Below are 72,089 nucleotides of genomic sequence, written 5' to 3'. Positions count from 1 at the left end.
TATAGGCAACTGTAACATTAATACAGAGATCCCACTTACTTATTACCTGTTACCTCAATGGTAAGATCTTGCAGAACTATAGTACCTTGAAGTGAAGTCGCTCAGTCGTGTCCGACTCTTTGCAACCCCATGGACTGTAGCCCATCAGGCCCCTCTCTCCATGGGATTTTCCAGGCAAGAGTACTGGAGTGGGTTGCCATTTCCTTCTCCAGGAGATCTTCCCGACCCGGGGATCGAACTCAGGTCTCCTGCATTTCAGGCGGATGCTTTACCATCTGAGCCACCAGGGAAGCCCCACAGTACCTTATCACAAACCAAAATAATGACATTAATAAAGTCACATAGCAAAGCATTTCTGTTACCACAAAGATAGGCTTCCCTGGTAGGTTAGAGAGTGAAGAATCTGCCTGCAATGCAGAAGGCCTGGGTTCAATCCCTGGGTTGGGAAGATCCCCTGGAGAAGGAAATGGCAACCCGCTCCAGTACTCTTGCCTGGAAAATCCCATGGATGGAGGAGCCTGGTAGGCTACAGTCCATGGGGTCACAAAGAGTTGAACATGACTGAGTGACTTCACTTTCACTTTTCTTTCTTTTCACCAGACCCACTCCTACAACATACATTTTAATAAAACAAGATTAATCAGAAGGTTCTTGTTGAGAAGGATAAACATGTTCTGGGGCAAGATACATTGTTGTTATATAATCATTATCATCAGGGTCTTGCCTGATAGCACAGGTGGTAAAGAATCTGCCTGCAATGCCGGAGACCTGAGCTTGATCCCTGGGTTGGGAAGATCCCCTGGAGAAGAGAATGGCAACCCATTCTAGTATTCTTGCTTGGAGAATTCCATGGACAGAGGAGCCTGGCAGCCTAAGATGGGGGTTCATGAGGTTGCAAGGAGTCAGACATGACTGAGCAACTAACACTTTCATTCATTAGTACAAGTTTAAGGAAAAACATACCCTTGAGCAAGATGAGTTGTTTTGTTGTGTAATCATTAGCTCTGGGCTTAAAAAGGTTAGTCTTAAAGACTTGTTGTAACAACTTGGCATTTAAGAAAAAATCATCTTATGTGACTAAGACAAAACAATGTAGGAAAAAACGTTTGTCCCTTTTCTCCTCCTTGAGAGCCCCAGACCCCTTTCTCCTCAAGGGCCCTGGACTCCTTATCAACCTAACTAAAAATTGACTCTCACCACAAAGATAGAGCCACACTCATTTCCCTCATACTCTACTCTTTCCTTAACCCCATTAACCCATTAATCTGTTAATTTGTTGAATATTTTCTTTCTTTTGTGGTATATGCTTTAAAAAAACACTTTCAAATTAAAATCATTTCCAAGAAATTTGGAATACCGCTTTCAATATTGCTATTGTAGTCAGTTTTTGGAAACCCCTCAAACTTATTTTTAGACACTTTTAATGAAGTTATTATTTTTTTGTTTTGTTTTTCATAGACCAGATGCTGCCATATGGCATCAGTATGTTCAACTTCAGTATCAGAGACAAAATGGAATGCCTACCAGATTTCCCTAGAGTCCTCATATCATAAAAGAAATAGTTTGTGAATTCAGGAAACTTAGCATTATGACAGGTCCTCCAAGCCAACTGAAACAAAGGACACTAGGTGGTATCTGCCTTACGGGATAGCCATCCCACCCAAATGCCTTAAAAGATTGCAGGTTGATGGTGTTAAAAGGTAGTTTTCTTCATTGGTCTACTTTAGTATCAACTTAGCTGTAGAGTGTCCCTTTTCCTGGAGTAGCTACAGGTACAGCCTTCCATTAGCCAAAGAAGTTTCACTTGTGAATCTGACACCATGGATTTATATGAGAATTAATGCTAAACTTGGTGGAGTTACATCTCTATAATTAACATGTATAAAGACAATTATTCATGTAATTGCAGCCTTAAATTCATTATTGTTCACTTTTGCTCCCTTTTTTCTATGCTCTTAAGAAAATGGAAGTGACAATATTTATTAGTATATGCTAGATAATATACAGCTTAAAAATCTTGATGGCTTAAAGCAAGAAAGGCTCATTCCTCACACAAAGTCTTTTGCTAAACATAACATTCAATGAAAAAAGGTAAAGTCAAGCAAGTATATACCAGAACTCCAGATCAAGCAAAATTTGATGGTATAAATTTATCAAATCATGCACATAGGGTGAGGAGATGGTACATTAATTAGCTTGATTGCAGAAACTGTTTCACTAAGTGTATCTATATCAAAACATCATGCTATATGCTTTAATATATACAATTTTAAAAAAATATAATTCAAGATAGTCATTATCTTTAAGATGGATAGTGACTACATAAGAGGTCATTAGATTCCTTGTATCTTACACATTGTATATACTTTTATGTTTGCGAAATATTTCATAGTGCCCAAAATGGACATTATCAACAATAAATTTGAATTTTGAAAACATTTTTAGAAACCCTGGTTAAGAGTAAAATGTAATGAGATCTACAGGTATCTTATAATACTTAACTTAGATACTAGTCTAAACTAAATCTCCCTATTTGGAAACCTTTTCATAAATTATAAGGACAACATTTATACTTTTGAATGACAAAATAGAGACAGTATATGGTTTTAGCTAATTACACAGACAAGAGGCAAAATGACTTGGATTTGATTCAGGTTACATCAAACATTGTTGTTGCCTAGTTGCTAAGTCACGTTCAACTCTTTTGTGACCATGTAGCCCACCAGGCTCTTTTGTCTATGGGATTTCCTAGGCAAGAATACTACAGCAGGTTGCCATTTCCTCCTCCAGGAGATCCTCCCAATCCAGGGATGGAATCCCTGTCTTCTGCATTGGCAGGCTGATTCTTTACCATTGAGACACCAGGGAAGCACACATACCAATAAAAGAAATGAACCGGAAGACTGGAAGATGAGAGACCTTGGTCCATTCTAAATGTTAACTGAAATATTAGCCTGTGAGCTTCACTGCAAGGAAAAAATGCAGATGTGATGCCACTCTCTGGCATCCTTTGTGATTGCTATTGTTCAAGCAGTTCCGTATAGAACCACATCTCAAAGGAGATCAAAGTACACAGTAGATGCTCAATAAATGTTTGTTAATTGGCATTAAATTAATCTAAATTAAGACCAATGTTTTTCAAGTATCTCTACATGTAATTTTATTACTTTTATATACATCTGTATATCCATATCTATGTGTGTATCTAAAGTATATATAAATGGATGATATAGATATTTATATAAATCCATATCTATATCTATATAATATTCTCTGGGTATGTAAGTTGGAAGAATATAGAAACATATGAACAGCCTGAAATGGTTGACTCACAGGAAATAACTAAGAATAACCAGAAAGCTATGATGTGGGCACTTAAACTAACCTGTAGACATTCATTTCAGGAGTTATAAAACCTCCATAAGTAGTTTATGAACAGAATTTAGGGAGCTAGTAAAGATGGCCACATCAGAAATAGTTTAAGGACTACAAGAAGTTAGGTTAGTTAGCTAAATGAAGTTAAATTAATTAAAAATTCTTTTAAATCATTATTATATGACAGCCATGCTACTGCTGCTGCTGCTAAGTCCCTTCAGTCGTGTCCGACTCTGTGCGACCCCATAGATGGCAGCCCACCAGGCTCTGCCGTCCCTGGGATTCTCCAGGCAAGAACACTGACAACCTTATAGAATGGTTAAATTCTAGTTCTTCTAACAACAATGTAAAAACTAAAATGTATACATCTATGATGAACTGATATGTGGAGTGATTGAAAAAGGATATAATAGAATACCTAAAAGACCTAAGAAATAATGAAACTAAGTTGAAAGGAGTAAAGTTGAATTTCATGAAACAGTGACAAATTTTAAATGAAATGGCTTTTGCACTATGACATTTGTAGAAAGATAACCCCCTTCCAAAATTGCAAATCAGAACCATAATTCAAAAGTTGTAATCAAGGAAGAAGCTGTGGTTTAAACAACTGATTTGGGCAATTATAGTTGAAATGGAAATATAATTTGTCAGTTTGCTAGATAATATGACCTTCCCTAGATATTAAACAGAATTTTAGGTACCTAAATTATAAAATACAGAATGTTAGGGTTCCAAGGGCATCAACTCAAATTACCATATTTTACATGAGTTTTTTCATAGGAGTTCGCTGGCTTGTCCTTGTTGTTCAGTCGCTCAGTCATGTCCAACTCTTTGTGACCCCATGGACTGCAGCACGCCAGGCTTCCGTTTCCTTCACCATCTCCAAGAGCTTGCTCAACCTCATGTCTATTGAGTCGGTAATGCCATCCAGCCATCTCATCTTCTGATATCCCCTTCTCCTCCTGCCTTCAATCTTTCGCAGCATCAGGGTCTTTTCTAATGAGCTGGCTCTTCGCATCAGGTGACCAAACTTTTGGAGCTTCAGCTTCAGCGTCAATCCTTCTAACAAATATTCAGAATTGATTTCCTTTAGGATTTGATCTCCTTACAGTCCAAGGGACTCACAAGAGTCTTATCCAACACAACAGTTCAAAATATCAGCTCTTCGGTGCTCAGCTTTTTTTATGGTCCAACTCTCCCATGCATACATGACTATTGGAAAAACCATAGCTTTGACTATATGGACCTTTGTTGACAAAGTAATGTCTCTGCTTTTTAATATGTTGTCTAGGTTTGTCATAGCTTTTCTTCCAAGGAGCAAGTGTCTTTTAATTTCATGGCTGCCGTCACCATGGCTGCAGTGATTTTGGAGCCCAAGAAAATAAAGTCTCTCACTGTTTCCAGTTTTCCCCGTTCTATTTGCCATGAAGTGACAGGACTGGATGCCATGATCTTAGTTTTCTGAATGCTGAGTTTTAAGCCAACTTTTTCACTCTCCTCTTTCACTTTCATCAAGAGGCTCTTTAGTTCCTCTTTGCTTTCTGCCACGAGGGTGGTGTCATCTGCATATCTGAGGCTTGTCCTGCTCAGTTGCTAAGTTGTGTCCAGCTCTTTGTGACCTCATGGACTATAGCCCACCAGGCTTAGACTTTGTCCATGGGATTTCCTAGGCAAGAATACTGGAGTGGGCTGCCATTTTCTTCTCCAGAGGCTTATCCTAGGGCATGCAATGAATGAACATAGCTTGGTCTAGTACCCTGGACTCTAAGTCCAGTGTTCCTCCTTTTATAAGATTTAAGTTTCTTTGGATTCTACAAAATAGAATTGGAAAAGTCTGCTAACAAAATTTTAAAGAAGGAAAAACTTGGTGCTGACCTCTCTGCCCATTCTCTCAATGCAGGTGCTCAATATTCTCATTTTGTTCACAAGCTTAGTACTGCTGCAGTTCATGCAGTTCGATCCTTCATATTCCAGAACTTTGTCATCTCACTCTCCAAGGTTACCACAGTTTGAATGTAAAAAAATAAAGAAATTCCTAACAGTAGAATATCAGGCCATAGGAAAAGGCTTGAAAAGGAAAGGATGTATGTATATCCTCAAGTCACAAGTAGTTTCATACACAAATCTTCTACTCTGCTGCAGCTAAATCACTTCAGTCGTGTCTGACTCTTTGGACCCCGTGGACTGTAACCCAACAGGCTCCTCTGTCCCTGGGATTCTGGAGGCAAGAATACTGTAGTGGGTTGCCATTTCCTTCTCCATCTTCTACTCTGGTGGTATACATATATCTGACTACATTTTTTTTCTTTTGCAATTACAAAGGCAAATTCAACTTAGTATTTTTTCGCAGATACTAATAAGCAAACCTTGAGTGCACAGTCTCAGATTGGATCACCAATGAACATTTGCAACAAGGTTATTTCAGGCAACTTAATGACCTAACGGTTCAGCAATCAAATCAATCGTTCGGCACCTGTCCTTTAACTAGACAGAAATCTATATCCCTGACAAATCAGGCCTCCCTACAATATTCCATACAAAAAAGAAAAAAAAAAAAAGACTACAGCATGAGTCAGAATGAGATATCAGAACAAACTACTGTATAATTTAATGAAATATATAATTACCTTTTCTTTATCACAAACGCATCAGTATGCCTATAGGTTCAGTTCCAAACATAACAATAGAGCACCTACAACTGCATGAGGATGGAAGGCTTAGACTTTTTTCTCTTTATACTAAATATAGCTTAGTGAGGAACTGTTGCAGAATATAGATTAATCATGCTCTTTGTTCCAGTAAAAGTGCATATCAATATTACTACTTTTCAGAACAGCAATTCTCTCCACCTCAGAAATCTAAAGAGAGGAATATGCTGATGTCACTAAAATATATTGTCATGAAATAATTTTCTACCACATAGGTTAAGTGGAGAAGTCTTTCTGGTTATTAGCAGTGCTGCCTTTAAAAGTTTTTTTTTTTTTTAATAACCCATAGCCAAGCTGATATTCAAGGATAAATGTATTTTTTCAGAATGTGCATGATAATGACCTTATTTTAAAATTCTTTGATAAGATTAGTTGGTACAGGCCCTGAAACCTGTAAGAAATGGCTCACAGACAGTATCCTAATTAGCACTAGGGTCCATGTGGCCCTCCAAGTATCCATGTTTCTCTTGGCATGACCTGCAAATTCATTCATGCATTTTTTAGAACAGTGATAGTCAAATACTTTTCTCTTTTAAAAGCTTGTTCCTCTCTCTTTCTCTGGAAGTAAACCTATGCTTTGATAATTGTTTTTCTCTCTCTTCAAACTTAAAGCACAATTAGTTTACCAAAGGGAGCACTATGCCTTAGTTTCTATATGAGTTCTGTATTTGGAGAAAGAAAAAAGAAACTATTCACCTTGTATCAATTTTGAATGAGGCCTGAGTCCCTTATTTGTTAATATCATTTAAGGTGTCAACAGATGTGCTCTATATTTGAAGGGATAGATGGTTTTTATAGGACTTATCTTCTGATGCTCTCCAATAGCCAAGCACAGCAGTCTCTGGAATATTGAACAAGCTAATGGAGGTGCCATAGTGATGCACTGTTGCAGTTAGGAGCAGAATATTAAACACATAGTTTTTTAAGTATTTGGTTGTAAGTACATACCCTCAATCCTAATAAAGAATAAAACTTCTTAATATCTCATTGCAACAGTTAACAGCATTAAATATCTCAAAAATAACATTGTAAAGTTGAGGGAACAATATATCACATAAAAAAGTAAGGGGATGTGGTGATATTTCATTGTTTGCAGCCCAACCAATATGTGTATTTCTACAGTAATTAAACTCTCTGGATTCAGTATGATTTTGAGTTTCTAAATCATATGTGTGTATTAAAATATGAGAATTCAATTATTATCATGCAATGCATTTGGTATTCAGTCGGTTGGATTATCTTCTGGTCTAAACTCCTAGTTACAATATCTACCAGAGAGAAAGAGAGCATGTGAGCATGAGCGAGTGCTGCTGTTCAGACTGTAATTGAAAGTTAACAGGATGTTTCATTACTACCCAGATATGATCCAATTCCACCTATAATTTCACTAGGAGAAAAAATAGTGCTTTATATTCTATTAATTCTGAACACTTTTTATTGTTTATATTTTTATAATACACTCTGTAAAGGTAATAAATCGTGTCATTTTTCCATTTGATTTCAACTATCTAATCAGCTTGTGAGTAACGAGGAGCATTATAAAGTGGCAATGCAATCTTGAATACACATGGAAACAGCACCACAAATCTGCTTGCCTATTACTTTCAGTGAAGCTAATAATCAAAAGTGCCTCTTATAAAAAGTACTGCATATTATAGCTTTGGAGAATTCAGAGGATATCTTAGAGAACTGCTATGCATAACTGTTCATGAAGGTCAAGATAACTAATATAGCAGGGGATGTGTTGCTGAGGGAAAGGGAGATTTTTCCAATTTTGCAGAGGCCCACAAGTCCATAAGCCAACAATATTATAGAGTTATAGGACAAACTCAAGGGGAGTTAGCTCAAGAAAGGGAGGAAGTGACCTAGGGAATTATAAGGCATCACTAACATTGATCAGCTCTTTCACATACATTATTTCAGTGGTTTCCAACTGTATTCGAATATAATTCAGCTGCTATAAAAGAAAAATGTAGCAATGGATTAAAAACTGATGTCTTTCACATAAAGGTCCAGCTTGGTGGATCAGCCTAGTATGGGTGGTCCTTAACTATCAGTGGTCCAAGATCACAAGATGACTGTTCTACTTTCTCAACATAGTTTTCCAATTCATGACCCAAATGGGTGATCCAGATTCAGATGTAATTTCTGCATTCCACCAAGCAGAAAAGGGATGATAAATAAAGAAGTGGGCAGGCTTTCTCTTTATCAGCATTTCCATATATTGTCTATTTTACTTGTGCTTGCATTCCATTAGTCATAACTTTATGGCATGGCCACTCATAGTTGCATGAGACACCATGGAATATAATCATTGTTCAGGCAGTTATGTGGGCCAAATAAAAGTTATTTGATAAGAAAGTGAGAATGGATACTAGAAGCCAATTAGAAGTCCTTGTTACAGCAACAAGTGGTCTGTGGAACTCAAGTGACCATAAAGTGATGGCAAAGGAACAAAAAATTAATGTGTATACCAAGTATTAACTACAAATGGAACAAATAATATATCTCATAGATATATGCATTGTTATATAATAAAATTTAAATATATTTAAAAGTGTTCCTTGTTTTTGCATAGCATTTCTATCATTGCATATTGTCCAAGTTAGTAGATAATAATGCATACTTTCTTCATGTTGGGAAGAGAAAAACGGAAGCTTTACAGAGGTCAAATGACCCATCCCCAAATTAGGCAACTAACCAGTTGAGGATCTGTGACTCCTGCCTACATTTGTGTGAACCCACAGCTGATACTTCAGTTTCATTCCAATCCCAAAGAAATGCTATACCAAAGAATGCTCCAACTACTGTACAATTGTGCTCATCTCACATGCTAGCAAAGTAATGCTCAAATCCTATAAACTAGGCTTCAACAGTACATGAATTGAGAAATTCCAGATGTACAAGCTGTGTTTAGATGAGATCAGGCACATTCAGAGTATATGACCATAGACCAAGCTGGGTTTAGAAAAGGCAGAAGAACCAGAGATCAAATTACCAACATTTGTTGGATCATAGAGAAAGCAAAGGAATTCCAGAAAAATATCTACTTCTGCTTCATCGACTATGCTAAAGATTTTGACTGTGTGGATCACAACAAATTGTGGAAAATTCTTAAAGAGATGGGAATACCAGACCACCTCATCTGTCTCCTGAGAAAACTGTATGCAGGTCAAGAAGCAACAGTTAGAACCGGACATGGGACAATGGACTGGTTCAAAATTGGGAAAGGAGTACATCAAGGCTGTAAATTGTCACCCTGCATATTTAACCTATATGCAGAATACATCATGCAAAATGCCGGGCTGGGAGACTCACAAGCTGGAATAAATATTGCAGGGTGAAATATCAAAAACCTCAGATAGGCAGATGGTACCACTCTAATGGGACTTCCCAGGTGGTGCTAGTGGTAAAGAACCTGCCTGACAATGCAGGTTAGACATAAGAGACATGAGTTCAATCATTCTTGCCTGGAGAATCCCATGGACAGAGGAGCCTGGCAGGTTGCAGTCCATAGCATCACATGCAGTCAGATACGACTGAAACAACTTACCATGCACGCGCGCACACACACACACACACACACACACACACACACACACACACACACACGCACCACTCTAATGGCAGAAAGTGAGGAGGAACTAAAGAGCCTCTTGATGAAGGTGAAAGAGGAGAGTGCAAAAGCTGGCTTAAAACTCAACATTCAAAAGACTAAGATCATGGCATCCAGTTCCATCACTTCATGGAGAATAGAAGGGAAAAAGTGGAAGCAGTGGCAGATTTTATTTTCCTGGGCTCCCAAATCACTAAGCATGGTAACTGCAGCCATGATATTCAAAGACACTTCCTCCTTGGAATGAAAGGTGGGACAAACCTGGACAGTGTATTAAAAAAGTAGAGACAACACTTTGTTGACAAAGATATGTAGAGTCAAAGCTATGGTTTTTCCAATAGGCATGTACAGATGTGAGAGTTGGACCATAAAGAAGGCTGAGTGCCAAAGAATTGATGCTTTCGAGCTGTGGTGTTGGAGAAGACTCTTTGAGAGTTCCTTGGACTGCAAGCAGATCAAACCAGTCAATCCTAAAGAAAATCAACCCTTAGTATTCACTGGAAAGACTGATGTTGGAGCTGAAGCTCCAATACTTTGGCCACCTGATGCAAAGAGCTGACTCATTGGAAAAAAAAAAGACCCTGATGTTGGGAAAGATTGAAGGCATAAGGAGAAGAGGCAACAGAGGACAGGATGATTAGATGGCATCACCAATTCAATGGACATGAGTTTGAACAAGCTCCGGGAGATAGTGTAGGACAGGAAAGTCTGGAGTGCTGCAGTCCATGGGGTAGAAAAAGTCAGACATGACTAAGTGATTGAACAAAAACTACAACATGATATACAAATATGAATAAATGGCATGCTTTAGGGATGTCTAATAGGCATATGGATACTGGAAATCAGTTGCTAAAGGACAAAATTAGCTCAAATGATAAAAAATCTGAGTTATTAGCATAGAGGGACTATGAGTGATGGAACACATTTTATCTTATAACTGCCTTATTGGAATAACTTGGAAATGAATCAAATTAGGGCCCAGAAATATGAATTGAACTATCACTGGATTACGAAACTGATTTTGCTCTCAACCTTCAAAATGCAGCACACTTTCTAAAGTCACACAGAATAGAAAGCATTCCATTTTCTGTCTATTAGGAAGAAATTTATCTTTTGTTTCTCACTGCCCAGTGCCTCACACCACAGGAGTTACCCCATTATGGTGCTTTTTCTTTTGAAACCCTGGGTAATGAGGATGAACTAGATATATTCCATATAATGGCTCTTGTAGATTTAAAAATAAGAATTGCATTTAGCTCATTAAAAAACCTTTGTGGAAGAATTTGCATTGAAAGAAGCATATTTACAAAACTTATGTGAGAAAAGTAATACATGAAAATTTTATTATTCCATAAATACACATAATATGTTTCAGGAATGCTATAGAGAAAATTATTACATGGACAGAAAGATATGTCCATGTAATAATATGCAATTGAATGTATATCGCCTAGCAACATAATGAAACAGTGGAAAGTAATCATTATTTAAAAGTTCGTGGCATAGACAAAATGAATAGGGTCATTTTCTTAATGTCTTGGTGGGCTATGGGCCAAATCTCCCCTAAGAATATGAAAAAATGGAAATGAAAAAGTCACTTAGTCTCCTGAAGATTCTCTCATATGTAACTGCACAATTAGCCAGGGATAAAATCCAATTGTTTCTAAACTATCTGTATCTTTGCACACTAAAATATTTTCACAAAAACATCTGCTGCCAGCATTGCAAAGGCACTTCTTTTAGTGACTGCCTACTCCAAACCTTCCTTTGTAGATGAGTAAACTGAAGCTCAGAGGGAGTAGACAATTCACCCAAGGCCAAGACTTCAAGTAGAGGAGTGTTTTTGTGTTTGCTCAGTTGTGTCCAATTCTTTGTGGCCCTATGGACTATAGCCCATCAGGCTTCTCTGCCATGGGATTTCCCAGGCAAGAATACTGGAGTGGGTTGCCTTTTTATCCTCCAGGAGATCTTCCCTACCCAAGGATTGAACTCCCATCTCCTACAGTGACAGTCAAATTCTTTATCACTAAGCCACTAAGTCCCTAGTGGATCAGACGGTAATGAGTTCACCTGCAATGTGGGGTACCTGGTTTCTATCCCTGGGTTGGGAAGATCTCCTGGAGGAGGGCATGGCAACCCATTTAGTATTCTTGCCTGGAAAATCTCCATGGACAGAGGAGCCTGGTGGGATTCACTCCATGGGGTCACAAAGAGTTGGACACTACTGAGCGACTAAGCACACAAGCCACCTGGGAAGCCTGAGTAGAGTAGATCTAGGACTAAAGCCCAGTGCTATTTTCAATCCACCACACACCTATATTATCTATATTTTTAGTGTTACATATTGAATTTTTTTTTTACCAAATCCTCTGAACTCTGAAATGCTGGTTCCTTAAATGTATTCTGCAACGAAAGCAGATATAACTCAAATTAGTATGTTTGTTTAGGAGGCCCTCTACTTATCTAGCAAGAAGATGGGCAAAATTGAATTGAATTGAAATAATCAAAAGTTATAAACTATAAGTATGCCAGCTGAGACAGCTGTGACAGCTGTCATCATTTTGTCCTTTGTTCTTGCTACAATGGAATGTGAGAAGCAGAATGTCACTGCAAGTAACCCGATGAATTTGCAAATGGAAAAAGCCACTGAGTTGATTTCATATACTTATAGGAAGTAAATCATAATGGGATGATCTCATTTGACACTTCTCTTTTGTATTTCTTAATTCTTTTTACAAATTTATCAACAGCACACATTTTAAAGTATCCACTCTTTGTTCTCAGAATTCTTTGGAGAAGCAGAAAGTGAAGTCCCACATTTTAATCTATAAAACGTGGGAGAATTTGGAGAGAACCATTTAACAGTTCCAGTTCTCACTTTTTCTTCGAAATGTTATATTATTATAAAACTCTTGAAAGTATCTCTGCCAGTGCAGTTTGGTTCAGTTCAGTCACTCAGTCGTGTCCGACTCTTTGCGACCCCATGAACCACAGCACACCAGGCCTCCCTATCCATCACCAAATCCTGGAGTTTACCCAAACTCATGTCCATTGAGTCGGTGATGCCATCTAACCATCTTATCCTCTGTTGTCCCCTTCTCCTGCCTTCAATCTTTCCCAACATCAGGGTCTTTTCAAATGAGTCAGCTCTTTGCATCAGGTGGACAAAATATTGGAGTTTCAGGTTCAACATCAGTCCTTCCAATGAACACCCAGGACCGATTTCCTTTAGGATGGACTGGTTGGATCTCCTTGCGGTCCAAGGGACTCTCAAGTGTCTTCTCCAACACCACAGTTCAAAAGCATCAATTCTTTGGCGCTCAGCTTTCTTTATAGTCCAACTCTCACATCCATACATGACTACTGGAAAAACCATAGCCTTGACTAGATGGACCTTTGTTGACAAAGTACGTCTCTGATTTTTAATATGCTGTCTAGGTTGGTCATAACTTTCTTTCCAAGGAGTAAGCATCTTTTAATTTCATGGCTGCAATCACCATCTGCAGTGATTTTGGAGTCCCAAAAAATAAAGTCAGCCACTGTTCCCACTGTTTCTCCATCTATTTGCCATGAAATGATGGGACTGGATGCCATGATCTTAGTTTTCTGAATGTTAAGCTACCCCACGTCCAAGTTAAGGAGCAGCGGCTGTGCTTTGCTGGAGCAGTCATGAAGAGATACCCCATGTCCAAGGAAAGAGAAACCCAAGAAAGATGGTAGACGCTGAGAGAGGGCATCAGAGGGCAGACAGACTGAAAATACAACCACAGCCAACTAACCAATCTGATCACATGAACCCCAGCTTGTCTAACTCAATGAAACTGAGTCATGCCGTGTGGGGCCACCCAAGACAGACGGGTCATGGTGGAGAGATCTGATAGAATGTAGTCCACTGGAGAAGGGAATGGCAAACCACTTCAGTATTCTTGCCTTGAAAACCCCATGAACAGTATGAAAAAGGAAAAAGATAGGACACTGAAAGACCTCTGCCAAATTCTTACTAAAATACTGAGGCATAAAAAAAAAAAAAGTAAAAATAAACAATTCTTAAAAAGTGCAATTCATAATTATTACAAGGTCAGTGAATCTGAATGAAGAAACCCAACTAGTGACCTTACATGCTTCTTCCTTGAAATAGAGCAACTCAAATTGCTTGCCAGGCAGCACTAGTGGTAAAGAACCTGTCTGCCAATGCAGGAAATGTAGGAGTTGTGGGTTCAATCCCTGGGGCCAGAAGATCCCCTGGAGAAGGGCATGGCAACCCACTCCAGTGTTCTTGCCTGGAGAATCACATGGACAGAGGAGCCTGGTGGGCTACGGCCCATAGGGTTGCAAAGAGGTGCACATGACTGAAGTGACTTAGCACAGACATGCACAAAGAGGAAGTAGCTTCTGATCTGTGTTTTGGGAAACACTAATTCTAGAGGGAATCACTTCTTATTTGGAGATGAATGAAGGGAAAAAAATAGGAGGCCCATGTAAAGCCATTAAAGAACAGAAGACAGGAAACTTAATAATAAAGACTTGGAAAATTATCATGCTACTGAAAATTATCTACTACAGGATTCTAATAAGGTTTTAGAAAATAATTTGGAAACTGTTACAGACAATAAGAAAACATGGCATGCTCTCTCTTTCTCTGTCTCTGTCTGCTTTCTCTGTCTCTCTATATAAATATTCTTGGCAGTACAAGTGAGTTTGGAAATTAATGAAAAAATGTATTTGATTCACAGCCATAACAAAACTATACAATATCTACAAATAAACAAGACAAGAATGTGCAGGATATATGTGAGGTGAACTGCAAACATTGTCTAGGGAAAATAAAAGACATCGTGGAAAATTAGAGATGTGTACATGGTCCTGGATGGCAAGACTCACTATTGTAAGTCTGCCTAATCCCTTTCAAATTAGTTTGTAAGTTTAAGGAAGTAAATATTTTTAAATTTGATTTGACAGAATAAATGACCAAGACTTATATATAGTTTTAAAGCAAAGTAACAAGGGTTCAGGAATTCAACTAGATACTAAAATTCACTTTTAATAGACAATATTTAAACAGTGTTCTACTAGTGCAAATGGAAGAGACATATCAATACCAGTGACCACGACATATCTTTTTGCCTTTCAAATTGATAAAGATTTTGTAAAGGATGATTTATATTGCTGGCACACTTTGAATAAGATAGCCATCTCATGGACTGCATGCACAAAAAATGATATAGTTTTTTTGGAGTTTAGCTTGACAAAGCATACTGAAACCTTAAAAATACACATATGATCAGATTCAGGATTTCCAATTCTATAACATGTCCTAAGGAAACTACCAGAGAGAAAACCAAAGATTTTTGTGTAAAGTTATTTGTGTGAACTTTATAGATAACAACTAAACAATGCCATAATTGAAATGCTTAACAATAATGTATTTTAAATAGAATATAGTTCCTTCATAGAATGCATTATGTGGACTCTATAATAAATATTAATTGAATAAATGAATTAATATCAGCTCAATAAAAGTCATGTTGGAGGAAAATATTTAATGGAGTGGGAAAATGCAGATTAAGTAATACAAAATGAAAAGATAATTACATTAATTATCTTTTAATTAATTATTTACTTGTACTACACAAATAATATATATATTCACAAGAAAAATACACAAAAATTGTGGCTAGTACATTATTTTGGTAGTCAGGTATTTTTCTCTTCTTTATATTTTATATATTTAAAAAGTTTACATATTAATATGCATTATTTTCATATAAGTTGAAAAATAAACATTTAAAAATTATTCATTCTCTCACATCAACTGATTCTTTTTTTTCTTTTTTTTTCATTTATTTTTATTAGTTGGAGGCTAATTACTTTACAATATTGTAATGGTTTTTGCCATACATTGACATGAATCAGCCATGGATTTACATGTTTTCCTGGATTCTGGTTCATTATTCTGGAACTAACATATATTAGTTATAATCGATTTTCTGTCTTTTACTTTGGTTTTTAAATAAGATGACTGCATCTTGTGATTAGTCCTAATTTATGGCTACATACCTGGTGTAATTATTAGTAGCTCCTTCTCATTTCCTAAAGTGTCCCAGCTTGTACAACGAGGTATATAGTTGATCACTTGATTTATAATAGCACTCTTTTTATCAGAATCAACATTCATACCCCCCTTAGGTTCAACATCAGTTCAGCTTTTTAAGGGTGGTGTTTCTCCAACATGGTTTACTGTTGGATACAATTAGCACATAAAACATTGCCTTAGCGTTCAAACTGAGGTCTGTCCGCTATAAAATATATGCCATGCCACTTCTGAAAGCAATTGTAAAGCTATTCTTGAGAGGCAGACAGGTGTACAAATCCAACAGAAGACTGTGATAATGTTCAAGAAGAGAACAACGACAAGGGAAACATTTCAGATTTCCCCAGCTGTAGTAAAGGATAACTGAATCCAGGGTAAAGTCTACCTTATATAAAAGTAAATGCAATCTCATGACTGTAAATGCTTTCCTGAGGCCCCGTGGACCATGTTATTCTGCCTTCATTGTCCCCTAAGGTGAACAAAGTGATAAGGTAAAAATCTCTTTGCAAGGTAGTAATTGATCCCATTCCAGGGTAGTATCCACACAGAAATCTATTTTTCAGTTGCATTCTATGTTTTTTTCTTTTTCACCTTCACACTAACCTCAATGCACTACTGCCTCTGTTGCATCTTAAATGCAGCAAACTACTATTTTAGCTGATTTTAACTTTCACTGCCACTTTCTTTCAGCTTTCACTGTGCCATTGCTATCCTTGGGAGTTTTGCTAACAGAAGAGATGATTAGGAAGAATAAAAGCCTAATCATAAAGGTACTCTTTTTCCCAAATCTCTTTATTCAGTGTCCTTTTGCTATACAACAGTGGTTACCCTGCTGCTAATTAATAAACAACAAAAAGAAGGCGCTTTCATAAAACCAAATTACAGGACATCTTTCAAAAACAGTACCCATGAGGACTCAAACATCAGGTTAATAAAACTAATCTTTCCTAAGGGTTTCATACAATTTAGGGTAATTATTTTCTTCCATTATTTTCATTTACCTGGCAAGAAACAACTCAGAATGTTGAAGCTTGGTAGCTAGTGGAGTACACTGAATGAAGAACTGTGATGTAATTATGGGAGCACCCCAGAGTATTCTATTATTTAGCAAACAAAAATAGAACATGCAGCACCTCACATAATTGCTGGTCCATATTCACTAAAGGGCCTTAGTTTCAGTCCCAGCGCTTCCTGTCAGTACAGAATTATGATTTGCAAGATTGAAAAAGTCAGTTACTGAATGTCAAAGTGCTGGCGACCTGAGTCGCCTGAGTTGGTTGTCCTAGGAAGAAGGAAGCTGTCTTCTGTAATCCTTCTGTGTTTCTTTTTGGAATCTCTTCAGAGACTAGGGAAGAATGTATGGCAGTATAGAAAAACTTCCATACACATCTATTCTCACAAATGCTTTTTTTGTACACTAAATTAAACATACATGTATTGTTATTGACTAAATGGCTAAAATATAAAAATAATAAGGAGACATTTACCGTCCTAAAGTTATACCAGCATCAAGTCTATATAGTCAAAGGCATCAAGATTTGAATATTATTCCTCACAACTCTTCACTTTGATGGTTTATCTTCAGTTAATGACAGTTTAGACATAGTAAATCTGAAATTATTATTCCAGTCATTTGAAACAAAGGGAAGAACCTATGGATGCATTTGCTCCAGGACTATATCCAGAATCTTTTTCATATAGATTTCTTTCTTAGTCAAAGATCTTCTTTTCTACCCCTGCCAACAAGAAGGGACTGAAGATCGAATAAGGAAAAGAGGCTTTCATGAAAACTTGATAGGGAAAAAAAAACCCAGAATGATGGCACAAATTGATTTTTAAGTATGTCATGATAGAAGAGATCTTTTCTTTTGATTTTTAAGAAACAATACAAGCAGCCTGTTAGTCATAATTTCAGTATGTTTTATAAATCAGTTTGGTTTCCCAATTATTCTTTCATCTAAGGAAACAAAATGAAGATGATAATGTTATTCACTGCTATTTCAAGTTTAAATCAGTAACCCAAATTAGCAACATATCTCTTATGAATTTCATCACTAGTCATTATTTTTTCTCCATGTAACCTAATTTTCCCAACATCCTCTCTGTTCAAGGTCATTGAGTTTCATGATTATATATTCAGAATTGATGCTGCTTTACTAAACATTATTCTATTATTTTACAAATTAATTCAAATACAGTCTAGGTTTACAATCAAGTTCACCTTCATGTTCCAATTTATTTTGAGAACTATTTAGCCAACAAGATAGTTTATTGTAATCCACCAATAGTGATATGAATATCAATTGACCAATTAAAATAACAATTTAGTAGCCTCTGGGGAAAACTGAACTTTCTCTGAACCTGATGGCAGAAGGTGCTTGAGCAACCATTGCAATCTACCTTGCATCTTCAAACAGAAAAGTATTAAGCAATCACTGTTTATAGCAATAACCTTTAATAAGGTACAGAGCCAGCAAGAGGATGGGAGTAGGCCATGAAGATACTTTGCTTTCAGGGCACCTCCCCAACACCATCCAAAAATACCTCCCTTAGCGAATTACTGAGTCCTAAATTTCTGTTATTAGAGAATTTCTCCTTTAGTATAAGATTTTGGAGCCTTTTAAAATACTAATCCTTCTAAATTAAGTGCTGCTTTATGTTTTCTAAAAAGTTATAATTTGGTATTTCAATGTATTTCTTTTTCTTGAGGATATTCCCTGACAACTAAAACAAACAGCTCATTCCTCTGCTAAGCATAGCACTGATTTTTTCCAGCTTCACTGAGATATAACTGATGTAAACTTGTGTAAGTTTAAGGTGTACAGGGTGATTATTCGATATATGTTTGTATTGCAGAACAATTACCAAAATAAGATTAGTTAACACATCCATCATATCACATACTTATCATTTTTTGTGTGTGGTGAAAACATGTAAGGTCTATTCTCTTTAAGATTTATCATCCTGGTAGTGTTAATTACATATTATCCTGAGGAAAGGACTAGATAGAAAAAGAGAAGTGGGAAAATGTAAGTACATTGAGATCCAAATAAAGGAGACAAAGTCTAAAAAGTAAATGGGAGATCAGAGACGCCAGAAACAAGCCTAATGTTTACTTAAAAAAAAAAAAAAAGCCTTTTCTCAAAAGAAGAATCAACAAGTCATTAAGTCATAGGGTGAATTCCATTTTGGGCCAAGTCTAGGCCTATGGGTTTGCCTTGAGAATAAGGAGGAGGAACAGATCTAACTCAGACTAATTACCTAATGCATATCGTGTATTGTGGTTGGTGCTTTATGGTAAAAATTCTACCCCTCGAGGCAAGATGGAGAGAGACCAATTAGGAAGCTACTGAAATAGTCCCTGACAAAAACAATAAGTCAACAAAGAATAGCAACAGCAACAACAGAAATCCACACAAAATTACAATCTTCTAAATTATGGCAATGGTAGTAAACAACTGATTCCAATTTGATCTAACTTGGTGACTGGTTGCATGTAGAGATTGAAAAGGAGGAAACAAGGGTGGGTGAAAGGTTTGGTTTGGAAGACTGAGTGAGAAGAGCTGGCGACCTTAACCCTATGTGAATTTTAAGAATCAGTGTGGTTTTTGCCATACATTGACATGAATCAGCCATGGATTTACATGTGTTCCCCATCCCGATCCCCTCTCCCACCTCCCTTCCCATCCCATCCCTCTGGGTCAATGTATGGCAAAAACCACTACAATATTGTAAAGTAATTAGCTTTCAACTAATAAATGAAAAAAAAAAGTCAGTGTGTGTTACCTAGGAAGCAGTGAATTCAGAATTGAACAGATTCAGTTTCAGTTGCCTATGTGATAGCCATTTGGAGATACCCGGAGTCTAGAAGAGAGATCTTAAATTAAGATATAGTTAAAACTTGGGAAATAAGCAATTCATGAAGAAGAATGAAGTGAAGATTGTGGTCCAACATCTAGGAAATATTATAAAAAACAAGGCAAAGGAAAGGATCAGTGAAAGAGACTGAGAAAGAGCATGTGGTGATATAAGAGGAGCAGAGGAAGAGAGTAATAAATATTTTTTTTATGTAAGCCAAAGGAAGAACATTTCGGGAAGGAAATGATCTATAGTGACATTTAAAGGAACATTACAAGTAGAGTGATGGGAGCCGAAGCTAGATTTCAATACGATGAGGAGTACATGAATTGAGAAAAATGGAATAATACTTACTGAAAGCTTATTTGAGAAAGGAATGAGAAAAGGTAAGGGAGTTGCTAGATGGAAGCTGTTAGGTCAAAAGAATTTTAAAATTTGTTTTTAGTTTTTTTTTTTTTTAGTGAAAAACTGGCATTTTAAAAGGAGAACAGAAAAAGTCTAAGTTGAGTATGTGGGAGAGGAAGAGATAATCAATGGTTTTCAGAGGAGTGAGAAGGGAATGGAATTCAAAACACAGGTTGAATGATGTATCTTAATCTGAGACTGGAAGAAAAGAGAAAATAAATGGTTGGTAAATGTGGATACTAACAGCTTGTAGGTAGAAAGTCAGGAAACTGAAAGTTTTTTTCCTAATGAAGTAGAATAGTAATGCTGAGAAGGATGAAGAATATTTCAAAGAGTTTCAAAGATGGTGATACACTGACTTGTCAGCTTAAATCTTCACCTTCCCCTGCATCCATACATTTGCAATGTCACTGATGAACATAAAAGTTACATTGCCACACCTTGATTTTTGACTTGGCCAGGTTTGGCCTTGTAACTTGTTTTAACCAAGAGAATGGGACATACGTAAGTAGCAATATGCCTGCTCTGACCCTATAATTTAAGAGGACTCACATGCTTGTGCTTGCCCTCCTCTCTGTCTGCAATGACCATGAGAATGTCCCAGGAGAGCTGTTGATCCTTTAACGTAGGCACTGGAAGGAAACACGTGGGGCAGAACACCTCCAACAGCTCTAGTGTTGAGGTAGAGACACCCAGCCAATCCATATATTTGTGGAAATAACCTTAAAGCACCAAGTTTAGATAATGATTGTTACACATAATTATGGTGGCAGTATTTAATACATCCAAGGGATTGACCAAAGGTAAGTTGACAGATACCTCTAATCTACTTCAAATGAATTTAGGAAGAAGGGAAGTAGAAAAGAAAATTAAAGGAAGGTATTGAGGCTCAGGAGAGCCTATAATACTTGCCCATTGTTACAGACAAATTCTGAATCTAATACCAGAACTCAGGACTATCTGTTTTCAATGTCAAGTTCTTTTTGCTCTAAGTCTGTATGCCAGAGAAGGACAGTCTAGGAGTCAACTTCACATACCTGAAGAATTCTGGATGGAGGTGACCTTGGGTTAGCATGAAAATTTCCAGGCACCAGGAACCAAGACTTCTTTTCTAAGGCTGGAAACATATGAAAAAGTCATTTTATATAAAATACTGGCTTTCTAGGGGAACCCTAAATTCCCCTTTGAGTGTGATTTTTTTTTCTAGAAAAAAAATTAGGGTACTATGAGAGCATCTGAAAGAATTTGCCACTAGACAGGTATGGATTTGAATCCAGATACATAACTGACTTGCTACGTGAATTCACTTAAACCTCTCTGCACTTAACATTTCGAATGGACAAAACTTACATTGTTGGTTTTCTAAGGGAATTTCTAAAGTTAGACAACTTTCCCATAGTAGTTACTCAAAGAAGTTTAGCTCCCCCCTGCTTCTAATAACAAGAGCCCTACCATTTATATGTATACATACTAATCAACAAGGACAACAACAATCACAGCAAAACAGGCTTCTTTCAAACTAATTCTTCAGAAGATGTTATGTAACAAGTAATTTTTTTCAAGAACAAAAGGACACTGCCTACTTGCCTTACTGTAAATATGTGAATTTTTCCCAACTCTTCCCTTTCATTTTGTTGCTCTAAATGTGTGTTTCAGTGCAGTTCAGTTCAGTCACTCAGTCGTATCTGACTCTTTGGCATCTAATGGACCTGCAGCATGCCAGGCTTCCCTGTCCATCACCAACTCTGGAACTTACTCAAACTCATGTCCATCGAGTCGGTGATGTCATTCTCCACCGTTGCTTTCTCCTCCCACCTTCAATCTTTCCCAGCATCAGGGACTTTCCTAGTGAGTCAGTTCTTCGAATCACATGGCCGAAGTATTGGAGTTTCAGTTTCAGCATCAGTCCTTCCAATGAATATTCAGGACTGATTTGTGTTAGGAGAGACTGGTTGAATCTCCTTGCTGTCTAAGGGACTCTCAAGAGTCTTCTCCAACACCACAGTTCAAAAGCATCAATTCTTTGGTGCTCAGCATACTTTATAGTTGAATTCTCATATCCTTTATGACTATGGGAAAAACCATAGCTTTGACTAGATGGACCTTTGTTGGAAAAGCAATGTCTCAGCTTTTTAACATGCTATCTAGATTGGTCATAACTTTTCTTCCAAGGAACAAGTATCTTTTAATTTCAAGGCTGCAGTCATCATCTGCAGTGATTTTGGAGCACAAGAAAATAAAGTCTGTCACTTTTTTCATTGTTTCCCCATCTATTTGCCATGAAGTGATGGGACCAGACTTATAATTATACAATGGAAGTAAGACATAGATTCAAGGAACTAGATCTGATAAACAGAGTGCCTGAAGAACTATGGACAGAGGTTCATGACATTGTACAGGAGACGGTGATCAAGACAATCCCCAAGAAAAAGAAATGCAAAGAGGCAAAATGGTTGTCTGAGGAGGTCTTAAAAATAGCTGTGAAAAGAAGAAAAGTGAAAGGCAAAGGAGAAAAGGAAAGATACACCCATTTGAATGCAGAGTTCCAAAGAATAGCAAGGAGAGATGAGAAAACCTTCCTCAGTAATCAATGCAAAGAAATAGAGGAAAACAAAAGAATGGGAAAGACTAGAGATCTCTTCAAGAAAATTAGAGGTACCAAGCAAATATTTCATGCAAAGATGGGCACAATAAAGGAGAGAAATGGTATGGACTTTAGAGAAGGAGAAGATATTAAGAAGAGGTGGAAAGAATACACAGAAGAACTAAACAAAAAAATATCTTCATGACCCAGATAATCATGATGGTGTTATCACTCACCTAGAACCAGATACTGAATGCGAAGTCAAGTGGGCATTAGGAAGCATCACTATGAGCAAAGCTAGTGGAAGTGATGGAATTCCAGTTGAGCTATTTCAAATCCTAAACAATGATGCTGTGAAAGTGCTGCACTCACTATGTCTGCAAATTTGGAAAACTCAGCAGTGGCCACAGGACTGGAAAAAGTCAGTTTTCATTCCAATCCCAAAGAAAGACAATGCCAAAGAATGCTCAAACTATCTCACAAGCTAGCAAAGTAATGGCTCAAAATTCTCCAAGCCAGGCTTCAACAGTATATGAACTGTGAACTTCCATATGTTCAAGCTGGATTTAGAAAAGGCAGAGGAGCCAGAGATCAAATTGCCAACATTCGTTGGATCACTGAAAAAGTAAGAGAGTTCCAGAAAAACATCTACTTCTACTTTATTGACTACATCAAAGCCTTTGACTGTGTGGAGCACAACAAACTGTGGAAGATTCTTCACGAGATGGGAATACGAGACCACCTGACTTGCCTCTTGAGAAACCTGTATGCAGGTCAGGAAGCAGCAGTTAGAACTGGACATGGAATAACAGACTGGTTCCAAACCTGGAAAAGAGTATGCCAAGGCTGTATATTGTCCCCCTGCTTATTTAACTTATATGCAGAGTACATCATGAGAAACACTGGGCTGGATGAAGCACAAGCTGGAATCAAGATTTCCGGGAAAAATATCAATAACCTCATATATGCAAATGACACCACCCTTATGGCAGAGAGCAAAGGAGAACTAGAGAGCCTCTTGATGTAAGTGAAAGAAGAGAGTGAAAAAGTTGACTTAAAACTCAACATTCAGAAAACGAAGATCTTGGCAACTGGTCCCATCACTTCATGGCAAATAGATGGGGAAAAAATGGGAACAGTGAGACTTTATTTTTTGGGGCTCCAAAATCACTGCAGATGGTGACTGCAGCCATGAAATTACAAGTGCTTGCTCCTTGGAAGAAAAGTTATGACCAACCTAGACAGCATATTAAAAAGTAGAGACATTCCTTTGCCAACAAAGTTCCCTCTAGTCAAAGCTATGGTTTTTACTGTGGTCATGTATGGATGGGAGAGTTGGACTATAAAAAAAGCTGAGTGCCAAAGAATTGATGCTTTTGAACTGAGGTGTTGGATAAGACTCTTGAGAGTCCCTTGGGCAGCAAGGAGATCCAACCAGTCAATCTTAAAGGAAATCAGTCCTGAATATTCACTGGAAAGACTGATACTGAAGCTGAAACTCCAATACTTTGGCCACCTAATGCAAAGAATTGACTCACTGGGAAAGACCCTGAATCTGAGAAAGATTGAAGGCAGGAGGAGAAGGCAATGACAGAGGATGAGACTGTTGAATGGCATCACTGACTCAATGGACATGCGATGGAGTTGTGATGGACAGGGAGGTGTGGCATGCTGCAGTCCATGGGGTCACAAATTGTCAAACACATCTGAGCGACTGAACTGAACTGAACTGATGGGACTGGAGGCCATGATCTTCGTTTTCTGAATGTTGAGCTTTAAGCCAACTTTTTCACTCTCCTCTTTTACTTTCATCAAGAGGCTCTTTAGTTCTTCTTCATTTTCTGCCATAAGGGTGGTGTCATCTGCACATCTGAGTTCACTGATATTTCTCCCAGCAGTCTTGATTCCAGCTTGTGCTTCATCCAGCCCAGCATTTCACATGATATAATCTGCATAGAAGTTAAATATGCAGGGTGACAATATACAGCCTTGACATACTCCTTTCCCAATTTGGAAGCAGTTTATTGTTCCATGTACAGATTTGCATACAGATTTCTCAGGAGGCAGGTGAGATGGTTTGGTTTTCCCATCTGTTCAAGAATTTTCCACAGTTTTTTTGTGATCCACACAGTCAAAGGCTTCAGCATAGTCAATAAAGCAGAAGTAGACATTTCTCTGGAACTCTCTTGCTTCTTTGATGATCCAATGGATGTTGGCAATTTGATCTCCGGTTCCTCTGCCTTTTCTAAATCCAGCTTGAACATGTGGAAATTCACAGTTCACGTACTGTTGAAGCCTGGTTTGGAAAATTTTGAGCATTACTTTGCTAACTTGTGAGATGAGTGTAATTGTGTAGTAGTTTGAACATTGTTTGGGATTGCCTTTCTTTGGGATTGGAATGAAAACTGACCTTTTCCAGTCCTGTGGCCACTTCTGAGTTTTACAATTTTGCTGGCATTATTGAGTGCAGCACTTTCACAGCATCATTGTTTAGGATTTGAAATAGCTCAACTGGAATTCTATCACATCTACTAGCTTTGCTCATAGTGATGCTTCCTAAGGCCCACTTGACTTCACATTCCAGGATATCTGGTTCTAGGTGAGTGATAACACCGTCATGATTATCTGGGTCATGAAGATCTTTTTTGTACAGTTCTTTTGTGTATTCTTTCCACCTCTTCTTAATATCGTCTGCTTCTGTAAGTCCATACCATTTCTCTCCTTTATTGTGCCCATCTTTGCATGAAATATTTGCTTGATACCTCTAATTTTCTTGAAGAGATCTCTAGTCTTTCCCATTCTTTTGTTTTCCTCTATTTCTTTGCATTGATTACTGAGGAAGGTTTTCTCATCTCTCCTTGCTATTCTTTGGAACTCTGCATTCAAATGGGTGTATCTTTCCTTTTCACCTTTGCCTTTCACTTTTCTTCTTTTCACAGCTATTTGTAAGATCTCCTCAGACAACCATTTTGCCTCTTTGCATTTCTTTTTCTTGGGGATGGTCTTGATCCCTGTCTCCTGTACAATGTCATGAACCTCCGTCCATAGTTCTTTAGGCACTCTGTGTATCAGATCTAATATCTTAAATCTATTTGTCACTTCTGCTGTATAATCGTAAGGGATTTGGTTTAAGTCATACTTGAATGGCCTAGTGGATTTCCCTACTTTCTTCAACTTAAGTCTGAGTTTCACAGTAAGGAGTTCATGATCTGAGCCACAGTTAGCTCCCAGTCTTGTTTTTGCTGACTGTATAGAACTTCTCTATCTTTGGCTGCAAAGAATATAATCAATCTCATTTTAGTATTGACCATCTGCTAAGGTTCATGTGTATAGTCTTCTCTTGTGTTGTTGGAAAAGAGTGTTTGCATTCTCTTGGCAAAGCTCTGTTAGCCTTTGACCTGCTGCGTTTTGTACTCCAAGGCCAAATTTGCCTGTTACTCCAGGTATCTCCTGACTTCCTACTTTTGCATTCCAGTTCCCTATAGTGAAAAGGATATCCTTCTTGGGTGTTCATTCTAGAATGTATTGTAGGTCTTCACAAGATCATTCAACTTCAGCTCCTTCAGCATTACTCGTCGGGGCGTAGAATTGGATTATTGTGATATTGAAAGGTTTGTCTTGGAAATGAACAGAGATCATTCTGTCACTTTCGAGATTGCATCCAAGTACTGCATTTCAGACTCTTGTTTGCTATGATGACTACTCCATTTCTTCTAAGCAATTCTTGCCCACAGTAGTAGATAATGGTCATCTGAGTTAAATTCACCCATTCTAGTTCATTTTAGTTTGCTGATTCTTAAAATGTCAATGTTTGCTCTTGCCATCTCCTGTTTGACCACTTCCAATTTGCCTTGATTTTGAACCTAACAATCCAGGTTCCTATGCAATATTGCTGTTTACAGCATCAGACTTTACTTCCATCACCAGTCACATCCACAACTGGGTATTGTTTAGACTTTGGCTGTGTCTCCTCATTCTTTCCAGAGTTATTTCTCCACTGATCTCCCATGGCATATTGGGCACCTACCAACCTGGGGAGTTCATCTTTCAGTGTCCTAATTTTTTGCCTTTTCATGATGTTCATGGAGTTCTCAAGGCAAGAATACTGAAGTGGTTTGCCATTTACTTCTCCAGTGGAGCAGAATAAATGTATCTTCACTCTGTTTCCAATTCCACTATCAATTCATGTGTGACTTCCCCTTCTATTCCACAATATTTTTATCTAGGCTGGACAAAGGACAATGTGATTCAGGGACTAGGAAATGATCCCATCTCTTCTACCTTCTAAATCTTGTCATAAGCCCAGCCTACGGGGTGAATTCAAACATTAGGGGATGAAATTGAGAATGAATAACTTTTATTGATCTGTTCTGTCAGCAAATTTCTTTCTCCCTTCAGTTTAGCAGGGGTCATGTTCAAAATAGAAGAATAATGTAGAAGAATAAATGGTCTCACTCTGTGATCTATTTTCAAAAAATACATCTTCTCTATACACCTCTATTGGTGGAGGAAATGACAACCCACTCCAGTTTTCTTGCCTGGAGAATCCCATGAACAAAGCAGCCTGGTGGGTTACTGTTCATGGGGTCACAAAGAGTCGGACGTGACTGAGTGGTTAAGCATACTAATCTATTCTCCTTTTTTTTTTTTCTAAATTAATTACTTCATTTTAATTGGAGCCTAATTACTTTACAATATTGTAGTGGTTTTTGCCATACATTGACATGAATCAGCCATGGGTGAACATGTGTTCCCCATCCTGAAACCCCCTCCCATCTCTCTCCCCATCCCATCCCTGTCTCATGTATCAAACCTGGACGGGTGATGTTTCCAGAAGAGACGGAAAAGTGACAAATTAGTATAATGAACTGTGTGTCAAACATAGAAAATAATAATGATTCTAGGTAGCCTAATGATAATAGTAATAATAATAGCTATTACTTTTTTCATATTCCCACAGTGTGTCAGACATTCTCTAAGGGGTTTATATGTGTTAATTCATTGAATCTTTATACTCACCCTATTGACTAGGCACTAGTATTCTTCTTATTTTACAGGAAGCAAAACTGTCTCCGACTATAATAGTGGATTCATCCATTTCTTATAGCTCTGTCTGTTTTTGCCTGATGTATTATGGTGCTCTGTTATTAGCTACAAACCCTTTAAGGATTGTTATATCTTCTTGGAGAACTGACCAGTTTATCATTATGCAAAACTTTTCTTTGTTCCTGATACTTTCCTTGCTCTGAAGCTTGCTCTTCCTGAAATTAATATAGATGTTCTTGTTTTCTTTTCATTAGTGTTAAAATGGTATATCTTTCATCACCCCTTTACATTTAATCCATATGTATCTTTATATTTAAAATGGATTTCATGTAGACAATATTTAGCTGAGTCTTTTTTTTTTTTGGTCTATTCTGACTGGTTTTGAAAATCTTTTTAAATTTGTGTATATAAAACATTGATGCTTAGAGTCATTACTAATATAGTTGGATTAATATGTACCATATTTGTTACTGGTTTATGTTTGTTGTCCTTATTATTACTCCTATTTTTGTCTTCCATACTTTCTCTGCTCTTTGTGGTTTTAATCAAGCATTTAATATAATTCTATTTTCTCTCCTTTCTTAGAATATCAATTATACGTGTTTAAAAAATTTAATAGTTGCCTTAGAGTTTGAAATATACATTTACAACTAATCCAAGTCCACTTTTAAGTAATGCTATACCCTTTTATGACTCAGTTCAGTTCAGTCGCTCAGTCGTGTCTTACTCTTTGTGACCCCATGGACTGTAGCACACCAGGCCTCCGTGAGTAGTGTGAGTCACTTACAGTAACAAAATAACTCTAATTCCTCCCTCCTTTACCCTTACCTTGAGTCATTGTTGTCATTCATTTCACTTATTTATAAGGACACATATTAAATAAATTCAAATACATTGCTTCTATCATTTGAACAAACTGTTATTTGAGATCAGTTAACAAAAAGAAAAGTTGTGATTTTGCCTTCGCTTATTCATTGTCTCCTTCTCTTCCTTTCCTTATGTAAATCCAACTCTCTTTCTTAAATAACTCTGCTCTCTGAAGAACTAATTTCAACATTTCTTGCAAGGTCAGTCTACTGGCAACAAATTCCTCAATTTTCATTTTTCTGAGAAAGTCTTTATTTCTCCTTCACTTTTGAAGGACAGTTTCACAAGGTATAGAATTGTAGGTTTGTTTTAAATCTCAGAATTTGTTTCATACTCTTCTTGCTTGCATTGTTTCTGAGGAGAAGTCATGTGTAAGTATTATCATCACTCTTCCATAAGTAATGTTTCTTTTTCCTCTAGATACTTACAAAGGCTTTATCTTTGATTTTCTGAAGTTTGGATATGCCTAGATTTAGGTTTTTGTTTTCGTTTTTTTGTTATTTATCATATTGCTTGGTGATCTCTGAGCTTGCAGGATCTGTTGTTTGGTATTTGACATTAACTTGGAGGAAATTCTCAGTCATTATTGTTTCAAATTTCCTTCTTTCTTCCTTCCTTTCTTCTCCTTGTGGCCTTTCTATTATGCATATATTACCCCTGTTATAGTTTTCGCACAGTACTTGGATATTTTGCTGTTTTTTCCCCCTTTGTTTTGTTTGCTCTTTAGTTTTGGAGATTTTTATATCCCCAAGCTCAAAGATTCTTTCCTCAGCTGTATTCAGTCTTCTAATAATCTTATCTAAGGCTTTTTAAATTTCTGTTAGTGTTTTTTGGTCCCTAGCATTTCTTTTTGGTTTTTCTTAGAATTTCCATATCTCGGCTTACATTGCTCATGTTTTTGTATGCTGTTTACTTTAAATATTACTTAACATATCAATCATAATTGTTTTAAATTCCTAGTCTGATATTTCTTATTTATCTGTCATATCTGATTCTGGTTCTGATACTTTCTCTGGCTCTTTTCTTTCTGGTTTTTAGTATGTCTTATGGTTTTTCTTGATAGCCAGACATAATGTCCAAGGTAAACTGTACTTCTGTAAATAGGCCTTTAGTAATGTGGTGGTGAGGCGTAGAGGAAGGGAAGCATTCTATATTTCTATGACTATGTCTTAGTCTTTTGGTGGAGCTTCATGTTTGGATGATGGACTTCAAAAGTGCTACTTTTTGGGTGTTCCCCTTCTCTTAGGAAGATTAGTCTCTGAAAAATCCTAGCAGGTTAAGTTCTAGTAAAATGGTTTCTCAAAAAGACAGACTTTGTTAAGAAAAACAGAACAGAATATTCTGGTGCATTTTTAAAATGATTCCTTTCCCCCTGTCCCTGCAGGAAGGACCTGATAGAGTTCGTAGATGTAAAACATACAAAAATGTGGGGGTCTTATTATGAAGCCCCTTGAAATTTTTAACTCTCAGAATTTTCTACTTAGAGCCTCTAGTAATTTATCAACCTCAGTTTAGGTTTTTCTATTCTTGCTCTGGTTCCCATAGAGATTTCTGGCTATGAGTTTCTTCTGAGTTATGATTTTCTGTATCTGCCTTTCTGTATTTTTGTGGAATTGTTTGCCCTATTATTTATTTAAAAGTGGCAGCTCCTTTTACTACAAATATATTACTTTAAAATGGCCTACCAGCACATTTCACAAAAATTTGTAAGAACGTAACCCATGTGTTTTCATTTTGAAGGTTCAGCATTAATCATAGAATTTCACTTACTTTTACCTTCTAACATAACTCGGGTATGATTTAAGTGGAGAAATTATTACATCTTTTATTAGGGCAAATAGTTCTAAGCTTTTCACTACTAGTAACAGTTATAATTTTCTGACTTTTTTATAATACCCTAAAACTTTATAACATGACTATATGTTTCCTGAAGTTTATAACTAGTAGTCTATTCTACAAAAGCTAAATTAAAAATGGCATTAGCTTTCTAGACTACTTGTAGAAACAATCTACTTTAGAAAATTTAGCTTTAATTATAAAAATTTTTCCAAAATGATACTTCCAAAAGAAATGTTTCTAGCTACCTTAAATTTATGAGTATGAGATGATTGTGTGTGTGCATACATGTACTTGCATGGTTGAGCTATTGTGTACATGCTCCTGTATGCCCACATGTATAGTCACAGATTAAGTCTGATTTTAGGAGAAGCAACCACTTGCAAATAAACAAGCATGCATGTAAAGCATAATATTTTATGAAGATGTGCTTCAGTTTAGTTCAGTTCAGCCACTCTGTTGTGTCCGACTCTTTGCAACCCCATGAATCGCAGCACGCCAGGCCTCCCTGTCCACCACCAACTCCTGGAGTCTACCCAAACTCATGTCCATCGAGTCGGTGATGCCATCCAGCCATCTCATCCTCTGTCATCCCCTTCTCCTCCTGCCCCCAATCCCTCCCAGCATCAGGGTCTTTTCCAATGAGTCAACTCTTCCCATCAGGTGACCAAAGTATTGGAGTTGTGCTTACACAGAGCTAAAAAATGTGACAACTTTCTGACCATGCCTTCCTCCCCTTCAGTTCTTAAATTTTTTTTTTTATTTTTTAAACTTATTTATTTTAGTTATTGCTGTTCAGTCACTCAGTCAATTCAGACTCTTTGCAACCCCATGGACTGCAGTATGCCAGGTGTCCTTCACTGCCTCCCAGAGTCTGCTCAGACTCATGTCCTTTGAGTCAATGATGTCATCCAACCATTTCATCCTCTGTCACTCCCTTCTCCTTGCCCTCCATCTTTCCCAGCATCAGAGTCTTTTCCAATGACTTTGTTCTTCGCATCAGGTGGCCAAAGTATTTATTTTTAATTGGAGAATAGTTGCTTTACAATACTGTGTTGGTTTCTGTCATACATCATTGTGAATCAGCTATAGGTATACATATATCCTCTTCCTCTTGAATCTCCCTTCCACCTCCCACCCCATCCCATCCCTCTAGGTTGTCACAGAGTGCCAGGTTTGAGCTCGCTAAGTCATAGCAGCAAATTCCCACTGATTATCTATTTTATATATGGTAGTGTATATGTTTCCATGTTACTCTCTCAATTCATCCCACCCTCTACTTCCACTATGTCCACAACTCTGTTCTCTGTGTCTCCAATGCTGCCCTGCAAATAGGTTCATCAGTACCATCTTTCTAGATTCCATATATATGTGTTAATATATATTTTTCTCTTTTTGACTTACTTCACTCTGTATAATAGGCTCTAGGTTCATTCACCTCATTAGAACTGACTCAAATGCATTCCCTTTTATTACTGAGTAGTATTCCATTGTATATGTACCACAGCTTCTTTACCCATTCATCTGACAATGGACATCTAGACTGCTTCCATATCCTGGCTAATGTAAATAGTGCTGCAATGAACACTGGAGTACACATGTCTTTTTCAATTATGGTTTTCTCAGAGTATATGTCCATTGGTGGGACTGTTGGGTGATATGTTAGTGTTATTCCTAGTTTTTTAAGGAACCTTGATACTGGTCTCAATAATGACTGTATCAATTTATATTCCCACCAATAGTGTAAGAGGGTTCCCTTTTCTCCATACTCTCTCCGGCATTTATTGTTTGTAGATTTTTTTATGAGGGTCATTCTGACCAGTGTCAGGTGATATCTCATTGTAGTTTTGATTAGCATTTCTCTAACAATCAGCTCTCTTTTTAGATCAAATGGTTTCTCCTTTCAGAAGTCACCAGTCACTACATCTAGAGTACCCCCCACACCCTACCACATTCCTTGAACATTTTTTTCCTGTAATCGATTTCTGCTAAATGGCACATAATAGGTACTCAATAAATATTCATTGCATGAATTAGTATCTGCTACTCACAGATGAAATTTAGCAGACAGAGCTCTCATTCAGTATTTCTTAAACTTAGCTGCGGATCAAAAATTACTCAGGAAACTTTAAAAAGAATCTTAGTTATCAGGAACTCAGTTCTGGATATTCCACTCAATAGGCCTGCTTTGCTTATTGCTGTTTTCCTAGCACAGCAAGTGGCATATAGCTAGAGTTCAATTAAGTATTGGTCTAATCATTACCATATTATTATGAATGTTTTACTTATAGTGACTTTCAATCTGGTTCTCTGCCTCCTGTTGCTACTCTGTCTCCATGTTCTCATAGCCTTCCATTTCATTTTCTATCTCATTCATGGAATGCTTTTCTGAAATAGCAAAACTGAAGATGACACCACCCTGCATGAAAAGACTCATCATTCCCTATTTTCTTCAGGATAAAACCCAAAGTCGTTATGCAGTGAGCAGGACATTCCACAAACTGACTCCAGCCTATGCCTACATTTCTATCCTTTACAACACTGAACTTCTCCCAGTATACCAGGCCTTCACATATGCTATTTCATAGGTCTAGAGTTTTTTCCAATTTTCTATGTCAAATCTTTTTGTTTACTTTAACACAAAAATCTAATATTACTTCCCCCAGGAAGCCTGTCCTGAATTTCCTAGGCTTAGTTAGCACTCAGAACAAAATGTGGCATGTATTTAGAACATAAAGGCAAGTACTATTATCTAGTTATAGTATCTGCAGAAGGCAATGACAACCCACTCCAGTACTCTTGCCTGGAAAATCTCATGGATGGAGGAGCCTGGTAGGCTGCAGTCCATGGGGTCGCTAAGAGTCGGACATGACTGAGTGACTTCACTTTCATTTTAACTTTCATGCATTGGAGAAGGAAATGGCAACCCACTCCAGTGTTCTTGCCTGGAGAATTCCAGGGACTGGGGAGCCTGGTGGGCTGCAGTCCATGGGGTTGCACAGAGTCGGACACGACTGAAGCGACTTAGCAGCAGCAGCAGAAGTCATAATATCAATTGTGGTTATTTTGAAGATTTGTTTTGTCAACTGCAAATTGGCACTTACCAAGGGCATTGCCAAGGACTGAACAACAAAGGCATTTGCCATCTGTCTCTACAGAGATTGAACCCTGTGCTGCTATAGCTGTTGACCTTCAACAATCCCTGAGGGAGTTCAGGGTGGAGTGAGGTACTCTGTGCTCCAGGGAATCTAGTGGGACAGGTCTTTAAAGTTGGATGTTTTTAGGAACAGATTTTATGTTCTCAATCCTTGCATCTCCTCATATCTAGAGAAGCAATAAATCCCTTCATGGTGACATCAGATCCTCATGACTAACAAAAAATCTTTTGTAAAATGAGTGCTTAATGATACTGAACTCCCCCTTATATACATAAAACCTTATATATTGGCTTTCCCCCACTGCTGTTTGGGCTTCCCTGATAGCTCAGTTGGTAGAGAATCTGCCTGCAATGCAGGAGACCCCAGTTTGATTCCTGAGTGGGTAAGATCTGCTGGAGAAGGGGTAGGTTACCAACTCCAGTATTCTTGGGCTTCACTTGTGGCTCATCTGGTAAAGAATCTGCCTGCAATGCAGGAGAGATGGGTTTTATCCTTCGGTTGGGAAGATCCCCTGGAGAAGGGAAAGGTTACCCACTCCAGTATTCTGGCCTAGAGAGTCCCATGGACTGTATAGCCCATGGGGTCGCAAAGAGTCGGACACGACTGAGTGACTTTCACTTCACTGCCACTTTGGAGCAGTCTCTCAGAGCTATCTGCAATGCTGCCTACCAGGCTGCAGTCCTCATTTTGCCCCAAGTAAAACAACTTGCAACTCTCAAGCTGTGTGTCTTTTTAGTCAACAGTTTATTTTTTAAAATGAGAAACAAGAGGCAAAAGCTTTGAGTGAAACTAAGGTAAAACTGTAGCTACTAAGCAAATGAATTTTCTTTGCCGTTTTATCTTTGTACTGATTCTCCAAGGATAAGATAAAAATTTGAGGAGATACTTCTCTCAGAGACAATCTCTGTGTCCTTCAGTTCAGTCTGTTGTCAGAAGCAGCATCATGATTTATCATTTCATTTGAGGATTAAAATAGAGTTTTTGAAAGGATTCCTGAATAGCTGTGGCCTTGATACAAAGCAGCACATTCCCCATGGAGCAAAATGCTAGGGGAACAACTTTCCCTGAAACAATGTAGGTTTGAGTCACAATTCTTTTGCTTAGTAGCTGGGCAAGTCATCTTATATCTCTAAGCCTCTGTTTTCTCATCTGAAATATTAGAATAGTGAGTAAATAACTCTCCTACCTGCTTGAGGATGATTTTGTTTTCACCCTCCAAGTTCTCCAGTTTGAATCCTATTTTGGAGGCTTTTTTTCCCCAAAGGTAGTCTGATAAAGGTTGGATCATAAAAAACTTTTTATGGCTTAAAGTTACAAGAGAATCCCCAGGGATTGGGGAATTATATTTATTGCAGTCATCTGAAAAATTTTCCAAGCAAAGGAAGTAGAATGTATACCTTGGTTGGATTTACATATAGCCTGATGCAGCATGTGTAAGCCCCAAGCATTTTGAAGACTTTTCATTTTTTCAGAAAAAAAAATATATATATATATGTGTGTGTGTGTGTGTATCTATATATGATTTAAAAAATATATCTCAAAATATTCCTATTTTTGTGTTAATATAGAAATGTTTTCCATTTCAAATTTTAAAGTTAATTTAATATTCTAAGAGGTTGCTCCATGTATATCTTTGAAGGTCATGTCTAGGCATACAAGTATGAGAGGCCTGGGTTTAATCTGTTATCCTTAGTCAGTGATACAGAGAAGAAAAGGGATTTATGTAGTTATCTTGGGCTGGATTTTGGCAAATTGTGTGTGTTTAGACTGTGTGGTATGTTTTTTCTTTCTCATTCACTTGTATCAGTTCCTTTTAGAGCATCTAAATAGGTCTTCCCTTTGCCCTTAATAGGAGAAGGAAGAAGCACCATGCTAAGTCTTTTGTTTTCTTAGGTGCAGAATGCTGTATGTTTTATCAAATTAGGTTTTATAGCTGGTTTTTTGATCTGAAAATCAGCATGAATCTTTATCTCTTTGGAGGCTGAGATTTAAAATACTAGCCTTCAAAGTGAAGGCATTTGTGGGCTAAGACTGCGAACTACTGGGATAATTTTCCCAATTTTCCATGCCCCCCCTACTGCCCTGAGTGGCAGGACAGAGAAGTTTGATAAAGCCATTTTTCAGTATCAAGATTCCAAAATATAAATGCTGATATTCACCACACAAAGACTTGACACTTATCTACCAATAAAGCAAAGACCAACTGCCACCCATGAAAGAACTTAGTAAAAGTATATAAAATCTTCTTAAATTAAAAAACGAGTCATCCATTTCACCTTCTCAGGGTCAGGGCAAAGCAGTTCTCAGGGAGGCATTTGGTCTTCAAATAGTGTTCTAAGTGAACCTATCTCTACTAGTGGTGCCAAAGTCTCCACCTCAGTGAGGGCATGGGATACAAAATTAATAAACAGAAACATCAGGGAGAATCTTCATCAGCACTAATGAAATGAAGGGTTTCTTTCTTGGAATCGCCCTTTCAAATTTGCATGCAGCAAGCAACTGCTGGGCCCTGGAGCTGACTGGCTCAGAAATGTTCTGCATATTCAGTAGCACATGTTCCTATGTGCAGCTCAGGGAGGCAGGTGTGCCCATCTCTATATGGTAACCAGCCATCTGTTAGGAACATTTTTGGACATAGTGTGAGGAGGCAGCTACAGGATGGCTGATCGTCTTGCTAATTGGAGTGCTGTGCCTCTGCTATTTGACTGTGTCTGAGGGACTTTTAGTCATGCTGGACTAAGTTTGCTGCTGAGGTGTGACTCTTTGTCCTGTTGCCTCCTCATGGCCTGTCAAGATGTTCATTTGAGGACCGTGAAAAGACTCTACAGATTCCCAGATGAACTTTTCAAATGTGGCCTATTTACAAAGGTGACACTTCTCAACCCATAAACAGAGCATTAGGTGGAATGGTTGGAAAATGAATAAAACTTGTCCGTGCAGACTTAAGTCTTCGTTCCCTTCCCTAAATGCTGTTAGAGGGTCATTCCTCCCAGGAACTGCCATTTTCTTGTTCTTTTATCCTTGTTCTCTTGTTTCTTTGTTCCCCATGACAAAACCAGGGGTCCAGATAATAGGGGATGTGGAGCAATATAGAAATGCTAGGTTAAGTGTGCATCCTGATTTATCTTGGCATAGATGTAAGATCAGGAACCAGGCCCAACTATTTGCTAGTCTAAGTAAACTTCACATGGTAACATTCTACAGAGCTTTAAGAAGCAGTCTGGGTAGAAAAAAAATACAAGATTTTATTTCTAATTAAAACTAAAATAATCCTACCTTACATTCAAGGTTCTGGTTTGTTTGTTTGTATATTTTAAAAGATTGCCAAGCCACTTCAGGCCTGGGTTAATGCAAGAGCATCCCATATGTACCAGTTTTTACTGACTTTCCCCAACCCCTGGCAAGTGAATTCACCTTCATCAGTAGCACTACTGGTATGATTGACTCTTGAACATGCAAGGTTAGGAGTGCCAACTTTCCAGGCAATGAAAAATCCAAGTATAATTTAGAACAACAAATGTACACATATTTTAAAATTAATCTTTATATAAGACTGTTTCAGAAGACTGGTGCTATTCAGATACCAATAGAAATGCATGTATCCAATACAATGGAGAGAAAAAGAAAAAAATAACAAGAAAAAAAATTGAAGTATAACAGAACATAGATGAAGTGCTAACACACAAAAATTCAAAATGGAATTCATTGTGGTTCTACCCCATGATGTTACAGCAACATTGCCATTATAGGTACAGATTCCTATATGTAGGAATGTATTCATTCCTTACAACTACATCTCATGACAACAAGTGATTAGTAGAATATTCCCTCTCTTTATTCAGCATTCTTTTTAGCTAGGGAAGAATACCACATCTATACACATTAATTATTATCAATTTGGAGGAAAAAACCTAGTTTAATCCATCAGTAGTAAATAATGATTGCAAATATGCATATGCCCAACATTGGAGCACCTAAATACTAAAGAAAATGAAATAGTAACAGATCTGAAGGAAGAAAAAGACAGAAACACAGTAATAGTATATCCCACTTTTAGCAATGAATAGATCATCCAGAAAGAAAGTCAACAAAGAAACATTGGATATGAACCATACTTAAGACTAAATGGAACAGATATGTAAAGAACATTGTGTTCAACAGCAGCAAAATGCAGATTCTTTTTAGTGCCCATGGAACATTCTCCAGCAGAGAGATCAATGAAAAGTCATAAAACAAGACTTAGCAAGTTTAAGAAGATTGAAATAACACCAAATATGTTTTCTAATCACAATGGTATTAAACTAGAAATCAACAATAGGTGGAAAGCTGGAAAATACACAAATATGTGGAAATTAAACAACACGCAGCTGACCAACCAAAGGGTCAAAGACAAAATCAAACGGGAAATGAAGAAATATCTTAAAACAAATTAAAATAGAAGCACAACATATCAAAATCTATGGAATGCTGCATAAGCAATTCTAAGAGGGGATTTTTATAACAATAAATGCCTATGTTAAGAAAGATCTCAAATAAACAACCAACTTTACACCTCAAGGAAACTGAAAACAACAACAAAAAGACTAAATCCAAAGTTAACAGAAGGAAAGAAATAAGATCAGAACATAAATAAATGAGAGAGCACAAAAGTAATAGAAAAGATCAACAAAACTAAGAGCTGATTTTTTGAAAGAATAAACAAAATTGACAAACTTTTAGCTAGAATAACTCCAAAAAAAAAAAGAAAGAAAAGAAACTCAAGTAAATAAAATCAGAAATAAAAGAGGAGACATTACAACTGGTACACAGAATTACAAAGGATTCTGAGATCAATATGAAGAATTATATACCAATGAAGAAATAGATATATTCTTAGAAACATATGATTCAGTATGAGTTTTTCTATGATGCAGAAGTAGAAAATCTGAACAGAGCAATGTAAGGTGATTGAATCAGTAATCAAAAACTTCCCAACATGGAAAAGCCCAGGACCAGATGGTTTCATTGGTGAGTTGTACCAAAAGTTATAGAATAACTAACACCAATCCTCCACAATTCTTCCCCCAAAAGAGAAGAGATCACTCTCAAACTTATTTCATAAAGTGAGCATCAGCCTGATACCAAACCCAAATGTGAATACTAAAACCAAAAAAAAAAAAAAAAAGAACTACAGACCAATATTTCTAATGAATGTATATGCAAAAATTCTTGACAAAATGTTAGCAAAGTGAATTTAGCAGCACATTAAAAAGATTGCAAATTATGATTAAGTGAGACTTATCCATGAAGCAAAGATGCTTCAATATATGCAAATCAATAAATGTGGCACCACACTAGTAGAATGAAAGATAAAAATCATATGATTGTCTCAATAGCTACAGAAAAAATATTTGACAAATTGCAACATCCTTTCATGATAAAAATGCTCAACAAATTAGGTACAGAAGGAACATACCTCAGTATGATAAAGGCCATATATGACAAACCCACAGTCAAAATTGTACTCAGTGGTGAAAAGTTGAAATCTTTTCCTCTAAGATCAGGAACAAGACAAGACTGTCCACTCTCACCACTCCTGTTTAAAATAATACTGGAAATACTAGCCAGACCAATTAGGCAATTATTAGAAATAAAAGGCATCAAAAACAGGAAAGGAAAAAGTAAAATTGTTTTTCTTTGTAGATTTTATTATCTTATATATGAAAGTGAAAATGGAAAGTGAAAGTTGCTCAGTTGTGTCCAACTTTTTGTGACCCCATGGACTGTACAGTCCATGAAATTCCCTAGACCAGAATACTTGAGTGCGTAGTATTTCCCTTCCTTCTCCAGGGGATCTTCCCAATCCAGGGATCGAACCCAGGTCTCCTGAATTGCAGGCAGATTCTTTACCAGCTGAACCACAAGGGAAGTCCAAGAATACTGGAGTGGGTAGCCTATCCTTCTATAGCAATCTTCCCGACCCAGAAATAGAACTGGGGTCTCCTGCATTTCAGGTGGATCTTCAGTCAGTCACTTCAGTCACTCAGTTGTGTCCGACTCTTTGCGACCTGGTTGACTGCAGCAAGCCAGGCCTCCCTGTCCATCACCAACTCCTGTAGTTTACCCAAACCCATCTTCACTGAGTTGGTGTTGTCATTCAACCATCTCATCCTCTGTCATCCCCTTCTCCTCCTGCCTTCAATCTTTCCCAGCATCAGGGTCTTTTCCAATGAGTCAGCTCTTCGCATCAGGTGGCCAAAGTATTGGAGCTTCTTATATATATAAAATTCTAAAACTCAACCAAAAACCACTAATAATTATGTTCAGTATAGTTACAGGATACAAAGCAACATACACAAAATTAGTTATATTCATATACATTAATAACAAAACATTTGAAAAAGAAATGAATGAAACAATCTAATTCACAATAGCATCAAGAAAGTAAAATACTTATAAATAAATTTAATCTAGGAGGTGAAAGATCTGTACACTAAAAACTCAAAGACTTTGATACAATTTAATAAGACAAACAAGTGGATAAATATCATATTAATGGATCAAAAGAATAATATTGTTAAACTATCAGTACTACCTAGTCATCTATAGATTCAATAAAATCTCTATTAATATCTCAAGAGCATTTTTCATATGAATAGAAAAAAATTCTAAAATTTGTATGAGATCACAAAAACCCATGAATAGCAAAAGCAAACTGGAGAAAGAACAAACTAGAGACAAAATACGTCCTGATTTCAAACTATGCTACAAAGCTATAGTAATCAAAAAGGTATGATACAGGCATAAAAACAGGCACATAGGCCAATGGAAAGGAACAAAGAACCCAAAATTAAGCCACTGTATATACAGTCAACTAACATGGGACATGGAGCTCAGAAATATTCAATTCAAAATGATATTCTCATTCAATAAGGGGTGTTGGAAAAACTGGATAACCAAATGCAGGATAATGAAATTGGACTCTAGCTTGCACCACTGAGAGAAATTAACTCAAAATGGATTAAAGACTTGAAAATAAAATTTCTAGAAGAAATTATAAGGGAAGAGTTTCTTGACTTTGATCTTGAAAATGGTTTTCTGTATATGATACCAAAAGTACAGATAACAAGAGCAAAAATAAATACATGGGACTATATCACTAGGGCTTTCCAGGTGGATCAGTGGTAGAGAATCTGCCTGCCAAGCAGGAGATGTGGGTTTGATCCCTGGGTTAGGGAGACCCCTGGAGAAGGAAATGGCAACCCACCCTAGTGTTCTTGCCTAGGAAACCCCATGGACAGTGGAGCCTGGCCAGCTACAGTCCATGGGGTCACAAAGAGTGGGACACTATTTAGTGATTAAACCACCACATCAAACTAGCAAGCTTTTGCACAGCAAAAGAAGCAACAAAATGAAAAAGTAACCTACAAAGTAGGAGAAAAACATTTGCAACTCATATAGCTGATAGTGCCTTAAAATACAAAAAATCTATATGAAACTCATATAACTCAATAGAAAAAAACAAAAAACAAAAAACCGATTAAAAAATGGCAGAGGAATGGAATAGACATTTTTCCAAAGGATATATATCCATGACCAACAGGCACATGAAAAGATACTCAACATCACTAATCATCAGGAAAATGAAAATGAAAATCACAATGAAATAATCATCTCACTCATGTTAGAAGGCTATCATCAAAAAAGACAAGAATAGCAAGTGTTGAGGAGAATGTAGAAAGTGTAAATTGGTGCAGTCACTATGGAATATAGTATGGACTTTCCTCAAAAAATTAAAAATAAAACAACGTTTGATCCAGCAATCCCATTTTTGGTTATATATCCACAGGAAGTAAAAACAGGATCTCAAAAAGACGTCTGTGCCACAAATGTTTACTAGTCACAATAGCCAAGGTATGGAAATAACCTTGTCCATAAGTGAATGAATGATTAAAGAAGGTGGTGTAGGCAGTCCATATACTGCCATTTGTGACAACTTGGGTAATATTTGAGGGCATTATGCTAAATGAAATAAATCAGGCAGAGAAAAACAAGTGCTGCATGATGTCACTTAAAAGTAGAATCCAAAAAATGCTGAATTCATATGAATGGAGAGTAGAGTGGTGGTTACCAGGGCTTGGGGAATGAAAACTTGTAGTTGTAAGATTGACAAGTTGAGGGTCTAATGTACATCATGAGGATTATAGCTAATATTAATGTATTATATGCTTGAAAGTTGCTAAGACTGTAAATAGTAAATGTTTTCCCCCACAGAAAAAGAAATGCTAATTGTATAATAGGATGGAGGTATTAGTTAATGCTATGGTTGTAATCATTTACAACATATTACTATATGGTAATATATTAGTGTGTCAAATCAAGATGTCTTACATCTTAAACTTACACACTGTAATATGCCAAATATATCTCAATGAAGCTATAAAATATATAAGTAAATAAAAGGAGTATATGAATCCTGGGATAAGAATGTTGTATAATATAATGGTCCATGCTGGAGAAAGTGCTAGATATCTGGAATTCATTTGTACTCCTAAATTTCCTCAGGCTGGGGTAACATATGATTTTCCATCCAACTGTGTGTTCATCTGAGTGATGTACAAGGTAGAGGTTAAAGAGAAAGTTATATCTTTGATGAAAAAGGAAAAGAATTGTTTCATTGTTCCCAAGTTTATCCCATGAATAAATAAGATCAATATGCATGTTAAGTTACTGTGGTCCCACTGTATCACTTAATCTCAAGGAGAACAATCTATTATATATTTAAGAATAGTTTTTTAGAATAAAGCCTTCCGGTTGACTGACAGAGTAACCATCAAAAAATTCTTCATGTGGGTGGAGGGGTGAAAAGCTCCTACAACTCTTGATCAAAAAGAAAATTTAAAAATGGTGTTATGAGAAAGTTGTTATGAAAAATAAATAACATTATAAGAACATAGTTAAATGTGAGAGGTACTTTCAAATATTGATATTATGAAATAAATTATTAGTCTACAATAACATGTTCAGTTCAGTTCAGTTCAGTTGCTCAGTCGTGTCCGACTCTTTGTGACCCCATGAATCGCAGCATGCCATCACAAACTCTCGGAGTCTACCCAAACTTACGCCCATCGAGTCGGTGGTGCCATCCAGCCATCTCATCCTCTGTCATCCCCTTCTCCTCCTGCCCCCAATCCCTCCCAGCATCAGGGTTTTTTCCAATGAGTCAACTCTTCCCATGAGGTGGCCAAAGTATTGGAGTTTCAGTTTCAGCATCAATCCTTCCAATGAACACCCAGGACTGATCTTCTTTAGGATGGACAGGTTGGATCTCCTCGCAGTCCAAGGGACTCTCAAGAGTCTTCTCCAACACCACAGTTCAAAAGCGTCAATTCTTCAGCACTCAACTTTCTTCACAGTCCAACTCTCACATCCATACATGACCACTGGAAAAACCATAGCCTTGACTAGACGGACCTTTGTTGGCAAAGCAATGTCTCTGCTTTTTAATATGCTGTCTAGGTTGGTCATAACTTTTCTTCCAAGGAGGAAGCGTCTTTTAATTTCGTGGCTGCAATCACCATCTGCAGTGATTTTGGAGCCCCCCCCAAAATAAAGTCTGACACTGTTTCTTATAACACTGTTACTAACAATAACATGTTAGTTAGGTGAAATGTCTAAGGTAGTTTTAGTTCCTTCTATTGTTACTTATGCAAAGAAGGAGATATTAGTTACAAATATCTGTGTTGATGAAAAAAGAAGCAGGGAACAAAAGATAGTGTTATGAAATCAATTAAAAAAACTTGATGCCTAGTTCCAGCTAAATTGTGTGCATATTTAGATACAACTTTGGTAATCTCACTAAGTGTCTATATTTTTCTAAGTTAAATCTCAAGAAGGAAGAAATGAGATTGAAAAACTTCCTCTTCTGCAAGATGCATGAAAGTCACATGAACTGGTATCTGTTCCTGTTTTTAATTCATTTAAAACAGGCTGCCAGACAGACTTAGTGACAAACAGGATGTAATTTGAGAATAATGATGCAAAATGCATGGCTCATGTGGCACATGTCATTTATTCTGTCCTGTGCTTACATAAGCACACTTTTATGCTGATTGACTCTACAAGTTTAATAGTCAGGATATACACTTCGCTACATTTTCTGGATATTTTATTAACTAAAAAGATATATCACGCTGACCCAACTTCATATTTCAGAGATCCAGCTGCAGAGTGGATGATGAAGCCACATAAATTATTAGTTCAGTTGAATGCATAAGCAAGCATTTAATCAATAATCAGGTTGCATATCTTAATGGAACTAGTACAATGACTATGATCATAAAAAATATATATCAGGCAAATATATATTCTTAATTTATTGTGAAGAGGTGGTTAGTACTATTTAGGCTGATATTTTCAAAGATATTTGTGAATTGAAAAAGAGATAAATACCAGAATTTTTCTTTTGCAATTTTTATTTAATCCTCCCTCTATCCGCCAGAAAAAGTCTCCAGATATTAAACATTGTATCCTTTTAACACAGAAACTCTGTTTACCAGATGGATAGCAGAACCATCCCCAAACCTATCCAACCATGAATTTGTCAAACATAGCAACTAGGGATCTTCTAGAAGAACATGATTGACAGAGGCTTGGGGATATAGACTCCTTGTTTGCACTGCTGCATACTTAGACCATGGCTGATTGATATCTGACTAAGAAGGTCAGTTGAATTGTTCAGGAATAGTTTATTCACTACGCATGTTCATGCAGTCAAGTTTCAAGGTATTACCTAAACAATCTCAAGGCATTGGCTTAAAGAAGATTTTAACTTATGGTATATAATTGAGTGGACTTTCCAGGTGGCACTAGTGGTAAAGAATCCACCTGTCAGTGCAGGAGATGTGGGTTTGATCTGTGGAGGAAGATCCCTTGGTGGTAGGCATAGCAATCCACTCCAGTATTCATGCCTGGGAAATCCCATGGACACAGGGGCCTGGTGGACTATGGTTCATAGGATTGCAAAGAGTTGGACATGACTGAAGTGACTTAGCACATGTGCATATCTAATTCAACAAGCCTCTATTATACTACTATATGCCAAAAACTACTTTAGAAATCAAAAGTGGTATTGTGATGGTGTTACCTGTCTTCCAGGACCTCATATATAACTTTAACAAATTATTTAGGAAGACAGATGAATGTTTGCATAGCTAATAGAATGCAGTGCATGCTAAGTCTCTTCAGTCATGTCTGTCTCTGTGTGGCTCCTCTGTCCATGGGATTTTCCGGGCAAGAATACTGGAGTGGGTTGCCATGGCCTCCTCCAGGCCATCTTCCCAAACCAGGGATAGAACCTGCATCTAAGTCTCCTGCATTGGCAGGTGGGTTCTTTACCAGTAACACCAAATAGAATGCAGGATGATACTCAATAGAATATAAACCAGAGTTATAGAAACCAGAGGATGGATGTGACAGGACTTGAAAGAAAAGGTAGAATTTGAGTGTGCCTTGAAGGATAGAATTTTCCAGTAGTCACGCATGGATGTGAGAGTTGGACTATAAAGAAAGCTGAGCACCGAAGAATTGATGCTTTTGAACTGTGGTGTTGGAGAAGACTCTTGAGAGTCCCTTGGACTGCAAGGAGATCCAAGCAGTCCATTGTAAAGTACACTGCAAAGTACAGTCCACTGTAAAGGAGATCAGTCCTGGGTGTTCATTGGAAGGACTGATGTTGAAGCTGAAACTTCAATACTTTGGTCACCTGATGCCAAGAGTTGACTCATTTGAAAAGACCTTGATGCTGGGAAAGATTGGGGGCCGGAGGAGAAGGGGACAACAGAGGATGAGATGGTTGGATGGCATCACCGACTCAATGGACATGGATTTGGGTAAACTCCGGGAGTTGGTGATGGACAGGGAGGCCTGGTGTGCTGCGGTCCATGGGGTCACAAAGAGTCGGACACAACTGAGCAACTGAACTGAACTGAACTGAAGGGTAGAAAGGATGCAGACTCTAAGAGTTGGCAATGACAGGCATTCCAGGCCGAGTGGTATTCTTCACCTTCCTTGAACAGCAGTCCTTTCTCATTGAAACTGGAAAAAAAGGTTTTTGTCAAGGTTAAATGTACATTTGTACATTTAGAGATACTTTCATCATTTTTTCACTTTTAAGAAAAGTAAGCTGACTGCTGCTAGAAATCACAGTCTTGACATATCTGCTGTTTTCAGGATGCTGGTTGGACAGCATTGCTGCCTGTATTGTGCGCTTGAATAACTCCAGCTCAAACTAGGAACTGGTCCTCAGCCATGTAGGCAAGAACAGAATAAATGAGGCAGATGTTTTCCTGACTTCTGCTCTTTTGAATCTTTTCTGTGCAGACGGGAGATGTTGTTGGCTTCAAATTATTTAAGTACAGCATTTGTCACTTCTGTAATTCACTTACCACCACCAGAAATGCAATTACTTTAACTGTGAGCCACTTACATCTTAGTCAGTTCTATTGTCTAAAAATACGTCAGCTTTTATTTGAAGAGCTAAGATTGAAATTGTCACTTCGGGCCATTCCAAAGCTTTGCTAATTGTGCACTTCAAATAATATTTGACTTAATTTTCCTCTTGGATTTTAAGAAAAATTATTACTCACGTCATGTTTTTCATTTGTAATTATTTTACACTACTTTTAAATTTATTTTTATTTTTTTTATTTTTTTTTATTAGTTGGAGGCTAATTACTTCACAACATTTCAGTGGGTTTTGTCATACATTGACATGAATCAGCCATGGAGTTACACGTATTCCCCACCCCGATCGCCCCTCCCACCTCCCTCTCCACCTGATTCCTCTGGCTCTTCCCAGTGCACCAGGCCCGAGCACTTGTCTCTTTGTTTCTTAATGAGTCTTGCTAATGGTTTGTCAATTTTGTTTATTTTTTTCAAAAAACCAGCTTTTAGCTTTGTTTATCTTTGCTATGGTCTCTTTAGTTTCTTTTGCATTTATTTCTGCCCTAATTTTTAAGATTTCTTTCCTTCTAATAACCCTGGGGTTCTTCATTTCTTCCTTCTCTAATTGCTTTAGGTGTAGAGTTAGGTTATTTATTTGACTTTTTTCTTGTTTCTTGAGGTAAGCCTGTAATGCGAACACGCCCGTCAGGATGGCTGCTATCCAAAAGTCTACAAGCAATAAATGCTGGAGAGGGTTTGGAGAAAAGGGAACCCTCTTACACTGTTGGTGGGAATGCAAACTAGTACAGCTACTATGGAGAACAGTGTGGAGATTTCTTAAAAAACTTGAAATAGAACTGCCATATGACCCAGCAATCCCACTTCTGGGCATACACACTGAGGAAACCAGATCTGAAAGAGACACGTGCACCCCAGTGTTCATCACAGCACTGTTTATAATAGCCAGGACATGGAAGCAGCCTAGATGCCCATCAGCAGACGAATGGATAAGGAAGCTGTGGTACATATACACCATGGAATATTACTCAGCCATTAAAAAGAATTCATTTGAATCAGTTCTAATGAGATGGATGAAACTGGAGCCCATTATTTTACACTACTTTTTAACAATGAAAATTGGGAATTGGTTAACCTGAAAAGCTACACAACTTGTTTTACTGTTGGGCCTTGACTTACAAATTTAATTTATCTGAATGCTTTCTTTCTTAATGGTTTCCCTGAGGGTTAGAACAGCTTCAGCTTATACTATGATTGTCATAAGCCAGTAAGTACTGAGTTGACATCCCTATTGTTCAGGCAACTGAGACTCTGAGAACAATATAGCTCTTCAGTGAATTATATCTTTTCCACACTAACTGTGGCCCTGAGAAATTAAATGCACCATTTATGACTGATTAGAAATCTTCTAAAGAATGGTTTATTCAGCTTCAAGCTAAACAGGGTGACCTAGAAGAGTTTAGTTTAGGTGATGGCTACCTAGAATAGATTAAAATATAGATATGATGAGAAGGACATTGGGTAGCTTCATCTAAAATATAAGGGCAGGGATTTAATGTTTACTAGGAACACAGGATGGTTTTGATGCCTCAAAAGATGAAGGGCCTGGAATTCTTTGCTATCTTGGATTAGTTTCCAGGGTAAATTAACTTTGGGATGTACTCACTTTGTTGCTAATCTCACCAGCTGTCTCTGTTTTCTTTGCAACCGAGTGTGGGCATATTCTTCACCTTGTTGGCTGGACCCGGTGTTGACTTGGAGCTTAGCAATGCAGAGTCTGAGAATGCAAATCTTCATTCTATGCCTACTTTGTCAGCCTTTCTATCTTCTTTCAGTTCCTTTAAAATTCTATGCTCTTTCCTGCCTCAGAGAATCTTCACATGCTGTTTCAACTGTCTCTAACTCTCTATCCATCCTTTGCCTGTTCAAAGTTTTGTTACTCTCCATGTGTTATGCTGGACTATGCTTAGTTGCTCAGTCATGTCCGACTCTTTGCGACTCCATGGACTGTAGCCCACCAGGCTCCCCTCTCCATAGGGATTCTCCAGGCAAGAATACTAAAGTGGGTTGCCATGCCCTCCTCCAGGGGATCTTCCCAACCCAGGTCTCCTGCATTGCAGGAAGATTCTGAGCCACCGGGGAAGCTAGAGAATACTGGAGTGGGTAGCCTAACCCTTCTTCAAGGAGTCTTCCCAACCCAGGAATTGAACTGGGGCCTCCTGCATTGCAGGTGAATTTTTTACCACCTGAGCTACCAGGGGAGCCCAATTTTACCTCTGAAAGTCACAGCCTCAGATATCTCAGATATCCAGCAGAGGTCAGGTCCACTTTTCTGTGACCCACAACATCCTGGTAACACTGGCTGAAACTGATAATAAAGTTGCTTTATAATTGTTTTTTAAACTCTCCTTCCTGAAGTGTATACTCCTTGAATGCAGGGACTGTGATACCTCTGAACCTGCTGTACCCCTGGCTCCCAGCATAATCGCTTATGCATGGAGACCCCTCAGTATCTATTTATTGAATATATGGTACAAATTGAAAGAAGATCTGATATCAATTTTTCTGTTGCAAAAATTTTATCTCACAATATATTTTCATTGTTTTGCTTGATACGGGGAATGGATTAAGAGTTCTAAGGCAGGTGATACAATCACTTTACTGTAAGTCTTAGTGGCTGTCAGATTTGATTTGAGTCTTCTCTGTTCCACTTGGGGTTCCCCTGGTGGCTCAGAGGTAAAGAATCTACCTGCCAATGCAGAAGATGCAGGTTTGATTCCTGGGCTGGGGAGATCCCCTAGAGGAGGGCACAGCAACCCACTCCAATATTCCTGCCTGGAGAATCACATGGACAGAGGAGCCTGGCAGACTATAGTGCATGGGGTCGCAAAGAGTCAGACACAACTGAAGCAACTTAACACACATGTACACACACTGTTCTACTTAGTCAAGTGACGGTGAAAAATACACTTCATATCCCTATGCTTTCTTTTTTTGCATTTCTAAGATGGGGGTTGGTATCACATCCACAGAGACTGTGTCGGACAGTCTAGATTGTTGTGTTAGGATCTCAGGGAAAGAATGCTAACTGACTTCCTTCCCACTCTCTCTTTCTTTCATCCCAAAGCACCTTTTGGTATGAGACAAGTTAAATGATGCTTAATATTTTATCTTGGTCCTTTGAAGAGCACAAAAACCACATCCAAAAGCATTATTTTTCAAATTAGAAAGAGTATCTGTAATTTCTGCATGCTGCCCTGTTTACCTTGAAGACTTGGGACTAACTAATTAATTTACTTTGAGAATTGTCAAATATTAAAATGATGGATTGCATTGAACTATCTCATCAAGAACTGACATAGGGAAGCAAAATATTTTGAAATCAATGTCATATACTATGTACAGTCTTTGCTGAATAAAGGAAACCATTTTTAGGTTTCTGATCAAAGAAAGATTTCATGACCTTTGCAAAAGAACACTATATTTATGGCCAGTTATTAAGTCAGTAACTAATTGTTGAGCATCTACTATATGCCAATCATTGAACATGTAATGCTAACACCGAGTAAGACGCTAGGTCCTCAGTTAATTCTGATGTTAAACAGAGCATAGTAATCACAGAAATAGAGGTGCAAATAGACAAGCTGTATACCAGAGGAGGGACCTTGAAAATAACATTAATTTTGTCATGTGGAAAGAGTGAACTTTATGGAAATGAGGCAAGGTGCACAGAAGCAAGGGGGTAGGGGGATTCTTCACTAGGTCCATGCATAGATGTATTAGTCATGGTTCTCCAAGAGACAGAAGCAATAGAATATGTACTGTGCACTCACAATCTTGTGTATGATACCTTGTCAAAATGTTCCAGTCTTGTTTATATTCCCCTCCTTGAGGTCAGATTTGGTTTGCAATGGCTGAGTGGATAGGAGCAGAAGCTGGCAGGCCCAGGTGATGGGGTCTGAAAAAGCTGAGAGCCAGTCAGAAATCTGTGGGGATAGATGACGACATTGTTGCTAAGCAGAGATAGAAGTCCACCTGTGGAGCTGTGGTTCAATAGCATTCATTTTCCACTGTTTCCAGTCATGAAAAATTCATTCTTCAGGAGAAAAAGACCACACCAAGTTAATCGACCATTTTTTAGTCATTCACTAGATCACCACTCACAATTGACTATAGCAGTTATGACAACAAGGATGCCAGGCACAGCATGCAAAGCTATTGAAATTGTGTGAAATGTGGAGAGAGAGACACTGAGAATTAGGACACATTTAATTATAGTACAGATTCTACTGCCACCACATTATTTTTAGAATGCTGCAGCAATAAACCTATGACATACATTTCCCCCTTCCATTTTAGAGAAATGTTCTAGTACAGTGTGTGAGCTGTGAGTATGCGTAATTGCTCAGTTGTGTCTGATTCTTTCGTGACCCCATGGACTGTAGCTCACCAGGTTTCTCTGACCATGGGATTTCCCAGGCAAGAATACTGGAGGGGGTTGCCACTTCTTCCTTCAGGGGATCTTCCCAACCCAGGGATGAAACCTGCATCTCTTGCATCTCCTGAACTGGCAGGCAGATTCTTTACTACTGAATCACCTGGGAAGTCCATTCTAGTACTACTCATGGCCTGTTAGAACCAGTATTTCAGCAAAATTTGCCATCACTGTAGCAAATTTTTTACTTAGATAGATGTAGCTATTGTGGGGTTTGACAAAGAAAGGACTCACCCATAACCCACTGCATAAGTAGTCAGTGGATTTTGTTTTTGCATATTGGCTTTTCATCTTTGTTTGTTGACATATATCTATGTTTTAATAGTTACAGTGCACTCATCATTTTGAACTCTGTAGGAGATAAGTTCAAGATCAAAGTACTGGCATGGTTTGTTCCTTCTGTGGCCTTGTGGACTGGAACCCACCAGTCTTCTCTATCCACAGGATTCTCCAGACAAGAATACTGGAGTGGGTTGCTGTGCCCTCCTCCAAGGGATCTTCTTGAGCCCAGGGATCAAACCTGCATCTCTTGCATCTCCTGAACTGACAGGCAGGTTCTTTACCTCTGAGCCACCTGGGAAGCCCGTCTATTATTCTATAGAGGGCGAAATGACAAAGAACCTGCACTGAAGGAAATGAATGTCAAGTGAAAAACATAAAGAATTCATTTCAGGTGGGCTAGACAGAAAGAAACTGCTTACAGTGCACTGTGCTTTTCTGTTCCAGATTTTAAATTCCTGAAAGAAAGAATTTTACTTATTTGGTTTGGATCCTATGCCCACCCCTGGATCAATAACTGTGGCCATGGGATCAGGATCTCATAGTATTAACATGACCACTGGTGGCCTATCACCTCTGCGTATGAGGGCCATCCTCAGAGAAAGGAAAATTGTAAACCCGGGCACAATCCCAAGAACTGTTTACTATACTATAGGATAATAGAATTTAAGAGACTTAACCAACATCCAAAAAAATATGAACTTTAATTTCCTCTTTTCTACTCTACCACGTCTGCATTATACTATTGAACTTTCTGTCTGGTAGGAATTTTGACTAATAATGATTTGTCTTTCTCTAGGAATTTGAAAACCTTATTTCTTGACATAAATTTTAAATCTCTAAATTAGCTGCCTTTTAATTTTTTCTCATTCATTGTTGAAATTGACTACCTCAGAGTTAATGCTACAAAATTTGCATGTCTCTTCAATTCTAACCCTTAATGAAAAACACTCACACACATATACACGCACAGCCTGCGTCTCTCCAGGATTTCTTTTTTTGCCTGTTTTTTGTTTAGCCAGGCAATTATCTATGTGCATTTGTGGGCATGATATAATGACTTTGTGGATGGACAATTCAGTTTGTATCCATCTCCAAGTAGCCCTAAGAACCAGGTATAGAGAAAGATTCTGGAGCTGTTCCTGTTTTGGTTCTTAAACAGGATCAGAGGAAGAAAGATTAAAGAGACTGAGAAGAGAGTGAACTAGGTTTCATCTGGTCTGGAGATTGTGAAGATAGGAGTCATCTTTTTATGGTTTCAAAGGGCATGAAAATGTACGAAAGGAATTGGTATTAGTTGTTTTTTTTTGCAGCAAAACCTCACAATACAAGGAACTGAATTTACATCAAAGCAGGAAAGGTGTTCCTTAGTCACAGGAAGGAACTTCTTGTTTGTTGATATGGTAAGTTGCAAGAATGGGACACTGAAGGTTACATGGCATTTGTACTTCCTGGAGAGCTCTAGAGAAGGGCAAATGATTCTATACTGTACCAACTTGTACTGACTCTACATTGTAGCCAAGTCAAGGAAAACAGAAAATTTCTCAGGCTTTTTTACAATCCTTCAACTATGCTATTCCTTTGATGATTTCCAAACGCCACTCCATTAGCAGCAAGTATCACTTAAAAGACTTCTCTGGAAAGAGAGACATTGTAGGCTGTTTTTCAGGTCTTTTGTAGTTTAGTTGTATTTCAAGTCAAGTAAACATTTCCTCAGTGGATATTATCTGTATTCACTTATTTGCACAATGCATAAAAAGTAGAGATATTTTTGAATCTACTTATATATCACTTGTTGGGCTTAATTAGCATAAAGTTTGAATAAATAAGGGCATTTTCTTTCATGGCTCTCCACCCTGCTGATTGCAGTGATTATTAATAACAACAAGGGATTTCAATAGTTGAGGTATCGGTTTAATAATAACTCAGTTCTTTAAAGAGACACAGAATGTCCACAACAGTTCTCTCCCCCTGCCCCAAAGTCATAAAATGACAGAAACAAAGGAATTGTAGTGCAAAGAAATTTAAACTATCCTCTGGTGAAGAGCAGAGATGTAACTCTGGGTAGGCCTTGGGCTGGAAATTCTAGTGCCCCCACTAACCAAAAAAATTACGAAATATAATAACACTAGTCTCTTTGAGGAACAAAAGGTCTCCCCTCATCTCTAACATATTCATATGTCTTTCAAAAGGATTTGAAGGAACTTGCTAATCTTAAGGACCATGTCACACATCAAAGAAAAGGAAAATGAGAGCTCTTGATGAAGTACTATAAAGGGAGTCTACCATGTGGTCTTTAGAAAGTTGACATTTGGCAGAGCTTGGCTAGACTCTGAGATCTTCAAGGGCAGAGAAGTTACTTGGTTTCCCTCCCCAAAGAGGATTATGGGAATGCAGCATAATGATTAAATTATAGACTGAACAAAGCCTACTTTGTGATTTAAGGCTGTAGCTAACAAGGATATATTCATGTTTTCCAAAGGCAAATGGCTTCATTCACTCATTAGTTTCTAAGTGCTTACTTCTGTGCTGTGCAGTGTGTTAAGAACTAGGAATTCAGTCCTGATTAAGACATTATTTCAGTCCTGTTTAAGACATTATTTTTGTCCTAGAAGATCTCACACGCTTGGGTTGGATGGATGGGCACTGACTAGTAAACAGGTGGTTAGAATGCAGCTAGTCAGGTATTGTCACATGGGAAATATTGGGACAGTCGGATGGAGTGCAGAGAAGGGGCAAGCACTTTGCTGTGACTGGACTGGGGAAAATGGAGGTGGGCATGGATTTAGAGAATTTGCTATTTTGTATGCCCTGTGCCACAAGTCCTCCCTGCTAGAATGACTAAGAAACATTGAATGAATTTTAATTTTATTTAATGTTCCAATTCTTTGTTTAAGATTTAACTTAAAGTTAATTTTTTGAAATGCACCATTGCAAAAAAAGAAAGGAGAAAATTTCCAATTCCTCATTCAATAAGTAATTTCCTACATGAATGAGATGGTGTCAAATGAAACACATTTATTCATTCAAAAAATTACATGTTAATGCCTCAAGAAGAATGTGAGCAAGAATTCACCAGACAGAACTTGGAAAATACTCCACTGAGGCCCACTGAGCTGCCCTTGCCAAAGCGAAGGACAGGTAATTTGCCGTGACTAATTGAAAAACATAAAGAACATTAATATGAAAAATGAAAACATAATCCATGGCATAACAGGCAATGAAACCATTTGCATAACTGATTACTCTTTGAGGTAACATGTTCTTCCTCTCAGGAATCTTTTCCTTTGGCCCAGTCTTTTAAAAGGTTTCTAAAGTGACATCACTCGAAAGGTCATGGGAAAAGTTGTCTCTGTCCTAACGTTCAGAGAGTGATACTGGGACACTCATAGTTTGGGAAAAGAATTATTAAAAAAAATGTTTAGAGACCTTGTGATGCTATATGTTCCATCTGAACTTCCTGAGACATAATATTAAGAAACAATGATTGCAATATTAGTGAGTTTTAATTTGAAACTTAGTAGCAGACTAGTAGAGGACCTAGGGTTCAATCTTAGCTCCACCCCACTTTAGCTTTGTGTACTTGGACAAGTCACTTATTTCCATGTGATTCTCAATGTCTTTCTCAGTAATTTGGAGATAGTAGGATCTCCTCTGCTTACCTTGCAAAGTTGTAAAATACTAAATAAAAGAGCATTGGTGAAAATCTTTAAATGCCATAAAGATTAAACATAAAAGGATTAATAGAAAAATCCTGATTAATTTCTATGTTGTTAGGTTAGGTCATGTCAGCTTATCAAAATGAATTGTTTTGCATATATGCATGTGTGTCCTCAGTCGCTTCTGACTCTTTGCAATCCCATGGACTGTAGCCCACCAGGCTTCTCTGTCCATGACATTTCCTAGGCAAGAATACTGGAGTGGGTAGCCATTCCCTTCTCCAGGAGATCTTTCCCACCCAGAGATCGAACTTATGTCTCTTGTGCCCTCTGCATTGGCAGGTGGATTTTTTTGAGTGCTGAATTTCAAGCCAACTTTTTCACTCTCTTCTTTCACCCTCATCAAGAGGCTCTTTAGTTCCTCTTTCCTTTCTGCCATTAGTGTTATCATCTGCATATTTGAGGTTGTTAATATTTCCCCTGGCAATCTTTATTCCAGCTTGTGATTCATCCAGCCTGGCATTTTGCCTGATGTACTCTGCATGTAAGTTAAATAAGCAGGGTAAGAATATACAGCCCTGACATACTCCTTTCCCAATTTGGAACCCAGTCCATTGTTCCATGTAAGATTCTAACTGTTGCTTCTTGACTCGCCTACAAGTGTCTAAGGAGACAGGTAAGGTGATCTGGTACTCCCTTCTCTTTAAGAATTTTCCACAGCTTATTGTGATTCACATAGTCAAATGTTTTAGTGTAGTCAATGGAGCAGAAATAGACGTTTTTCTGGAATTTCCTTGCTTTCTCCATGATCCAATGAATGTTGGCAATTTGATCTCTGCTTCCTCTGTCTTTTCTAAATCCAGCTTGTACAAGAAATAGTGCTAGATCAACTGAACATTAATACAGGAAAAAAAAAAGTGAACATCAAGTTTTACCTTGTGCCATACACAAAAATCACCCCGGAATGGATAATAGATGTAAATGGATTCTAAGTGGAACTAAATGTAAACCTTGAAACTCTAAAGTGTCTAGAAGAAAACAGGAGAAGATCTTTGGGACTCTGGGAGTAGGTAAAAGTTCACAAAATACAAAATGCACACACATATTTAAAACATGATAAATTTGATGTTAGCAAAATTTAAAGTTTTTGCTGTTTGAAAGGTATTTTTGAGAAAATGAAAAGGCAAACCTTGGATTAGAAGAAACTATACATAGCACTTATATCAGACAAAATACTTACACCCAGAATATATAAATGCCTTTTATAATCCTTTAATGAGAGTAAAAAAACTGATACAAATGGGGGAAAGATTTGAATAGATAGTTCATGAAAGAAGATGGCTATGAATGGCCATCAAATGCATGATACAACCCAGGTTGAATTTAGGAGGCATATTGTATGGACTCCATAACAGTGGGGCTGGGGATTGAGGGCATAGGCAGGGAGAGAGGGCAACCTTGCTTCTTCCCTTTATCTCTTCCCATGTATTTCTCCATTTTCTCTTTTCCTTTTGCTTCTTCTCATCCCTTTGTCTGGATGAGGAGAGTTTTTGGAGGGCTCAAGTTCAGTGGTCTGTATTTATCCTGTGGTCATACTTCTAGGCAGAATCAGAAGCCAGAGCCCAGCGTCCTGACTTCCTGGGTGCAGATTCTTCTTGGACCAGTGAAAGGGGTGTGGTCTGGGGCACCATGGGCCTGGTTGGTTTCCCTTTCCTCCCACCTTCAGATTAAAATTGTGTGGTTCTTTAAAACTGGCAGTCCAGCACAAATAGAGCCACGTTTACATTTAAGGTATGTTTTCTAAGCAGAAGTGCAGTGTCACACGCTGAGATCTAGCAGGTGTTTCTGTTTTACCTGAGTGGCAGAATCACATCTTGCCACTTTGGGCAAAGATCAGCACTAGCTTTTGGCTTCCCAAATCAAGGCATAAATTTATATTGCTGTAACACAGTTATGCTTTCATGGTGATGTTCTCAGTTATTTGTAAAGTTTTGTAAAATGTTTCTCTCTTGCCTGTGTGGAAAAAAAAAAAACAAAGTGTTTCCCCAGAACTGCCTAGAATTGTCTGCCACTAACTAGCTGTGTGACCTTAGGCAATCACATCCATCTCTGCGCCTCAGTTTCCTCATGAGTAAGATTGGGGATTGAACTAGTTGATTTCTGAGGCCCCTTCAGCTTTGACATTTTCTACAGTGTCTTGTTCCACAATCCTGTCATCTGCCTTAACGTTGAAATGCCACCAACATATATTTAGATATATTTTTGCTATCGATTTGCAGGCTCCAGGATTCCTCTGCCTTGTTTATTGCTTCCTGAGAGCTGCCTTGCATAACTTGTCTGCTCACGATCTTGCTGTTTCCTACAGATGGTGTCATGTTTGAAAGGTGAAGGTGAGAGTATTCAGTGGAGGAGCCCAGCCACAGACCCATTCCTTCTTGACAATAAAGCTGTGTGCTTCTCTCTTTTCTTGTCCTCTGCCCCCTTCCAGTTTGTTCCATTGCTCCATTCGGGTTTTATGATTACACCTACAATAGCAGGCACAGATGTTTTTCTCACTCAATTGTATGGTTAATGGTGAAATGGATTTCTTGAGCAGATGCTTGCATGTGGGTGCTGTTCGTTTCTCTCCTGACACATTCTCTACACAAACAGCAGATTGTCTGTCTGGTGTGCTTTGGGCCTCGCAAGAGAAGAATTCAAGCTGAATAACACGGGGCTGATTTTCAAGTTCCTAAAAAAATAATGCAGGCACTAAATTTGACAAACTCTTTATAGCACCCCTGCAACCCAGATTCATACCTGCATCTTCAGCCTTTGCCAGTTTTACCTGAGGAGGCTGAGAGTAAATATTTGTCCTTTGAAGGGCTGCCTTGTGAAGGAAAATGATAGCAGATTCAATTTCAAAAGAGCTGGACTCAATTGTTCTGTCACTGTGACTTCTGAGACTCAAGGTATGTTATCTGACATCTGTTTCTTCATCTATGAGGTGGAAGTGACAATACAAAGCTGGTGTGGATCTCTGAAAGAATTGCCAAGTAGCTAAAGGTCTCCGTTTAAGTCTAATCCATGTCCACCCCTGGGCATGCATGGCTAATTGGAGCTGACTGATCAGAAGTCTATCTGCTCAAAAGGTTAAGATGTCTCCAGGGAGAGAGACAAGTCTGTGGAAGGGTCAAGAGTTGGCGGTCAACCCAAATTTCAATACTGCTAGGGTTTCTTATCCTCAGCACTATTAAAATTTGGGGCCAGATAATTGTTTGTTATGATCGCTGTCCTGTGCATTGTACGATATGTAGCATCGTCTCCACCTCAACCCAGTAGTTAACCCACCCACTCTCAAAGTAGTGGCAACTAAAATTGTTTCCAGATATTGCCAAATGTGCTCTGGGATGGGAGAACTCAGAATGAGAATCACTGCCTTAGAGATACTCAATACTGGCTTTAAACTCACTTACTCCAGGTTGTAACCTTTTACGATTTCATATCTCATTGCTAAAATGGGGGCTTAGCTACTTTGCAGAAAGGACTGTTGAGAGGATTAAAATGACAGATGTGTACAAACTTTGGCACATAATAACACACTAACTCCCTACCATCATAAGGTCTTTGGTTTTTTCTTTTCCTTTGTCTAAGATACACTCTTTCACTCCTTGTCTCTGTCTTGTTTTCTCCAATTCATCCTTCAGATCACAACTAGAGAGGCATTTCCATGGGGAAGCTTTCCTTGATTTCTCAGACTATATAAGAGTTCAGGGAATTCATAGCACTTATTTTGTTGATAGTATATATTATAAAAATTGGGTGATCCTATCATTAATGTCTGTTGGACTGCTAGACTGTAAGCAACCTTAAGGCAAGTGACCTTAGTCTCTTGTTCAGTGTTGCATTGGCAGAGCTCAGGACAGAGCCTGAAAGAAAACATGTGTTTAATAAAATAATGAAGGAAAGGAGGCAATGACGAGCTCAACAAGCCTTGCAAATATTAAACTTCAATTTCCCTAAGCAGCTGATCAGTTCAGTAAACACAAAGCAGTGACAAGAGAGGAGCAGTAGATTTTCCTTTTTTTAAAAAATATTATTGAAGTATAGTTGATTTACAATGTCATGTTAGTTTTTGGTGTACAGCAAAATGATTCGGTTGTACTGCATGCACACACACACATAAAGTTCCCCTACATATGAACTTTCAAGGCACAGATTTTCAAAGATGCCAGCATGCATTCCATCAGAATCAGGCACGAGTGAAATTACAACTTGCCCTCTGATTGTGTTAGTTGGGTACCAAGGCTAACTTTGTCGGACTTAAGAACAGATTGAATTTACCAGCATGCTCTCAGAACAGAACTTATTCTTATACACACATACAGTAAAGTCCCCTACCTAATAAGGTTTACTTTCTTCATTGTATATTCCTGGCTCTTTTGTTCTAAATTAATTGACCATATATGTATATGTTTACTTCTGGGCTGTCTATTCTGTCCCATTGATTTATGTATCTGTTTTTATGCCAGTACCATACTGTTTTAATTATCATGCTCTTACTTAAGGTTCACACTCCTCTTGAATTTTGTTTCTTATTCCTTGTCCCTTTTTCAAGAACCTATATATATTTCCTTCTTTCTTGAATATTTACTAGGTCATTTCCATCAGCATGTAAATATGCTGTAGTATCTTCAAACTTAAGACCCAAAAACTTCCTTGACATCTGACATATTCCAGAAAACTCCTCATTTCTTTGGTTCCCCTCCACAGCAAAATGCCTTAAAAGATTTGTATGTACTCACTGTAATGCCTCACCTTCCATCATCCTATCAACCCTTTTATATCAGACTTTTATTTCTATTATTCAAGGTTACTGTGACCCACCACTTGCAAAAACCAAGAATCACTGTTTTTGTCTTCAGTGACTTGACCTCTTAGCAACACTTGTCTCAGATGATCACTTATTTCTAGAATAATACATTTTTTCCTTGCTTTTCCTTTCTTCTTTTCCTCCTATCTTGTGGGATCTCCTTTTCAATCTTTACTGGCTTCTCTTTCTCTGCTGACTTCATTCTGGATAACCATCTCCATCTGTACAATCTTCCTAGGTAGTGTCACTGAAAACCATGGTTTTCATTACTATATAGCAGTGACTCTCCAACTTAGGTCTCCATTTCTGACCATTCTTTTGTGCTAGTATATCCAACCGTTTATTTGCCATCACTGCTTAGATGGCTAATAAACATCTCCAACTTAACATGCCCAAAACTGAACTTCTGATCTTCCCCAATCTCTAGTAAATCTGCCTCTCTCATATTCTCCTCTATCTCAAAAATGCCAACTCAATCATTCCAGTTACTTAGATCGCAAACCTCCTTGACTCCTTTTTATCACACGTCGCACATCCCCATTCCTTAGGAAATCTTTTTGGTGCTGTGTGTGCAAAGAATTAACACAGCAGATCTGGTTGCTTATGTCTTGTATGTCCAAGGAACCTGGAGCCACAATTGATCCTTGGTCAACTTTGGAAATGTGACCTCGAGAATGTTATTTATGTCAGTGAGTAATGATTTTATTGTGTTTGTATTCACTTGGAGCAATGGACTCTGCTGTACCAGCTGGCCAGTTTGCTTTGCATAAACATGAAGTTCAATGATGTGCACCTGGTTGCATTGTTGGGATCCTGAAGTTTCCATTGCTACAGCTAGTTATGTACTATGATATGCCTATGTAACCAACTCTTAATTATAGCCTCAGGCCCAAAGACTCAAATGTGCTTTCCTAGACTGATACATTCCACACCTGTCCCCATAGTTTGGCGCTAGACACAAAGCTTGCCCTATGTGGCCCCAGATGGGTAAGGACGTGAAGTCTATGTTTAGCCTCCTAGACTTTGCCCACTAAACATCTTTTCCTGTTCCTTTTTCTATGTATCCTTTGCTGTAGTAAACCTTACCATTCAGATTAAGCTATTAAGTTTTGTGAGTCCTTGTAGTAAATTAGCAAACTTGAAAGTTGTGTTGGGGCCCCTGAAACAATCTACCTTCAAAATATATCCAGATTTTAACCATTTTTACTGCTCCCACTCCAATCTAAACTACCATTGTCTATATTTTGGGATGATGTAATATTGATTCCACCCTTACTTCCATATTACCAGTTTTCTAAAGAGCAGCCAGAGTGATCTTCAAATGTAAATCTTATTCCATCACTCCCCTATTCAACACCTTTCAATGACTTTCTACCATATAATAGAGTAAAAATTACACTCCTTTTCTTTTAGCCTACAAGATCCAACATGATCCAGCCTCCTGACATCTCTCTGAAACCATCACTTACCACTCCCTCCATTGATCATTTTGTTCCTCTCTGTTCCTAGTACACCTCAAGTTCATTCATCCGGGTGGAAGCTGTTCTCTCTGCAGATCTAGCTCTAACTCTTCATCTCTATCTTTCCATGGTTGACTCCTTCTGGTCATTTAGGTCTCAGCTCAGAAGTCACCTCTACAAATCACCCTGGCTTTCAACCACTCTCTCATTATTTTATTCATGTTACTTTTTTTTCCCAGCCACTTATTAATATTTGAAATTATCTTGTCTATGTTTAGAGCACAGTCCTCTTGAGGACAAAGACTTGGTCTTTTTCATTTACTTGTGTTTTCACATTGCTTGGAACATGTCTCATAGAGGCAGGCATTCAGTAAATATGTGTTGATTGAATGGATGAATGAAAGAAACAATACAGATTGCAACTTTAGGATAGTCCCTATTGGAAAGCTTTTGTATTTTGTTTTTCTTTTCTGAAACATGCTGGAAAAATGTTTAGGTAGGCAGTGTGTGTATAAGGGCTAGAAAATTTTCTGATACAGTGCAAACTCCATCTTCTATATTATTCATTGTTATGTCCTCAGTTCCTGGAACAGCACTGGCTTATAATAGGTACTCATTTTTAAAGATTTGTTTAATAGATGAATGATGTCTAACACAAAATATGCATCATAAATATTTGGGAAAAATAATTTAGGACATATAACAAATACTAGCATGAATGGTTTATGTCTTTCTCTTTCTCATGTTCCACATTTTCCTCCTCTCAATAAAAGATATTTTTCATTCTTTCAATCAATATTTATTGAGGGTCTAATTTATACTAGTGACATGTTGTGCTGTGCTTAGTCACTCAGTCGTGTCCGACTCTTTGCAACCCCATGGACTGTAGCCTGCCAGGCTCCTCTGTCCATGGGGATTCTCCAGGCAAGAATACTGGAGTGGGTTGCTGTTGTGCTCCAAAAATTAACTCAAAATGGATTAAAGAGCTAAATGTAAGACCAGAAACTATAAAATTCCTAGAGGAAAACATAGACAAAACACTCTCCAACATAAATCACAGCAAGATCCTCTATGACCCACCTCCCAGAGTAACGGAAATAAAAGCAAAAATAAACAAATGGGACCTAATTAAACTTAAAAGCTTTTGCACAGCGAAGGAAACTATAAGCAAGGTGAAAAGACAGCCTTCAGAATGGGAGAAAATAATAGAAAACGAAGCAACTGACAAAGAATTAATCTCAAAAATATACAAGCAGCTCCTGCAACTCAATTCCAGAAAAATAAACGACCTAATAAAAAAATGGGCCAAAGAACTAAACAGTCATTCCTCCAAAGAAGACATACAGATGGCTAACAAACACATGAAAAGATGCTCAACATCACTCATTATCAGAAAAATGCAAATCAAAACCACAATGAGGTACCATCTCATGCCGGTCAGAATGGCTGCTATCCAAAAGTCTACAAACCATAAATGCTGGAGAGGGTGTGGAGAAAAGGGAACCTTCTTATACTGTTGGTGGGAATGCAAACTAGTACAGCCACTTTGGAGAACAGTGTGGAGATTTCTTAAAAACCTGGAAATAGAACTGCCATATGACCCAGCAATCCCACTGCTGGGCATACATACTGAGGAAACCAGAATTGAAAGAGACACATGTACCCCAGTGTTCATCGCAGCACTGTTTACAATAGTCAGGACATGGAAGCAACCTAGCTGTCCATCAGCAGATGAATGGATCAGAAAGCTGTGGCATATATACACAATGAAATATTATTCAGCCATTAAAAATAATGGATTTGAATCAGTTCTAATGAGGTGGATGAAACTGGAGCCTATTATACATAGTGAAGTAAGTCAGAAAGAAAAACACCAATACAGTATATTAATGCATATATATGGAATTTAGAAATATAGTAACAATGACCCTATATGCAAGACAGCAAAAGAGACACAGATGTAAAGAACAGACTTTTGAGCTCTGTGGAAAAAGGCGAGGGTAGGATGATTTGAGAGAATAGCATTGAAACATGTATATTACCATATGTGAAACAGATCGCCAGTCCAGGTTCAATGCATGAGACAGGATGCTCAGGGCTGGTGCACTGGGATGACCCTGAGGGATGGGAAGGGGAGGGAGGTGGGAGGGGGGTTCAAGATGGGGAACACATGTACACCCATGGCTGATTCATGTCAATATATGACAAAAACCACTACAATATTGTAAAGTAATTAGCTTCCAATTAAAATAAATAAATTTAAAAAATACAGGTGTGTGCTCTTAAAGCATTCATAGTTACTTGTCAAATTACTTTCCAAAATGGTTAGAGCAAATTTATGCTCCTGCCAACATCTTTGAGCTATTATCCCTTATCTGTACCCTCTTTAACAGTAATTATCATTAGATCTTCTAATTTTTCTACTCTAATTTAAAAAAAATCATATCCCTTTGATATTTCTGTTTTCATTTCTTTGACAACTACTGAGGTTTCACATATTTTTTTACATTTGTTATTTTTTAATTCTGTGAACATTATATTCACAAGCTTTGTGTTGTATTGCATTAGTTATATTTTCTGTAATAAATCATTAATTATTGATTTGCAGGATTTCTGTGTACTAGAGGTGTAAGTTTTGCCTGTTATATTTTTAAAAGCTTTATCCTCATTGTTGTCATCTGAGTTTATAATCTTTTGCTGCATAGAAGATTTTAATATTTATATGGTTAAAGTGATCACATTTTTATTTTATCATTTCTAGATTTTTTTTACCTTGCTAGGAAATCCTTACCCATACTGAATTTATAAAATATTATTCTCTTACTACCTCTAACTTTTTTCATTTAATTTTTAATCATTTCAAAATATAGGTAAGAATCTAAATTTTCTTCCAAATGTGTGGATACCAATGGACTTAATTGGATTTACTGAATAATCCTTTGTTCCCTCATTCTTTTATTGCCCCCATTTTAATATGTTTCATTCCTATATATAGTGAAGGACAGGGAAGCCTGCTGTGCTGCAGTTCATGGGGTCGCAACGAGTTGGACACAATTCAGTGACTGAACAACAACAATATTTATTTGGACCTTTCTTGACTCTCTTTTCTGTTCCACTTGTCCATTTGTTTATTGCTCTGTCAATACCAAAATCCTTTGATTACATTGGCTTTACAATATATTTTGAGATCTGATAAGTCAGTTCCTCCCATGTTGTTCTTCAAAAATTTCTTGGCACTTCTACATTTCTTTTGTCATAAGAACTGTAAATTTGTTATAACTGTAAAAAAAAATCCACTTATATTTTGATTAAAATAATTAATATGGTAACTAACTCTACTGCCCAGTATTGCTTTATCAACTATCATTAGATAAATAAACCTTAGCTCTTTACTCATAGAGAATGCTATTCAGGTGGCAAAATCATCTTGAGTGCAAATCAAGCAAAAAGTGCTGCACTCAGTATGCCAGCAAATTTGGAAAACTGAGCAGTGGCTACAGGACTGGAAAAGGTCAGTTTTCATTTCAATCCCAAAGAAGGTCTATGCCAAACAGTGTTTAAAGTACGGCACAATTGCACGCATCTCACATGTTAGCAAAGTAATGCTCGAAATTCTCCAAGCCAGGCTTTACTAGTACGTGAACCGTGAACTTCCAGTTGTTCAAGTTGGATTTAGGAAAGGCAGAGGAACCAGAAATCAAATTTCCATCATCTGCTGGATCATCAAAAAAGCAAGAAAGTTCCAGAAAAACATCTACTTCTGCTTTATTAACTATGCCAAATTCTTTGATGGTGTGGATCACAACAAACTGTGGAAAATTCTGAAAGAGATGAATACCAAACTACTTGACCTGCCTCCTGAGAAATCTGTATGCAGATCAAGAAGCAAGAGTTAGAACTGGGCATGGAACAACAGACTGGTTCCAAATTGGGAAAGGAGTATATCAAGGCTGTATATTGTCACCCTGCTGATTTAATTTATATGCATAGTACATCATGCAAAATGCCAGGGTGGATGAAGCACACATTGGAATCAAGATTGCCAGGGAAAATATCAATAAACTCAGATATGCAGATGACACCACCCTTATGGCAGAAGCGAAGAAGAACTGAAGAGCCTCTTAATGAAAATGAAAGAGGAGAGTAAAAAAGCTTAAAACTCAACTTTCAGAAAACTAAAGTCATGGCATCTTGTCCCATCACTTCATAGCAAATAGATGGGGAAACAATGAAAGCAGTGAGAGACTTTCTTTTCTTGGGCTCCAAAATCACTGCAGGTGGTGATTGCAGCCATGAAATTAAAAGAAGCTTGCTCCTTGAAAGAAAAGCTGTGACCAAACTAGACAGCATATTAAAAGAGAGAGACATTACTTTGCCAGCAAATGTCCATCTAGTCAAAGTTTTTCCAGTAATCATGTATGGATGTGAGAGTTGAACTATAAAGAAAGCTGAGTGCTGAAGAATTGATGCTTTTGAACTGTGGTGTTGGGGAAGACTCTTGAGAGTCCCTTGAACTGCAAGTAGATCCAACTAGTCCATCCTAAAGGAAATCAGCCCTGAATATTCTTTGGAAGGACTGATGCTGAAGCTGAAATTCCAATACTTCAGCCACCTGATGCGAAGAACAGACTCATTTGAAAAGACCGTGATACTGGGAAAGATTGAATGTGGGAGGAGGAGGGGACAACAGAGGATGAGACGGTTGGATGGCATCACTGACTCAATGGACATGAGTTTGAGCAAGTTCCAGGAGTTGGTGATGGACAGGGAAGCCTGGCGTGCTGTAGTCCATGTGGTCGCAAAGAGTCGGACACGACTGAGCAACTGAACTGACTGAACTGATGCTGCAATTTGCTGCTTGTATGTTTTCTGTATCTGTAGCCTCCTACATGTCATTACTGATGAGTGGTCAAAGATTTTCTTTTGCTTGTTTCCACTGCTCTGGAGGGCACTTGCTTTATTCCTGGAGGTAACCCCCAGAATCCTCCAAAATATGTTTCATGTAAGCCACATGGTCTATATTTTATCTCATGCCATATTAAATGTACTCTTTGATATTTTTGAGAATCCAATCCAAACAACAGGAACTTTAGATTTAGAAATCTATTGCAGGTTTAAAATATGGTCTTCATTTCCAAGCATCATTGTATATCCATCCATATATTCAGGTACTTTTGTATGGATTCAATATATTTTCGTATTTTTCATTATAACATTTATTTTTTTGTATTTTATAGAATTTGTGTCAATTGTGAATAGGTTTTCTTTTTCTTTCTTGAATTTCAATTTCTAATTGTTCTTTGTTAGCATAAAACAAAACTTTTTCTAGCCAACTTCCTAATTTTCTTAATCTAATAGCTGATTTACCCAAATAATATTTTGGATTTTCAAGGTACACAGTTATGACATCTACAAATATTATTATTTTTGTTCTAAAATGTATACCACATATTTAATTTTGCTATCTTACTTCATTAACTATTTCTCCAAACAGATAGGAGAAAATATTATTTATTCTAATGTTTAATAGTTTTAGAGACAATCTGAATTCTATGTAGTCATTAAAAATGACATTATTGGAGAATACTTAATGACATGGGAAATAATACTCATACATTAATTTAAAAAACACAGAATTGTTTTTGGAATGTTATCTAGTTTTAAAACACAGACCCATAGACACACACAGACATACATATTCTAATATTTAAAGTGGAATTCAAAATGAAAAAAAAAAGGGGGCCTGGGTAAATATATGTCAATATAGAAACTGTATTATCAAGGGATGATAGAATTTTTTTCCTTTCCTTTATAGTTTTAGGTGTTTTATAATGTTCATATTGTGCAAGTATAGTTCTTGTGATCAGAAAAAAACTATAAATGTTATGAAAAGCAAAACAGAGATTTTTTTTAGAGGTTGTCATTCAGTTATTGGAGAAGGAAAGGGCAACCCACTCTAGTATTCTTGCTTAGAGAATCCCAGGGACAGAGGAACCCGGTGGGCTGCCATCTATGGGGTCGCACAGACTTAGCAGCAGCCACATCATTCGGTTGCTGAGTCATTTCCAACTCTTTGCAACCCCATGGACTGCAGTAATCCAGGCTTCCCTGTCCTTCACTATCTCCCTGAGTTTGCTCAAACTCATGTCCATTGAGTCAGTGATGCCATCCAACCATCTCATCCTCTGTTGCCCCCTTTCCCTCCTGCCCCCAATTTCTCCCAGCATCAGAGTTTTTTCCAATGAGTCAACCCTTCACATCAGGTGGCCAAAGTATTGCAGCTTCAGCTTCAGCATCAGTCCTTCCAATGAATATTCAGGGGTGATTTTCTTTAGGATTGACTGGTTTGATCTCCTTACTGTCTACTTCTGCCAAACAGTGAGAGTGACTTTTTAGTTGGCCTATAAGTTTTAGTCATTAAGTTCCTGCAAAGAGCTTTTAGTGTAATGGCAGTTGTTCAACATCCTGTCTTCTTATGTCTATGACTTGAGTTGTATCTTCACAGATTTGTGGAGTGCTGACACTGCAACTCTCCTTTAGTGCAAACTGGCTCTACTGATGCCATCTGCAAAATACATCTGTGGCAAAATATGTTTCCAAAATGGCTACCTCATTGGATATAGGTACAGGAATGAATCAATCTCTGTTGAGCACTGCCTAGAAGAGACTCCTCCATTGCTGAGGCCAGTCCCCGCTAGAGATCTTCTGCTGTTTCTATCATAAGTCATCTCCTTAGCTGACATAGTTTCCTTTAAAATTGGTCCCTTTGCAGGTTCAGTGGTACTTTACTCTGTTTCATGCAGGTTATAGAAGAGGTTCTAACTTTTGTACTTGAGTAGAATTAAATAACATTCAGTCTCATCTTTTATAGCCTTTGCCCACTCTTCCTACAGAGATGGAGGATGTTCACCTGAATTTGCTATTAGCTGTGAGTCATCCAACCTTAGCATGGGAGCATCTTAAATACTGGGGCTGGAGGCTCCTTAGGCTTTGTTGTCTGTGGCCTTTGATTTCTTTCCCTCCTGGTGGAAATAGAGTGGAGGGCAATGAAGGTTAAAAAAAAAACCTTGTAGAATAGAGGCTGTCAAACGCCTGTTAGGTGAAATCTAAGACAAGAATCCCAAAGCTCACCAAGTTTGAAAGTATAAACTTTGCTTCAAACACATAGAATATGGATATATTACTTATACCATTTGCTTTTATGTTATGTAAGAAAGTTCAAATTGTTTTATCTTATTAAAGAAGATTTTCATGGAAATGTTAATTCTGTAAGTGGATTGCTATAATACTGAGTGTATACCCTCGTTTCAAGCGAATCAGAAACATCCTACACTTTGATCCTTGTATGAAGATTTGGATGATATTTTCTTCTTTTATTTCCTAACAGAGATGCTACTATTGAAAACAAACTGTTGGTTTTTCAAAGCCCATATTCTGTTACTCAGTGTTATTTATACAGAGCCTGATAAAACATTATGCTACTAATCAAAGGTGAAAGATACAAAGCATTGTTTTATCTTCTGGCATTATGGATTATGCTAATGGCCATCTGCCCATAATTGATATTTTGTTCTTCAGTCACAGAAAAATAAACAGAACCAACTAGAAAAGACGACTATTTTGTTGTGATAGATGCTTTGCAGTTGTCTTTTATTCTCCATTTTGCTTTTCATAATTTCCTAGTTAATTATTTAGTAGTATATTACTTTTATAGCACTAGGACTGTCACTGCATTCCAAATGGGGATTTGAAATATATTGTACACACACAGTGATGTCAACCCTAATACCCTCACTATGCAGCTGGGAAAGAACAATCAAGCCAATAACATTTAAAACATATTGGGGATATTTTTTCTTTTATTTTCATACATGTTGGAGGGTAACTCACACTTTAGTTTTTGTAGAGTAGGAATTAATAATGAAAAAATAACTGATCCAGGAAAATGCAAACTTAATGGCTATAGTAGAAAATCAATTAAACCTAAGTCTCCCTGGATTTTGATCAGACAGCCTTAAATTAGAGAAAAACTTATTTCTTTGAGGAATTTGTCTGCTACTCCACTCTCCATTACAAACAAAAGTGCTCTTTTGTTCAAAGTACCACACAATTGTACTCATTTCACATGCTAGCAAGATTATGCTCAAAATCCTTCAAGCTAGGCTTCAACAGTACATGAACTGAGAACTTCCAGATGTATAAGCTGAATTTAGAAGAGGCAGTGAAACCAGAGATCAAATGCCAACATCCGCTGGATCATAGAAAAAGCAAGGGGATTCTGAAAAGATGTATACTTGTGTTTCATTGACTATGCTAAAGCCTTTGACTTTGTGGATCACAACAAACAGTTGACTGAGGGCAAAATAAATTGTAAAAAGACAAATACATGGAATACATGATTAAAATGACTTTAAATTCAGTTTTATAGAAAATTTTTGAGACAAAAATTTGTAATAAATATTTGAAATGTATACATAGACAAGCATGAATGCAGGGGTAGATCATGTTCTTTTATTGGAATACTCTGTATTATAAAGATAATCCTAATTAAGCCACGGATTCAATTCAATTTAATTTGAATCAAAGTCACAGTGAAAATTTCTTTTGAAGTCTGGCAGGTTGATTCCAGAACTCTTAGAGAAGAAAAACTATGTTGATAAAATCTTTTGCATTTGTGCCTGGAAGTGAATATGGATGTATGTAGTCAAAAACCATTCATGGTATATATGAAGGGAACTACACTAAATATTGCTAAATACTAAGAGGAAATGCAAAATAAGTCAAAGATGTGGTATTTGCCCTAGAACATTTTAAGATCCAATTGGGAGCTGTAATCTACAACTTGGGCTTCCCAGGTGGCTCAGTGGAAAAAAAAATCCACCTGCCGATGCAGGAAATGCAGGAAAGATGGGTTCAATCTCTGAGTCAGGAAGATCCTCTGGAGGAGGAAATGGCAACCCACTCCAGTATTCTTGTCTGGGAATTCCCATGGACAGAGGAGCCTGGTGGGCTACACTATGGGGTTGACATGAGCTCGCAAAGAGTTGGACACCACCAAAATCTGCCTTGAGACCACTGGATGTATCTGACTAGCCCTTTATGTCTGATATGTTAGTTACTACTTGTAGCTTCAAATTTCCAGGTTTCATCTCACAAGTCTAATCTCATGTAATTCTGTACCACTACCTCTATCCTTTCCATTTTTCTGACCTTTCCCTGACTCCTGGAAACCTTCTACTCTTGAAGCTGTCTGAAATTCACCACTCCCATCATCACCAAAGTCCACCGTATTCTTAATCTCTTTTCTGAAATTTCCTTTCCCCCTTGCTCTAACTAAAACCTAGATCTCCACTGAGAACATCGCTTCTCCTGGAGTCTTCTCATACTGCATCTCTTGTGTCTTGTCTTCTTAATTGGCAGGCAAGTTATTTACCACTAGCGTCACCTGAGAAGACAACATATGGGAAGCATGATACAAATACCCTAAATTACTGTACACATTTACATGTTGTTTTAAGTCTTTGTGAAATTTGTATTAATATATGTCATGGAAAATTAAGTGCTAAAATTTAAATACATTATAATAATTTCTGCATTAATGAAAATATGTCCAATGTACTATATAACACTATTGGAACATGGTGAGAAAAATATGTGGTTCATTTATGAATTTAAGTATTCCTTTAATAATCTTATATGCAATTTCAATTGCTGTTGCCTCACAAAGCTTCACCAAATTGAACTTATTACAAAATCTATTAATACTACAATGACTCAAGAAAGGATATCTAATCTGGCATTGTCATGAAAAGAATAAGTATTATGTAAAAACTTGATTATAATAATAATAATTTCACTGAAATAAAGGCAAGAAAAGAATTATAGAGCAGATATATAGGAAACTATAAATTATATATTTTATGTTATTAATCATGCATATATTGTCATTCCACCAACAGAACATCCAGAAATGTATAATAATATATAAATACAGTTATATTTTATATTTTTCCAACTTTTAGTAATATAAAAAGCATATATATTTATACATTTAAAAAATTCTCAAAATGAGGGTAAGATATGGAGGTAGACTATATTGTATTTATCATTTGTGGGCTTCTATTAGGGGCTTCCCTGATAGCTCAGTTGGTAAAGAATCCTCCTACAATGCAGGAGACTCCAGTTTGATTTCTGGGTTGGGAAGACCCGCTGGAGAAGGGATAGGCTACCCACTCCAGTGGTGTTCCATCTACGCTCTTTCCCTGAACCCCACACATTTTAGGGGTGAACCTGTCTAATGCTGCTTCCATCCAGGCCCAAGCTACCATCACCTCTCATCTGAATTATTGCAGTAGTCTTCTCATTGGTTTCCCTGCTACAGGCCATTACACCATCTATTCTTAACACAGTAGACAGAATGAGTCTGCTGAAATGTAGTCAGATTGAATCATTCCTATATTCAAAACCCTTCAAAGGTTCCTCCTGTCTTCAAAGCAGATTTTCAAAGCATTACAAAGGCCTACAAAGGTCCCACATCCTCTTGTTATCACTGGGCTTCATCTCCTACTACCCTTCTAGCGTACTGTGTTCTCTTTTCCTTAGCTTTCATACAATTATGCAAGGTACACTTCTGCCTCAGGGCTTTTTCACTGGCTCCAACGGCACTTATGAAAAGTGATTCATCTGAGAGTGTGTTAGCTCCCCTTCATAGGGGTTCCCATAACCCCCTGAGTTTCCAAGTCCAACATTTGTCATAATTTATTGTTAGGCTTTCAAGGTTTCTGAGAACAGGGACTCTGACAGCCATATCCTCGGTGATTAACACCGTGTCTGGAAATAATAAGCAGTGTTTTAGCATCTGTATACTTTTCTAAGCACAGACTGTGTATTAAGTGACTAATCCTAGCAACTCGAAGAGGTATAGTTACTCTCCAATTTGAAGGTGAAGAGAACAAGGCACAAAGATTAAGCAAATTGCCCAAGGTCACAAGGCAATAATTGCCTGATCCAGTGTTTGAACCTAGCCTGACTGCCCAGTTCCAGAGCTCTTGCTCCAAACCAACTCACTATACTGACTCTGAAGCAAGGTAAGTGTTAAGACTGCAACACAGGTTTTCTAAATGAATGCACAAAGAATAGAGCACACGTAGGCTCAGTGGATGACACTTATGGAAGACAACCTGCCAAGAGAGGCTAAAATGACCCCAGTGCCATTAGGCAATGACTCTGTACCCATTGACAACACAAGGGTGATCCACAGGCACCTGATCCTTCTCCATGATTGTCACAATGAGCTAAGTGTGCCACGTTCTTTCCTGGAAGAGCTGCTTACATTACCAGCAGAGTATTCTTAAGGAAA

Source organism: Muntiacus reevesi, chromosome X (assembly GCF_963930625.1).
Source record: "Muntiacus reevesi chromosome X, mMunRee1.1, whole genome shotgun sequence".
Taxonomy (NCBI): domain Eukaryota; kingdom Metazoa; phylum Chordata; class Mammalia; order Artiodactyla; family Cervidae; genus Muntiacus; species Muntiacus reevesi.
This window is presented reverse-complemented; position numbering follows the sequence as displayed.